We start from the raw sequence: 72,089 nt of genomic DNA, 5'->3' as shown, positions 1-72,089 counted from the left end.
AGGACACTTGCATAGTATATGTGAAGCCCTGGGTTTCAGCCATAGCACTACAAAAAAAATTTTTAAATGTGATATGTTTTAATTCAAAATTCTTTTTCTACTATACCACACTGGGGAGTACTTACAACCTGAAAACTAAAGAAGTGGATGAAAAGAAAATGGAGAAAGAAAGTATAGATTTTTTTTTAAGTAGGCAATACATTATATGGAAAAATAGGTTACTAGATAAAACAAAACATCCAATTTACTATCCAGTATGTACACCTACTACAAATACAAAATAGCCTTAGTAAATTTTTTATTCATATTCTGTTTAAACATTTCCAGGGAGTATGAAATCATGGTTAAGAAGGTAATTCCATTTTGGTCAATACTAATTATAAATTGAATAAAAACTCTTCATTAAAAAATAGCAAATTATCTGTCTCTGTAACTTCCATTCATTGGTCTTTTTTATCACTACAGGACAGAAGGAAAATAAGAGAATCTCTGAAGAGAGACAAGTATTTGACAGGCATTCTTTGTGGTGGGGAGGCTGAGGCAGGAGAATTGCAAGTTTGAGGCCAGGCTCAGCAACTTTTTGAGACGCTGTCTCAAAATAAAAAATAAAAAGTACTGAGTAGGTAGTATACTCAGTGGTATAGTGCTCCTTGGTTCAATCCTCAGTACCAAAAAAAAAAGAAAGAAAAAATAAAAGGTATTATTTCTCTTCTATATTTTGTTTTCCAAGTGAAATAATCTCAATTTATAAAAAAAATTGTTTCAGTTGTTCATAGATTTTTGTTGAACCCCTATTATATCTTAAATTTTATTGTACACATAGTGATAAAAATGTATTGAAGGGAAATCCTCATAAAATGTATTGAATAGTTTCAGAAGTAGGAAGATAAAGCATCTCATCAATGTGAGAATGAGAATAATATTAAAACTGAATGTTTATATCAATAGTGTCCAAAGTAACCAGTCCTAGTGGTGTACTCCTAAAATCCCAGCAGTGTGGGAGGCCGAGGCAGAAGGATCACTAGTTCAAAGCCAGCCTCAGCAACTTAGCCAGACCCTGTCTCTAAGTAAATAAGCACCCTTGGATCAATCCCCATTACCAAAAAAAAAAAAAAAAAAAAAAAAAAGAATATACAAAGTGGGGAGGGAAGAAAAAGTGCTTTTGAGTGATATTGGTAAAATTATAGTTATATTGTTTACATGTACAAACATGTAACAACAAATCCCATCATGTACAACTATAATGCACCAAAAAAAATGTGGGAAAAAATATACAAAGTAACCATTGTAGGGAGTTTCAGTCAGAATGAACAAAGGAGGAATAAAAGTAATATTGTAAAGCAGGAATGACCCAAATTAGTCTGTTTTTTGTTTTCCAGGGAATTGTTTCCATTATTGAGAAGTAAAATTACCCACAATATGAAATGTTAAACTGGTAAATGTTATTTTATTGGATGTGAACACTCTGATTTTTTGAGTTAAAAATATCATCTCAGATGTTCATAAACTTCCATTTTACCTTAAAAACACAAGTAGAAACATATGACTTACTGGGCCATTTGTGTAGGTGTTCAGGACAATTATTGTGTCTGTATATTAGAACATATCTACCCATTCACCAAATTTTGATAGCTAGGAAATTCCTTGAACCTCTTTATTATATTCTACTTCACTAAATTTTTTTTTAATTCAGAGTTTACTTTATTGATGTTACAAATAAGTTTGACATAGTCCTCATTTTCATATACAATTTCATTTGTAGGCAACTTTGATTTCTTAGTAGATAGAAAACATTGGAGATAATCACACAAGTGCACAGGCACATATGCATACCCACACAGTTTACATTAGAAATAAAGAATTAGTACTGAGTACCATGGAAACAAGGGAAAAAAAATACAAAGATCTACAATTGTTTGAATTATATTTTCCAATATTGATTCTGAACACTTAAATTGAAAAACTTAAATAAAATGTATTTTGTGAGTATTCAAAGACCTCACAGTTTTTAATTACAATCAAAGGTAGCACCACACATATCGGGTAGCTTACTCTGACTGCAATGAAAAAAAATGGTTTTCTGTGGAAAACGACTGCTTGCTTTTTTTTTTTTTAAACTAAGATGAAAGCTTAACTAGACATAGGGACTCCTGTACTACCTTTTAATTCATATTATATTTCCACAAATTCTCTTAATACCTTTTCTATATTGTGAGGGGACTTCAGCTAAATCCAGATAAATTTTTTTTAAATAATTCACTTAATCTAATCAAATACACATTAATTGTAATGCAACAAAATCTGAAGAAAGCAAATCAACAAATGTCAATGTTAGCATCAGCTGAACCATGAGTCTTTCATTGGGGTATGTAGGATACCATATGTGTCACGTGACCATCTGACATCCAAAACTGCATGAAGATGCCAATGTCAGAGCATTTCATCTTCTCAATATTCTTTATATTTAATTAATTCATGTAAAAGTAAGCTCTAGGAGTTTCCTTCCACCTCTCTACTAATGACTTTGTGCCTTACCTCTCTCATTTAGATGCTTTCCAAATGTCAGTAATTAGAAGTAAACTGACAAAAATCAAAGCTTACTCTTGGAAATGGTTCAGAATTTCTGAGAGCAGGAAATACTTTCAAGATATAATCTTAAACACAAATCAACAAGACCATGTTGAATATGGACTTCTCATGAAATTACAGCATCCTACTGAAGTCTTAATAGTTTATGTAGCAGGAGTACAACGTGGAACAGGAACCTGCTTGACTAGTACAGTGAAGATTCTGGGGTTCAGAGGAGCCAAACAAGGCACATTTCCTCTCAGAGAATACTCACGTAGTCTTATTTCATTCTGTATTTAAAATATTCAAACATTACTGGCTTTGCATTTCATATTATACCAAATAGGATAGTATTTAATCTCTGTAATAGCTCTGGGAGACACTTCTGAATATGCATTTATGGGATATTTTATAGATATAGTTTATTTATTTTCATAATTCATGAGTTCTAATCCTGATTAAATGATTCAGTAGAAAAAATGGGGGAGAGGAATTTTTACCCAATCCTTTGTTTTATATATTGTATGCAAATAAGCTGATGGACTCATGACAGGTTCTGGAAGTAGAAGTCAGTTTTCTATTATCAAACTGTATTTACATCTTACTTGCTCTCCCATCATTCTTTCAGCTCATGATTAATTTAACTTTCTCTTAGGTAGCAGTAGCTTAGATTCAAGAGTTCAATAATAATAATTGTAATTGTTAATTATTTGCTTGGTACAGGTCATTTTTGCTCAATGTCAAGCCTTTGTAGACAGAAATAAATGTTGTTTGCTCAGCAATTAACACACTGTGTGGCACATGGCAGGTGCTCACTGAATATTGCTTAATGACTATATGAATAAATGAAAGTTTGAGTCTGGTATCTAGAAATATGCTTAATTTAAAATTTTTTAAAATGACAAAATAATTTGATTATTTTATATAAATGCAAGTTTTAGAATGAGAACCACAGAAAAGTATAATTATTAAATACTTCAAAAATTAAAAACAGGGGGGCTGGGGATATAGCACAGTTGGTAGAGTATTTGCCTCGTGTGCACAAGGCCCTGGGTTCAATCCCCAGCACCATAAAAAATTAATAAAAAATAAAAATATACATCCATATACTTATATTCATACACATATGAATGTGCAACCATATAAGATATAATCTAAATGTGCATTTTTATTTTCTTATGAAAGATCTTAAAAATCTTAACCATATGTCCAAGAGACGATTTCTGTTGTACTCTTGATTGTCTCTTCCCCTCCTTGCCATCCATTTCCTTCTCTCCCTTTTTTCTGTTTCTTTTTCCTACTCTTCATTTTCTTGCTAGTCTCTCGGCCTTTTTATTTCACTCTTGCCCTTGTCTTTCTTCATCCTGATTCTCCTGCATTTGCTTCTTCTAATGTCTGGAATATTCATTTCTATTCACACCAGGTAGTGCAATTGCATGTACAGAATGAAAGAAAAAGAAAAGGAAAAAAAAAGAAAAGAAGAAAGAAAGCATAGTGCAAGGGGACATGTGTCATCAAGACTATCCTGAAAATTTGGAAACAACTTGTTTCCCCTGGAGAAACAGTATTCCCTATGCACTTTCCTCCTGAAGCTCTGAGAGGAGAAAAAATTATTAAGCAAATAAAATCAATTAGCACATCAGATTAGTGTTGGATTGAGTACTACACATTGGAAAAATAGGACATAATTAACCAACAGAATCTCAAAGATAATCCGTTTCAATAGTTCTCTCTCTCTTTAATTTGTTCTAATTAGTTATGCATGAGGGTAGAATGCCTTTTTGCATACTATACACAAATGGAGCACAATTTCTCAGTCCTCTGGCTATACATGCAGAGTCACACCAGTAGTGCAATCATAGACGTGTATAGGGTAATAATGTTAGTCTCATTCCACCATCCTTCCCATTCACCCCCTCCTCTCTCCTCCCCTTGCTCCCCTCTGCACAATCCAAAGTTCCTTCATTCTTTTCTATCCTCCCACCATTATGGATCAGCATCTGCTTATAAGAGAAAACATTCAACCTTTGTTTTTTGGGGTTTGAATTATTTCTCTTAGCATGATATTCTCTGGTATCATCCATTTATTGGAAAACGCCATAATTTCATTCTTCTTTAAGACTGAGTAATATTCCATTATGTATATGTACCACATTTTCTTTATCCATTCATCTGTTGAAGGCCATCGAGGTTGATTCCATAGTTTAGCTATGGTGAATTGAACTGCTCTAAACATTGATCTGGCTGTGTCACTATAGTATAATGATTTTAAGTCCTTTGGGTATAAACCAAGCAGTGGGATAGCTGGGTCAAATGGTAGTTCTATTCCAGGTTTTCTTAGAAATCTCCATTCCGCTTTTCATAGTGATTAAACCAATTTGCAATCCTACCAGCAATGTATGAGTGTACCTTTTCCCCCACATCCTCACCTACAATTATTATTGTATTCTTGATAATTGCTGTTCTGATTGTAGTGAGATGAAATCTTGGAGTAGTTTTGATTCAAATTTCTCTAGTTGCTATAGATGACGGACATTTTTTCATATTATTTCAATAGTTCTTAATGAGTTTTATGTCATACACTCTATGGAGAATCTGATAAGAATGATAAAACTTTTTTTAGAAAAAGACACATACATACATAGAAACAAAATTTTATAGTTTCAGTAAATGCAACTGAAACACAGCAGCATAGCCTGGACCTAGTGCAAGCCCTGAAATTATAATTCTTTCCCTCTCCTTTCCTCTGTCTCCTCTCCTCTTGTCTTCTCTCCTTATCTATCTATCTATCTATCTATCTATCTATCTATCTATCTATCTATCTATCTATCTATCATCTATCTATCTATCTATCTATCTATCTATCTATCTATCTATCTATCTATCTATCTATCTTCCTCCCTATCTACTTGTTTATTCACCTACAACCCTCTACCTACAAAATTTAGTCTAGAGAATTTATCCTCATTGTTTAGACATTCAATTCTGGGGTGGCATCCTAGCTTCCTCCTCATGGTTTTTCTATTCCTTATCCCAGAAAAAAAAATTAAGATTTTTTCCCCACATCTCTGACATTGTCATAGATGTACTTTTTGGGTAGTTACTGCCATCTATTAGTAAACTAATATATGTGCCAATAAAAGATTACTTCAGTTCACACATCTCGTGAAGAAATCTTGGGATGTGTTAGATCAGTGCCAAAGGGTTCCTGTAATTATTTCCTGTGGTTCTTGGCATACTTTGCTGACTCAAACAGAAGGAACATTATCAAATGCTGCATTTCCAAAGTGTAACTTCATAAATAAGAAAATACAAATTCATAAATAAGATGACCAAGTAGATAGTATTGCACTACTAGAGAAGGCAAAAAAAATATCTTGCTCCAGGAGAGACAGATTAAATTTGGCAAAAGCATTCTGGCAAGGCTCAGAATTGTCCTAGACTTGTGGTTCAGCAAGTTGTCAACTGTGGCGATAAATGGAGACCAAGTAGAAAATGACTTGAAAACATATCATGAACCTCAAGAAGAGTGAATACCAATAAAAAGAATGAAAGGCAAAGATGACTCTTCCAGGAAAAGCATCAGTTCTTGAGGAAGACTACATGCTTGGATATACCAACTTGGGAGAGGAAGCAAAAACCTAGATGTGGAGTTCCCACTTCATCACTTTGATGTATGGAAGAAATGCAATCTTGCCTGGGGGTCAGGCTATCCACTTCAGAGTTTTGCACAATTATGCAAACATATTATTCATAAAGCTCTTCACTATGGGGTTTGTTTTTTGCTCCCCATGAGTTTGGTCACTCTGTAGTCACTGGCTATTTCAATGATCCAGGGCATTAACTATCTGTTCTTCCTGATGATGGAGAAGAATGAATACCCTCTCTGTGAGCCCTAGGGGATTCTTTCCTGCTTAAGTCTCTGGCACAGTAATATTAGCTACCTGTGATTTTGACGTTTGGTTTGGATGCTTTCACTGTGCTTAGAAGAGAATTTTTGAAGACCAATTCTTTTGGTAGAAGGATCCTTTGCATTAGAAGTTTGTGTTAATTTGAATTTTCCTTTATTGTTTATCATCTTTTAGCATTCAAACTGCCTATAAAGTTGTATTTCATGCTCAAAATTTTTGTATAAGATGGCAAATGTTAGTCAATCAGTAAATATAGCCAATTACCATGCAACTCCAGAAACATACATTCTTAGACTACTTTACCACGTAAAAAATGTTGTTATTAAGCCTTTTATTTATGAGACCTATTGTTTTAGCAAACCAGATTGAAAGTGTTATGAAAGGAGAAAATATATAAATATAGATCTGAAGATATAAATAATTGCCCCAAAATTCTCTTGAAGCTGAGTTCTATTACAACAGAACCCACTAATGTTTTGCAAAGAGATAAACCATTTTCACACGAAATGTTTTTTTCATAAAATCACTCGATAATAAAAATAAATGGCTATTTGACTATTGTAAACATATTTTCAGTGTTACTAATATTAGTTTATTAACTTTAATATAACTGCCAATTCTTAACTTATCTTCCACATTCCTAAACTTTAGGTAAGAATTAGCTAGATCACAAAATATAAAAAGTGAATTCTGCATATGGGGTTACAGAAACATCTTATAATTATCATAAAATAACTCAAATAAATATAGAGAGTGCTCAATAATAAAGACTGAAACTGTAAAATTTTCAAATTTTGAAAACTTCTAGGACATAAAAATTGATATACCACTCATTATTAATGAACTTGATTATAATATTACATAAATAGAAAACAGAAACCCAAAAAACCATGAGGAGACCATCCAAAGAATGCTGTATAGGGTAGTTTTTAAAGTCTTGCTGGACTCTTCAAACTGATAGATAAGTTGTTTTAGCTACAAATACAGATATTTATAAGGACTTCATTTTAATACTTTGTTTGAATGTTAATAGAATTTGTCTACAATTTGAAGGTAGTTATAAACTATTTATGTGATAATTTCAATGTGATTACTTTCTCACTTGTAAAATGTACATTTTGCTTAACCATAAAGTTTTCTCAAACAAGCAATTACAATTCAAGAAAAAAATCTACTTAAGCATCAGTGTGAAAACTCCAAGTCCTACTTTCTTGGGTTTAAAAAAAAAAGAAAAAAGAAAAAGCACATATGTTTTGAGCTTTTCAATTCAAGAATTTAATTGAGCACATGGAAATGATCCATAGAGATAAGCTAACCTTACAGTAGTGTCCTGAAATCGAATTGTCTCTGATTATTTTCTAAACAAATAGTGTCAATTAATTGCTAAAATATATTAGATAAAGGCCACTCAGTTTAGTCTCTTTTTCTAAGTCTTATGAAACATGCATTCTAATCCATGAAGCTTGTTCAGGCTAGTCTCATTTTTCTATCCTAGCATCTTTTAGATCCAAGTGCTCACACTTGGGAAGTTGTGGTCTTGTACTAAGCTGTGATCTTATATTCCTTCTTTATTGAAAAAAATAGTATATTGATTGCTTTATAAGTAGAAGCAAAACTGAAATCAACCTTTAATTTGTAGGCTACTAGTAAGTATGAAGTTAAATTATGTATTTGCTCATTACTCATTTATTTACTAAGTTTAAAATTTAATGAATTTAAGATCTGCAATTACAGTTAAGTGTCCACAATGTTTTTATAGCTTGTGCTCTGAAAGTTATATTCTATATTCCTTTCTTTTCTTTTGGACACAAAAGAGATGTGATTCACTTTAGAGTATTTTAACTTCTCCTGATGTCTTATCATAATAGCATTGTTGACTTCTGCCCATTGGCATTTTATGACATACACTCATTTCCTTTTGAATGATAATAATATCAATCAACGATGTAACAATAGAAACCACTAAAGTACCTGCCCACATGCAGCAACATGTGTCTGAGTGTATCAAGAGCCACTTAAATAAAATTCACATGTAATAATTTCACTTTTATAATAGAAATTACTAATGCCTACCAACCCTCAGAATTAGTTATCTAGTCTTATGAAGAATATTAAAAATCTTCATATGCTACATTAATTAGCGCCTAATAAATCCATGTCTTTAATTATTTGAAACAAAACAAAGAACTCAAGGCAATATGAAAAGGAAGACATATGGCAGAAGAGCTTGAAAAATATCACTTTTGAAGTCTATTGAAAACAATTAACAAAATAGTGCTAATTCTAGGTGGGGGTGGGGGGTGGGGAATAGAGTTGAAAAAACAGTACCTAAGACTTTGAGGTCTTTATTATGGCCCAGACACTAATTTTAGTTCTTTATATTTATTATTAAACTAGTTATAAGTGTCATCTACATTTTACAGAGAGACAAACTAAGAGGTTGGAAGGTTGAGAATATTCCTAAGTATATTCCTACTGTCATCAATGACAGTGCCAGGAAATGAACCCAGGCCTGTCTCCCCCAGTAGCCTGGTGTACTGCCACCTGACCATGGCAAAGACTTTACCTCAGAATATAAAAACAAGTCATCTTTACATATTTATGGAAAGCAGAAGGAATGGGATGGGGGAGACTCAAGCTTTAAGACCAAATAAAAAAAAATTTGAAAGAATTACTGAACAGGAAGTTTTCCCGAGAGTTAACCTATTTTTGACCTTTTAAATATTAGACTGCTTCTGTTGCAATCTTGGAGTGCTTAAGGATGGTGAAAGTACATATTGCTGTATCACTTAAGCTCTTCTCTCGTAAGTGCTATGATTCAATATGAAAATGCTGATTTGGTTAACTAAGAGAAAAAATATGTATATACCACACCTCATTTCAGAATCCTCAAAGCTGATTCTTATACTTACGTGAACTTGCTTCTTGTATGGCATAATTTTCTCCACCTAGGCCACATACTTTATTTTCTACCTCATTGTTTTGTACTAATATAGAGGGCTGGTAGTATTTTAAAAATTTTAACAAGTAAGGATTATGAGAACAATAATAGAATATAGTCATTTACTAAAATTGACATGATTTTTCTAGCACTTTTTTGTTTGATTTTATAAATTTTACTTTTGAAATAAATCAATATTCCAAAGAGCAAAGTTATGTTTGCTAAAGTATAGTTTTCAATGTAGTTAAAGTTAATGGTAACTTTTTGTGAATTATTTCTTTAGAAATTTTCATTGTTACTAAAAATTATGTCTTTTTTTCATATTGTTGATGGTTATACAAACTGAGAATCTGCTTCATTTTTTCCATTTGCCAAAAATCTTGGGAAATGTATTTTTTATTAATACCTTAGCAGAATATTATTACAAAATTTTAAGATTAGATTCATTATGCCTGCAGTATTTTAGACAAAATTATTCTGCATGAACAACAAAAGTGTACATGTACAGAGTTGTTCTTTTTTTTTTTCACTATCTTCTCACTCTGAATCTTTAAAAGTACTTATTAAATTTCCAGTGTCTATGTTACAGTTTTACTGATCTTTATTGAAAGTTCATGTATTCATTCTAAATCTCCATAAATATATGCAAATATGTAAAGGGACTAATTATAAAGGCTGAGTAAATCACACCAGTAAGATGGACTAAACTATTCCTGATTATGGGAAGGTGAAACAAGGTTTTGATTTTTTTCTTTTTCTTTTTCTATTTTTTTTGTTTGTTTTTTTTGGGGGGGCTGAATAAATTTTTTTTAATAAAATCATTTATTTCAAAGTGAAACAGGAAATATTAGAAAAGACAAATATAGCCCTGATATATTATTAAATATAAGCCCTTTTACTTATTAGGAAATAAATCTCAACAAGCTAAGCAGCTTGCCCATGGTCACATTACTAAGGTGAAACAGGTGCTCTAGTCTAGAACCCAAGACTTCTCTCTACCACACCTTCATGATTCCCTCAAAGGGAAGAGAAGGAATATTTTAATGAGGAAGTAAGAAGTACTATCAGTGTATTCTAATGTTTTGTATATTTTAAAACAAATTGGGACCACACCTCACCTCAATGCTAATCATACCTCCCCAACCGGAAAAGTGTGGCCTTCTGAATCATCACCAGTTGCACCTTATGAGCCCTCTACTGCTTGAAGTTTCTCTGTGCAGGTATTTACATTTCATTGTGTGGGACAGCTGGCACAGAATTGATCATGTTCTTATCAGACTATATCAAGATGGTAAACCTCAGTCATTAAACTGGCCAGACTTGTTTCTTTTCTGGTGCTAGTGACTGTCATTATTTTACAGCCTCCCAACCCTGACCTGGCTGATACAGATCAGATGGTGACTGAATAGAACCTGCCCCAGTCCGGGTCCATGATGTACGGGTAAGTACTCAGCTTTTCTCAGTAAGAGTTACCAATGGGAACAGATGCTGGCCACTCCTTAGAAAGGCTGTGCAGATGCTGCCTGGTACAGATTACTTTAAAAATAAGATTATTTTTATGTGTGTTATTGTATTTTGTGTTATTTTTGTTGTTGTTGTTGTTGTTGTTCAATGTAAGACTTTTGAAACAAAAGGTGCCATTGTCTTTTCTTTCCAGATAAAGGAAATAGTAAGATGTAGTAATATGTGAACTGTATTGCATTTAACACAGAAAAATCTGTACTTCAAAACATAAAGAGCTTAATATAGTTCATTTAATTTCTTTAGTATTGTCAATAGCATGATGTAAGTTTTATTCCTTTTGTTTATTGAATAATCTCTTGAGATAGCAAAGCACAAATTGAAGAAGACAATCTATTAGAATTTTTGTTTGAATTTTACTTAAAAGAAAATGTAACAGAAATGGAATTATTGTATCATATGAATGAAATAATTAAAATTAATACATAATTATTAAACTAACAAAACTTAGGTTCCATATAACATTTGTCATAATTAAACTCCAAAATAATTGATCAATTAATGATCTTAAGGTAAAAACATTTATATGTATCTTTACATTTAGGTAATATCCAGGTATTGTTTTCAGACTCAGAAATGAATAAATGATATTTAAGAGTGATTTCATTCAAACTCCTGCTTAGCCTGAACTCGTTTCTCAAAAAGATGTTTATATCTCTACAGATACAAATTTCCTAGTATTAATCATGATTCTCTGATAATTGCAATTGCTTAGTGATTTGTTTTCAATTAAATAAAATACATTAAGCCTGTGGGCTCTTGCGCTTAAATGAAGAGTGTTCTTCCCCTCCCTATTTTACTTTTCAATAACAGCACTAACCTTAACGACTGTCGATTTCATAAAGTTTCCCCCACCGACCCTCTCATGACAGCACCTTATAGCAAATATCTGTACTTTTTCTTTAATTTCCCCTTTCCCTCCCTTCTTTTCTCCCCTGGTCCATTTCCTCTACTCTAATAATCTCCCTTTGATTTTTTTAAATGTTAAATACAAGAAAGTATACTTGTTATTTACCAAGAGAAGGGCAGAACAAGGTAAAATGTGCACTACAGAAAAACTTTTATGTTTAATAAATATTCATATAAATATGACATCTAACAATTTCAGTTTCAAACAGTTAACAAAGAACTTTAAGATCTTTCATGTTCCTTTATTTCAGGATTCTGCAGTATGGCTTTTCGACCAACTGGTTCTTCTCTTCCCAACTTATAGTATCATCTCTACTCACTCACTTTACCGCTCTAAAAGTATCCTTATAGATGTATGAAATGTCCATATTGAAACCACATCGGCTTTGATTCAGAGTGTATAGGTCCGATGATTTTATGTATCCTTTCTAATCGGATTCCAGACCACTACTGTTTTTAACACACGTATTTTTTTAAAGTGTACAGATTGTGCATAAAGACAAGATTCACTGAACACATTAGTAAAAGAATTTTGCCCAAGGGATATAGTCTCCTAGAATAAAGGAGTCATGTGTGCTGTAGCTTCTTAGCAAAGTAAAAAGAGAACCAGCATGATATTTAGATGTATTCTAGATCCAGTTTTGTAGTTACTTTTCTTACCTCTCTCAAGACTTCACTTTTACCTGTAAAATGTGGGGAGAGTCTACAGCTAAATAAATAGTATGAGGAATTTGCACATTAATGGGACTTGAAATCATTTTTTGTGGATAAACAGGAAAATAGGAAACTGATTTTGGTTTATTGATTTATTATTTGGTTTCTTTTGACATTATAAACTTTGTTACATTTAGTAGTAATGCAAAAACATTTGATATTAATTTTGCTATATTTTTAGTAGTAAGTCTAAGTGTTATGTAGTGGAAATATTTCAGATTTGCAAATCTTTGCATGTACCATGTTGTGATGTCAAACATTTCTTCTGTGGGTCATGGTCAAAAATATTTTTTAAAACACTTCATTAGATAATTTTAAAGTCCTTTCAAATACTTTAAATCTATAATTTCAAACAGCTTATTGCCAGTTCATATGGAGAACATTAACTTAAGGCATAAGTGAGCCATCTAAATTATTCCAGAGTATAGACTATTTAATTTTTTTTCAGTAATACCTACATTTGATGCCCTTCAAAAGTGAGTCAGAGATAAGAGGTATGAGTGCCAGAAAGTATATCTTGGTGTCAAGAGGCAATTGAATAAGCCACACCTAAGGGCACAATCTGATAAATCAAAAATAAGAAGCACAAACAGGGTGTTATGGGGGGTGTAACCTCATTAAAGCTTTTCTAGATATGTAATAATTGAGTTTAATCTTTTAAAAAGTAGAAAGTGGTTGGAGGAAAAGAAAAATGCATTCTTGACTAAGACAACAGAGTCCTTGTAAAAGCCATGAAACTTTAAATATGCTTGCAAATAAATGTTGAAAACTGTCTACTGAAACTAAAGTGATCACTTTTATGAAGAGCTTTGTGTACCAGATTAAAAACTTCTGAACTTTTAAACAAGAATTCAGTAAAAATTTAAGCAAAAAGAAGAAATAATGAAATTTGCAAACTAGAACTGTTAGGGGTACCAATGCACTTGGGTGGTTCCACTGTCATCTGCAGAATTGGAGGAAGAGAGTGGACAGCAGGGAAATTACGTGTTCATGTGCTGTTTCCTCAGCCTGCAATGAGTCTTCCTCCTCACATTTAATAAGATCCCATAGTCCATAATCTTCCTTCAAAATTCTAATCAAAGTTTCCGTGCCATTTTTCTTCTGCTCTGACATCTTACGTATTCCTGAAACACAGCCATTCTCCTCAAACTTACGTAACACATAGTGTGTACTTCTGTTGGCATTCTCCGTATGTTTAGTTACTTGTTTCAAATCATCTCCCCAGTTAACTAGAGAGCTCTCTGTATTACTAGTGCCAAACACTTTTCCTGTAGAGTCTTAACATTTGCATGTTGCTTTATTATTACAAATGACTAAAACCAAAGAACAGATACTAAAAAAAAAAAAAGAGGAAAGGCTAGGAGTAAATGAAATTTTAAGTTTACTTTTTATTACATGTCTATTAAAGAAGGCCTATGAAATATTTGAGATACAGTAATTCAGTAGGTGAATAAAACAGTATAGACAATTTATTACAAGTAAATTTATGTTTGGTGCTGGATGAGGATTTATTGTTGAAGAGATTAAAGCATCAAATAAATGCTCATAAACAAGATTTTAAATTTCATTCATTCATTCATTCAATAAATTCCTATTATACTAGTCTATAGTGTGCTAGAAGTAAATTTACATCTATATGTAAATACCTATAGATGTTGTATATACTTATGTGTTGTGTGTATATAGTGTATGTAAACAAATGTATATAAATGAATACACATGTATAAGATCACAACAAATATGGTCACTACTTTTACAGTGCTTACAATCTTAAAGCAAATAAACAATTAGACAAATCATGTGAATTAAAAATGATTTTGTACTTTTTCCAAAAAAAATTTGAGTCCTGTGTGGTGGCGCACACCAGTAATCTCAGCAGGTCTAGGGGCTGAGGAAGAAAGATTTCGAAGCCAGACTCAGTAAAAGCTGGCGCTAAACAACTCAGTGAGACCTGTCTCTAAATTAAATACAAAATGGGGCTGGGATGTGGTTCAGTGGTCCAGTGCCCAGAGTTCAATCCATAGTACCAAAAAAAATTTTTTTTTGGTTCATTTAATTTCTTTAACTGGTGCCTTTTTAAAAAGTAGATTTTCAGTTTTTCATTCTATGACACTTTCTTGTCTACTTGCAAATAAATGAAAGCTACATTTGTGAAATGTCTTTTTAAAATATTAGATACTGATATAGTTTCCCACTGTGCTTGAAGAAGCCTTGAGAAAATCTAAATAGAACTTCTCACCATCATTGAATGAGTTTAGCAAGACAACAATGGAAACCAGTATTTTGATGAGAAAGATACATCTCCATGGCTTGTAACAACTATCTGCAGTAGTTTTTTAAAAAAATATTTTATTTTTGGAGTACTGTGGGATTGGATATGTAGGGGAATATAGCAAGAACATTTTCATATTTTTGAATCATACAATCATTAAGGCGTTGTAAAGCCTTAGCATTTTATAGACATATTCAAAATACAAGTTCAATGTCCAATACAAAGATCATTCAGATATATTTCTATTTGTTGCTGCTTTGGATTCTATACATAATATTTTGTTCCAATAGTGTGTGTGCCCAAACTGTGACTCTTAAAAAAATTCTCCATAGTTTTACATTGTCATTAGTTGAGCAGCCCTCATCTTAGGTATCTCATATAAAGTAAAAATGCATTAATCTAAGATATAAGTTTAGAAAATGCATAGTATGATGAACAAGTAAGAATCATATGAAATAGTTTTGCAGAATAAAATTTATTATGTACTAGGTTCCATCTTTCACACTGAACTTATTATTTCAATAATATGTATAAATCTGAACAGGTTGTAGAGAACTGTTGAGCACTGAGTTTGATCTCTTGGTAGAGATATCACGTCGAAGCTATATCAAAGGCATCATCTTAGCTCTCCTCTCTACTACACTGGTGAGGCCCCATTATGACCCTACTGCACGTCTTTCTCTCCCTCTATTCATTCATCCTTCCTTGATCATCTTAGCCTTTGGTGGTTACTATTACTTGATCATAACTTCATTACCATTCTCAAACTTTAGTTGCTTTAAGGGGTATGGGTCACCATTTCTGCTAGGTAAAGGAAAGATCAATTTATTTTTTCATAGCTTTTATATCATATCACTTTTTTAAAAAGTATGAACTAACGAGATAATATAACTGAGTATTTGGAATATTGTCATATAAATTAGTTGAGGCCAGGTGCAGTGTTGCACATCTGTAATCCCACAGCTCAGGAGGCTGATGCAGAAGGATTGCAAGTTCAAAGCCAGCCTCAGCAACTTTAGCGAAGCCCTAAGCAACTCAGATCCTATCTCTAAATTTAAAAAATATATATTTAAAATATGGAGATGTGGCTGGGGATGTGGCTCAGTGGTTAAGTGCCCCTGGATTCAATTCCTGGTACCACCCCTATGAAAAATAAATAAACAAAATAGTTGAGATAACTGTCTTTTTCTCAGAATGAGCAGAATTATTTTCATAGTTAACTCAAGAAATGTGTCCTTTTTAGAGAACACAGCCTTAGATTTCTTGCAATTCATAATTTTTTTGGGGGGGCAATTAATTTTTTCTTAGGATTGCTCCTGTGTTTTACTCCCTTGCCCAATGAGAGAAGCAAGAGTTTAATCAATACTTTCTACTTCTTCAAAATTGACAAAACAATTATTTTTTTTCAGCTCATTTAGTTAGTGACAGCAGCTTTAAAAAAAAACACTGAACATTACTTGTAACTAAATTGTGGAAACCTGGAAAATATGGCTTATTGATCTCTTCTATATTCACAAACTTATAAACTTTAAGTCAACTTTGGAGTAGTTCTGTGTATATCTATTTGTAAAGTGGGGAATGCATATTTTCTAGAGATGTCCATTAGTTAAAAATTTGAATGTCTAAGGTAAAGTTGCAGTTTATTATCAAGGAAACTAGTATAATATTTTTATTACCCAACCTGAGCTAGGTATTAATTCTGATATGAATATTCCCAAGGTCAAAGTTAATCATCACTCTGCATTCACACACACACACACACACACACACACACACACACACACACACAATCAAAGCAAACCGAGAATTTGGACAGCACTAAAATGTCCATATCTCTCAACCAATAAGAATAAATTGCTCCATATTCATGACTGTCTTCCTGGAAGTTATTTAACAAATTTTACATAATGTATACAGGCATGTATCAAGAGTAGTTCTGGGTGACTAGAACTGGAATATCTGCGTGAATTAGGTGTTATCTATGCATTAGAATAATTAACATAAACATTATTTAGAATGGAATCTACTTATTAGAATTGCATTTTCTTTGATTCATATGCTGATGTTGAGGAAGCTAATCCTGCATTTATAATATTTAACTGCTTGAACTGCATAGGAGAAAATATATGAAAACTAGGTTCCAAATCCTACAGTATAGTTAATGAAATATGGCTATCACTATTCCTACAGCTGTGAAGTAAGTTTTTTTTTTTTTTTTACTGGAATTCCTTTGGGGATTTTATCTATATACAGATGTAGCAGTATACATTGATTAATGAATCTTCAAGCAAAATAAATTTCTGTTGATCTATTTATGTAAATAAAAGTTGTATCTATCAGAAAATGAGATGTAATAATGGAACCCTAGGTATTCTTATACAAACTCTCTTACATTGCTTAAACTACACAGCACAGAGTTTATAAGTTATCTTTAAAAGATCAGAAGTTTAAATTAAGTTATTATGTTGTTATTTCACAATTCTTGGTATGATTTTATGTTTTTATTTTAAGTTTAAATTTAATTTTTTTGCAGTGCTAGAAATTGAAGCCAGGGCCGTATACATGCTAGGCAAACACTCTACCACTAAACTACACATTTAGTCCTAGGTAACTTTAGGTATTAATGAACCACTTACTGTACACTCAGACCTTCAACAAATAAAAACTGATTGTTTGAAAAAATTATAAACCTGATGAAATAGCATTTGACTTGTGAGCTTGTTTAGTTAATTAGTCAAGTTAAGGCAACTCAGTATTAGTGGGGAAAATTACAAGAATGAGAGACTCTGAAACTTCTTTGAAGGGAGCATTCTAACCTGCTCATTATCTCTCACATGACCCTTTAGTAATGTGGTGGACAGATTCTGGGACATGCTAATGTTGTTTATTTAATATGCAGATTACATGAGTTGTAAATTAGACATTGTTGATCTCTTTTATCTAGGACATTTATATATTAATCATAGCTCCTCCCTCGGGAGGAGATTGCAAAATGCCACTAAAATACAAAACTTTATACCAGGCAATCAAACAGGAAGTTAAGTGAAGAACATTGACTGCTAACTAAAACAACTGTGTTTTAAAAACACATATTTACTTATTTTGTTATTTTGCCGGAAACTGCAGAGCAATCGCACATTCTATTTGGCATCTATACTTCATATATAAGCACAGATTATATGCATGGAGTGTAAATAAATGTAGATATAGATATAGAGAGACAGAGAAAGAGAGAGAACTGGGATTTATTATAAATTTAAATTTATTGCAACTCATAGCTCTTTATATAATTATTTAATTTTTAAATAAGAAACAAAATATTTAAGATTTTAAGGATAGCTTATCAAAAATGTTCAACATCAATAAGTAATACAAATACTTTTCAGAAGAAAGTGTGGTTAACAGTTTATGAAATATTTTTCAGTCACTATTTTAATTCTGTCTTTGTATTCTTACATATTCACATAGACTCAGTTAACACAATTAACAAATATTAAAATTTTATTTCTGGAAAAATGTTTTATTGGGTAGGAGATGAGAATGGTTAAACTTATTTTAATTGGAACAATGGGTTTGAGTTAAAAAGAGAATTTACTGAGAAGGAATGCATAATAATGCAAGATTATTGGCCAAAAAAATACTCAAAGAATTGGGTTAGTTTATAAAATTAAAAAGAAGTTGACATGAGAGGTATGGAGGTATGGATTCAGTCAGCTTGGTGTGTCATATAGAAGAAGAGGTAAGACTTGATATGTACTTCCCTATCACTTTACATTTTTCTTCTCAATTTTTGTTATGTCTATGAAAATAAAATCTCTGAGGTCATATTCGAGGGAAAAAAATAAATGCTCTGCTTTTTGCCTTATCTGAAGTTTAAACCCTAGGGAAAGTCTTGTTGTTTTCCATATTATATTAGATGGCCTGTCATTATTTGTTCGCAGTCTCAGAGAACAGAATAAAATACAATTCTTGATTTGATTGTGGGAAGTTATTATGGTTGTTCTTAATTGTGGTGTGCCAAACATTGATTTTATCTATGGGAAATTCTGGCAAGCTGTGAGCCTGATGTTCATTCGAGATTCAGATTCATATTCACAGTTGAAATTTTTCTAGGCAATAGGATTTTTTAAGTAACTGACATTATATATATAATATATAATATATATATTATATATATTATATATATATTACTGTATAAAAGAAGCAGAATACAAACCTGTCTTTCAGGAGCTTACATTTTTGTTGAAGAAATAAACTTTGCACACATAAGCAAAAAATAAATTAGCATGCAATCGAGAGTACAGTGTAATAGACTATAAAATACAAGAGGGAAGGACAGAATAATCTTTATAATATGCTAGGATGTTTATATTATAATCATCATGGGAATTATTGCTAGAAAGTTTCCCTTTGTACAGCATCCCAGTTATTACAAAGTTTTTCTAACATTTTCATCTTTACCAAAATTTAAAATACTCAGAGACGCATGATGCAACTCTATATATTTACAGTATTATTCTTTGATGAACTCTATATGCTGTGACATTGGTAGATTTATACTGCTTATTTTCACATTCAAATCCAATTTTTTTGGAATTTATTTTGCATAGCTCTTTGCTTTATTCCAGGTTGATCTTTTCCCACTCACCAGTTTTATCAACACTGGTTTATTTCAGGATATGAGCTTGTCACACACCTATTCATGTAACATAAGCTGCCTCCTCTGCATATTCTGCTCCTCCCTCTAAATTTCATATAATTAGATGCTCCTTCAGGTCATCTTAGTTTCAATGTCTTTAGAGACACCTTCCTTAATCCCCTGCTTGAGATAAATTTCCCTGTTATAGGCTTATAAGAGCACCTTGCATTTCCTGTTCATTTTTCATTGTGATAATTAGACACAAATTGCTGAAAGCATGTACACATTTGTTTATACTAATTGATGAATTTGAAGATTAGTATATATCCATGAGACTATCACCACAATCAGGGCTATAAGTTTGTCCACCATCTCCAAATGTTCTTTTCTTTTAAAGCCCTTTTATTTTATTTTTTTCTATTTAAGAAATTTTTAAGTGATTTTTCTTTTGTGGTCTGAGTAATGAACATAAGATCCACCCTCTTAAAACAAACTTAAAACTATAGAATACAGTATTACTAACAATATGCCCTATGGTATAGTAGATCTACAGAACTTACTCATCTTGCATAATTGGAACTTTGTACCCTTTGGCTGAAGCCTTCCATGTCCCTCCCCCAAATTCCTGATTTTCTTGCGATTAATTCTAGGTAGTGATTTGTAAAATTTCATATAAGGTTATAAAGACCTTTTATTTTAATTGATTTCTTTATTTTTTTCTGTTTACAACTTCATTTGTTTCCAATATTTATTATTTCCTTTTTTCTTGGTTTACTCTGATGTTTTTAATGTATTAAGTTGGAGACTAAATTATTGTTTTCTTCTTTTCTAATGTAAGAATTTATAGGTACAAAATTTTCCCTAAACATTGCCTTAGGTACATCCAATAAATTTTTTGAAATCTTTTTATTTAATTCAAAATATTTTTTAAGGTCCTTGAGTCTTTGTTTTAAAAATAAGTCATTTAGAAGAATAATATTTAATTTCCCAATATTTGGGGAATTTTCCAGTTGTCTTTATGTTAACAACTTGTAGTATAATTCTTCTATGATCAGAGAACATATTTTATAAGATTTTAAAAAATTTATTGTGGTGTGTTTATAGACCAGATTGTGTTCCTTATTGGTGAATGCTGCGTATGCAGTGGAAGAATGTATACTATACAGTTGTTGGGTGGAGTGTTCTATAAACAACTAGAGAAAAAGATGGCTAATAATGTTTCTGATGTATTACATGTCCTTACTATTCTGTTCTACTTTTATCAGTTAATGGGGAAGCCTGTTGACTTCTTAAGTTACAAATGTGTATTTATTTGTCCTTTTTATCATAACTGTATTTGTTTCAAGTACTTCGAAGTTTTGTTGTTATTTGTGTTCACATTTAAGAGGGTTATGTCATTGTTATTTTGGTGAAGTTACCCTCTTTATAATTATGTATCTTCTTTCTTTGGTTGTTGGTAAATCTATTGATTTACAGTTGATTTTGTGTGATTTTACCATAACCATTGTAGCTTTCTTTTGATTGGTGTTTATATAAACTATATTTTTTCTGTCCTTTCACTTTTTAAATTATCTTTATATTAAAATTGATTTGTTGTACATAGCATATAATTGGTCTTTCTTCTGTTATAGTTAAAGCTTCGTCCCAGGGTTTCATAAACTGACTTCCAGATCACTCACATATAATCGAATCAAGCCTTTATTGAAGCACACCGGTGGCGGCTGACCAGAACATAAAGCTATTCCCTTGATTAGCCCCAAACAATTGCAAGGGCACTCCTTGTAAGCCTGAAAACCGCAAAAGGGATGTTCAGGGGTCTAGTCAATGCAAGCAAGCCAGATTACAGAAGTGGGACAGTGCAGTCAAGCGGAGGGAAGCCTAACCAATCACAGTTAGCCCAGTCACCCCAGTTACAGAAACAGAGCCCCGTTACCCTAGTTACAGAAACAATACCCCATTAGGTAGTTCCGGGTTCTTAAAGGTTTCTATAGCAAAAGGAAAAGATCATCTTGCTCCAGTCATGACTCTTCTACTTGGCATGGTTGTTTTATAGGATGAAGTCATAAAACAAAATGGATTCACATTTGCTCCTACTATCACACTTCTATATTACTTGGACAATCTCTGCCTTCTAATTGGGATTTAAAGATCATTTACATTTAATATAATTGTATGCCTGGATTTGAATCCAAATGTTTTTCTAATTACTTATTTTTTTCTCATCTGTTCTTTATATACTTTTACTCTTTTCTAACTTATTTTGGACTAATCAATTATTTAGATTTTCCATCATCTCTATTTTGGCCTTTAAGTTATAACTCTTTCTTGAAATTGTTAAATGCCATTATATGATTTCCTATATTTTTTTCTTAAGAATTCTTTTTAATATTACCCACATCATCAAAATTCAGTTGTCAGTATTTGAAGCATTCTTAGGTTGTTGAACATTTTATTCCCCTTATAATATACCTTTTAAAATTTTTATAATTTTACTTTCAAATAATATTATATTACTTTTTATAATATAAAAGTGTATGCTACATTAATTTTCTTTCAGTCCTTGTGTTATTCTTTGCATGCATTTTTCTTTTTCTCATATTATAAGTCTCACCATACGTACACCCCAAAATTGTTGTTAATAATTTTACTCTGTTTATACTATTATCTTTTAAAAGTAATTAAAAATAATGAAGTTATCCATCATGTCTACCACTATTTATTAGGCTCATTAGGTACACTCTGTTTCAGAGTTGTTGCATAAGGTATTGCCCCTACCTGAGAACACATTTCTCCACCACCTGCATGTGTTATTCACGCACTTAATTATGGTCTTACTCAAGTGTCAGCTTCCTAGTGAGAGTTTCCTTGACCACCCTTTAATTCCAGCTATCTGGATCACTATTAGGCTTGCTCTTTCTTTCTTCGTCCGTAGGAATTGCCATTATCTATTATGCCATGTATATTTTCCTCATTTATTTGTTTACTGTTATTCTGATTTATTTTGGACTAATCAATTTGAAATCTTTTTACTTAATTCAAAATAATTTTTAAGGTCCTTGAGTTTTTGTTTTAAAAATAAGTCATTTAGAAAGAAGAATAATATTTAATTTTCCAATATTTGGGGAATTTTCCATTGTCTTGATGTTAACAACTTGTAGTATAATTCTTCTATGGTTAGAGAACATATTTTATAAGATTTTTAAAAATTTATTGTAGTGTGTTTATAGACCGGGTTGTGTTCCTTATTGGTGAATGTTGCATATGCAGTGGAAGAATGTATCCTTTGTAAACTATATTAGGGTGGGTTTTATCTGTTGTGTTCACTGGTATTATCCTTTTGTCTAGAGCGTACAGCAGGTAACTATTTGTTGATTGAAAAAATTGGGGGAAAAAGGTTGAATGAACACTATTGGAACATTAAATTAGCATTAAAAGAATGATTCCTGATTGTTGGTCTATGTAATGGTCTAAATGTTTGTTCCTCTGACCACCCCTACAAAATTTATATGTTGAAATCCTAATCTTCAAGGTATGGTATTAAATTAAGCCTGTAGGAGTTGGTTAGGTCTTCAGGGTAGAGTTCTCATGAATGGGATTAGTACCCTTATGAAAGAGACCAAGGGAGCTTTGTCACTTCTACCATGTGAGAACATAGAAAGAAGTTCTTGTCTATGAGCTAAAATTGGAATCCTCCCTAGATGTTGAATACCTTGATCTTGGACTTCCCAGCCCTTAGAACTGTAAAAAACAAATTTCTGCTTATAAGCCACCCAGTTTATGGTATTTTGTTTTAGCAGCCTGAATAGATCATGACAATCGATATTGAAAAGTGTTTATGCTTCGTTAAATACTTAATTTCCAAATACATAGGCTTCTTTTAAATATTAGAGGCCAGTACAACATCTGTCATTACATTGTCATAACTCTGCTTCTAATAACAAAAAGGAGGTGTATAAAAAAAAAGAATGAAAGAAAATGGCATTATTCCTACAATTATTATTATGAGTCTATAGAGCAGTTTTGAAATAATGAGTTTCAGGGTTGATGTTATTATGACTAACCTGTGTCCATCAGTGGTTCCATGAAGTGCAATTCAAACTACTAACTTATTATTGTAAGAAATTTTACTGAAGCCTGGTGTGGTGGTGCACGCCTATAATCCCAGCAGCTCAGGAGATTGAGGCAGGAGGATTGTGAGTTCAAAGCCAGCCTTAGCAACAAAGAGAGGTGCTGAGAAACTCAGTGAGACCCTGTCTTTAAATAAAATACAAAATAGATCTGGGGATATGGCTCAGTGGTTGAGTGCTCCTGAGTTTAATCATTGGCAGAAAAAAAAATTTACTAAAATGCTCACTCATGCAATAGTTTTATTACCAGTCCTATTTATCTTTTACCCAGATTTTTAAAATATTTTAAAATTACCAACATGATGCAGGTGCTTCATAAACTGCTTCCCCTTAGAGTTAAATGTTGGGTAAATTGAGAGGAGTTAAATCTTTTCCATGTGGCTTCATTGGGCAGAACAAAACAGATGATTGTTATGTAACTTCTTCTTTCAAGATACTTACACCAAGTGACCAAAGGTCTCCTACTTAGTTATATGTCATATTTGAAAAGTAATTACATGTAGTACTTGTCTTCCTGAGTCATTTTTATTTCAGTTAACATAATGATTTTTCAGTTCCATCCATTTTGCTGTGATTTTTTTCTTCTTTATGACTGGATAATACTCCATTGTACATATATGTCACAATTTCTTTATCTGCTCATCCATCACTGGGCATCTAAGCTGATTCCATAACTTGGCCATTGTGAATAGTGCTGTAATAAACATGGGTGTGCAGGTATCTCTTTTTTAATGCTATAATCATTTCCTTCAGATAAATACTCAGGAGAGGTACAGCTACATCATATGGAAGCTCTATTTTCAGTTTCCTGAGGAAACTCCCCACTGGTTTTCTCTCACACACACACAAAAAAAATCTAGGGAAAAAAAACCAGACAACATGAATTAGAAAGGGAAGTATTGGGGGACCAGATGGAAATGGGAGACTGATAAGAGAATAATAGAAAGGGTAGACATGATCAAAGTATGTAAAGTATGTGTAGACAATGTTACACAGAAACCCATTATCTTGTACGATATATGCTCGTGATTATAATGAAAATTTTATATAAAAAATTAATTCCAAAAAACTGAATATATCTTTGGCAGAAACTTGTAATTCTACCTAGTGAAGAAGTTTATATATTAAAATAGTGAAACAGCAATAGGTGATTTTTTTTATGAAAAACATTATTGGTACAAAGCTTAGTTCCCTCATCAAATAGTTACTTAACACTGACAACTGTCTGCTACTAAGCACATATATATTTTTTTATTGGTTGTTCAAAATATTACAATGCTCTTGACATATCATATTTCATACATTTGATTCAAGTGGGTTATGAATTCCCATTTTTACCACGTGTACAGATAAGCACATATATTTTAATGAAGGAGACAGAAAATAAGCAAATAATGTCAGAATTTATGTAGTAATAAAGAAAACTAAGAAGAATAAAGGCCGAAAAGCAACCTGTGCTACTTTAAGATAGTTGCTGACATCTACTCTGAGGGGATTTTTGAATGGTCACCTATAAGGGAATAGTGATACCGCCACTTATGTTTGAAATATAACATTAGAGAAGCACGCAGAGGCAAGCATATAAAGCTGGGTTTATTTAAAAATGGGTAACATAGACTTTTTCCAGGAGGAAGAAGGGGGCCATCACTGGTATCCTGGTATCCCAAGAAGTGAGTTGTTCTGCCTTTTTATGTGTCTCAGGCTTTCTTTGTTCTCCTGCTCTCCTCCCCTTATCTTTCTCCTTCCTGTGTAGGTGACTAGACCCAGAAGATGTTTGGTGGGATGGCCAATAGTGAGAAATAGATGGACAGGAGAAGAGCTGGATAGAGCAGCCCAGGACAACTTTAATTAATTAACAACTTTATAACTCCCTGTAGGGAGGGGCAATTCCTGGGACAGGTTACCTTAGCAACAGGTTGGAACAGAGGCTAGTTATCTTGATAGGGTGAAGGAAGGGCTCTGAGGAATTAACATGTCAATTCCTGCATTCTCTGGATCTGACCCTTGCCTATCTGCCTGTCTACTTCTGGCTTCAATAGGATGCACACATTTCTGGGGAAGGAATGTTTCAAGCAAAAGAAGAGAACTTTTAATGTTTTTAAACAAGAATTAGTGAGTTAATAGCATTTTAATAATAGCAGTGACTTTTATAACACTTTATTGTTTTGCCTCCTTTTATTTTCACAAGGAATTTATGAAGTAAGCACTGTTATACTCATTTTGCAAATGAAAAGTGTGAGGCATAGAGAAGTTAAATATCTTACCTAAAAATCACACAGCTAGTAAGTGTCAGGTTAGAATTTACAATATAACAGCCTGACTCAGGAATCTGTGCTTCTCATCACTATGCCATATTCTTTCTCATCTAATCTGTCAAAACAAACTCCATGCCAGAGAGCAGATCACAATCAAAGACAGTCCATCCTTGCTTAAATTCCACTCTGCCACATATCTGTGGGTTGAACCCTGAGGAGCAAGAGTCTGAGTGTATGGATATTACTAAGAGTCACAGATTCCCTGTGCATTCAAAACTGAAATAATATGAACATTGCATTTGTTTTCTGTTGGTAACTTTTTTCCATTACCATGCATGTATCACTGTGTGTTAAGGAAGATCATTAACCTCAGTTAACCCATGCTAAAGAGATGTTAATGAAGAGATGACACTAATCACAGGCTTTCCCAGAAATGAAAGCTTTTTGGCAAGAAATAGAGAGGACTGTGCCCAAGCAGAATATCTAATGCATATCTGTACTCCAGGTTGAATACAAATATGTTAAGACATGTGTAAGACATAGAAAGAATTCCTCCTCAGGGTTGCTGCTGTGGCAACATCTGATTAGCACACCGATATTTATGCTGCATATAGAAGGGTGTATAATTTAAGTTTTGTTATTTACATTTCATTAGTACCAGGGATAGTAACACACTTAAAACTTCATCTTGGTGGCATCAGTTATCTGACTGATTTATTTCACTCAGTTCAAATTAATTGTACAGTGTTTCCTTGTAACATTTTAATGACATCAGAAACAAACATGGGAATCAGCCCAATGAGAAAGTCCTTTAAGGGTGATCATAAAGATTTGAATAATATTGTCATACTTTATCAAAGGTTATTTTCAAAGTACCCACAAAAGAGCTTCCCATCTGAACTTAAATTCTTTCCCAACTTATGCTTCTTTCCATGTTATTGAGTCAAATTAATATACAAATTCATTCAACAAAAACTCTTGTGTCTCTCTTACCAAGAGGCATCACATTGTTGATTTTAAAACAAAGTCAAACCCTTGAATTCTAAATGAGCAAAAGCAGGTATCAAGTTTATAGGGAAATGTGCTTTTCTCATTTACATTTATCTGTTACATAATTCCTATCAATAGTTGTCAATTTTTGAAAGATACGTGGAAATTGCTTTCTTGGCATGTCCTTGACATTTTTCCCATGGGAGTAAAAATACTTAATCATGTAGTTTGGCTTACTAGTAAAAGGAACTGTGAATGTCCAACTGATTTTAATTTATTTGACAACAGAGACCTTAGGTTGTTTATTAGTGAAGAGCCAGTGTCCAGAATAGTGCTAAGCACACAGTAGGTGTTCAGTTAAAACAACTTGGAGCAATTACAGAGGTCTATTCAAAAGGATTAGATCCACATTGTATATTCTAATAAAATACAGCAAGTGTAATATATGTAAACTTTGGGAATGCATGTCTAAAAAGCAGCATCAGTCTAATTGAAAGTGAGAGAAGATTCCTCATGAAGTTAGGGAGAAAGAGTTTTAATAATCATCTAGACAACATTTTGGTGGTGTTATGATAAAGGGTATTTAAGCACTGATGATTAAAGTTGATAAATTATAACATGTTTTTATTATAAATTTTATGATTATGTAGGAGTCCTGGGTAAAATCAAGAAAGGAATCCTTCCAGTTCTTAGCCCCATACTTAAAGTTCATTTATATCTGCAACCAGGCTCAGAAGAAGTAGGTCTTTTTATCTTGTCTACATCTCATTCTTTCCTTTTACATTGCTATAGTTTGGATCTCTAATGTCTTCTAAAGACCCAGGTGATAAACGTTTAGACCCCAACTTGGCACTTTTAGAATGTGGTGGAGTCTGAGATGTAGGGCCTCCTGGGTGACATCAGGTCATTGTGGGCATATCTTCCAGGGGGATTGTGGGACCACAGTTTAATCCTCTGGTTCTGCTTTCCATTTGTGCTAAAGTTAAAAGCTTCTCTGCCAAGCCCTCCTCCCATCACGTGCTATCTTACCATAAGCCCCAAAGCAATGAAGCCAACCAACCACAGACAGAAACCTCCAAAACTGTAAACCAAAATAAACCTTTTCTTTTATTAAGTTGATTATCTCAGGTATTTTATCACAGGGATGGAAATCTAATTAACGCATACCTCTTCTGAGGCCTCAGGACAGAGAGGAAGTAAATAGCCATGGCTATAATTACTACCTGTCTCCTTATTTTCAAACAAAACCAAGACTACCCAGGAGTTTCCTATGTTGAAAAGACTTTATAGATATGGCACCTATAAAATTAAGATGTGTTCCTTGGGTGCATGGCAGGTAAAGGCTTGAAAATCAAGTGTAAGATACAACAATTACTAATAGGGCATTATGTAAAATTGTGGATGTGTAACCGACATGATTCTGCAATCTGCATTTGGGGTAAAATTGGGAGTTCATAACCCACTACAATCCAATGTATGAAATATGATATGTCAAGAGCTTTGTAATGTTGTGAACAACCAATAAAAAAAAGAAAGAAAAAAAAAAGAAAGAAAATCAAGTGTAAGAGAGAAGAGCAAAGGCTATGTGCTGGATTAGATTGATAAGGGCTCCATCATAGAGGACCTTCAAGTTTGCTAAGGAGTTTGTATGTCGATGTGAACTTCAGCAGGGGTCTCACCAGTGTGGAGATCATATACTGGTAAAGTTCAGTATACCCTCTCCATTTCAAGACAGCTGTGTTTTGAATCTGTATTATTCCATATACGATTAATTTGAGAAATGAGTCTCATCACTTTTGAAGTGTTTCAAAGCCACTAGCTTATCACATATTCCCCTGTTCAGCTAAACACCTTGGAATACTCCTTAACAATTCTCTATCACACTCTCTGCAACCAATACATCAGCACGTTCTGTCAACTATGACTTTGATCTATGTTCAGAATCAATTATATATTCTGACCTCCTCACTTAATATCCTAGTGCAAATATCCATAGTTTCTCACCTGAACCATTGCGTGGTTCCATAATCTGCTTTACTGCTTCCACCTTTCACCCAAGACCCCCATGTATTCTCCACAGGATTTTTTTTTTTTTAAATCATTTCAATCCACTCATAAAAACCCTTCTTACTGAGAATAAATTGAAGAAGTCCTTATCATGGCCTGCCAGATTACACTCTGGTCCATAATTATCCCATTGCCTTCCTTTTTCCACTTGCCCACTGCACAATAGCCACACAGACTTTCTGTTCTCCTAAAAACTCACCTACTTTTCTCCCACCCTGGAATCCATATACTTACCTGTTCTTTTTGCTGGTTGCATTTTCCCATTGGATATCTGCATGGTACCATTCTTCACTTTGCTCATGTCTCTCTTACCTTTTCAGTGTTCTTTCCTGACCACTGAAATCCCACCACCTCCCACACTGCACCCCATTTGTTCTCTAGCTTTCTACGTGGAACTTTCATTTATACATTGTTTATTTTACATTCTGTGTTTCCCACTGAAAGACATAGGGTATAGTCTATGTCCACAGTACTGTCCTTAGGACCTCAAATAGTGTCTGAAACATAATATTTAGTGAATTTTTGCTAAATGCACATGTGTTGAGTGAAGGAGATCATTGCATTCATATAGCACGCTCTTCTGTTCTTCACAATATGTTTGTCATGGTTACCATAATGTCTTCTTGAACTGAAAAATGTAAACATTCTAGTATAATTTATGTAGTGATCCAGAAAATTAAAGATTTTTAAAGACCCTGATAGATTTTTGAGAACATAGGAAAACTAAATAAATGTTTCTCATACTTACATAAAGTAAATCAAATAACTAAATATAGTTGCTCAATTAGTTAGCGTAAGAAGTGGAACTGACCTTTCAAATACTGTTGTATGGGTGGAGTTGCTTCTGAGTGCTTACAAGATGGTAAACATGATTCATAAGGTCAGCTCCAACAGATGATAGATCTTGTCTGAATCTAGAAATCCAAAAATTAGTAAAATAAATTTTTAAAGTAATTTTTGGAAAACTCATGAAATCATTGTAACTAATTTCTTAAAATGTCTTATATTATATTCTGTGAAAATAGAATTCAGTTGGATTAATATCTTCCCCCCACCATACTCAGCACTTTCCATATCCTAATAAATACACTAGATACCGTGTAATTTCTGTTCATACTTTGAAATTTTGTCCTTCCATTGTCTGTCATATTAGTCATTTCCAGAAGAGAGGAAGCTAATTTAATGACTAAACCATCCTTGAAATTCCTACAGTCTTCTCTCACATTACCTGTTCTAGATGCTTTTGAAGTCAGTAATCATCATGAGGAAGTGGAGTTTAAAATGAAACTCCATGCAGTTTAAAATGAAACTCCATGCACCGCGTCTGTTAATGGGTGAAGTCTGTAAGCTGCAGGTCTCCGAAGTCAAGAACGCCTTTTTTAGTGTTAGCAGCTAATCACAGAAGGGAGGACCTGCCCTCATAGGTTCCAAGGGTTGCACTGGCAAAGCCCATTCTTCTGCACTATTGTGTGGCATGTGGCAGCTCTAGGCATTATGGCTCTAAATGGTGGGCTATGCCCTCCAGTATTGTAATAGAGTGCAACAGTTCATCACCAATTTCTTTTCAGGTTCTTGTCTTGCAAATTCAAAGAATGAAATCCATGGGCCAATGGAAGGCAAGAGTGAAAGGAGTAGGATTTATTTAAGTGTGAAGAATAGAAACAGAACTCTTCCAGTGGGGAAAAGGGAACCTCTTAGCAAGTTACTGGCTGAGTGTGCTAGTCCAGGGGTTTATATATAGCACTTGGGTCAACCCTATTGGTCCAAACTGATGCTAATCAGGGTTTGAAAAGCACTAATACTACTGATTAACTCTTGAGTCTGAACTTCCATTTAGGTCTGCCCCATTTTCATGTTCTCACTTTTGTTCAGGAAGGGAGTGTAGTTTGAGGTCTATGAATGGTGGTTGGATGTCATAGTGTGACAGGTTGAGGTGACCTGCCTTGTTTCAGCCCTGGCTTGCCATGCCTCAGGTCCACGCTAGCATGGAAGGTGACAGGTTGAGGTGACCTGCCTTGTTTCAGCCCTGGCTTGCCATGCCCCAGGTCCACGCTAGCATGGCAGGTGACAGGTTGAGGTGACCTGCCTTGTTTCAGCCCTGGCTTGCCATGCCTCAGGTCCACACTAGCATGGCAGGTTCTGCAGAGCTGCTGCCTGTGCTTTAGCCCACCTGAGCCATGGCTCCACAGCTCCAGAACAGCTTCATGATACAGAATGTGCCTCCAGGTGCCTTTTGGCACAGTCTTCATAGTCCTCTGATTTATGCTCCTTGTCTTTGAAATTCACTTCAAGTCCATAGGAAATTTTGCCTCATCATGAAAATACCAATGCCATCACAACTTACATGGATGTTATTATTTTAAATGCTGCAATAACACAATTAGTTCCTCACCACTCCATACTTTTTTTTAATGTCTGACTGGATTATTTCAAAAGATTGTCTTTAGGTGCAGAAATTCTTTCCTGTGCTTGATCTAGTATGTTCTCAAAGGTCTCAATTGTGTGTGTGTGTGTGTGTGTGTGTGTGTGTGTGTGTGTATAACATTCATTGATTTCTTCAGATCCAAAATTTTTATTTGGTTCTTTGTTATAATATCTATCTCTTTATTGAATTTCTCATTCAGCCAGGAATTATTTTCTTGATTTTGTTGAATTATCGGTATGCTCCTGTTGCTGAGTTTTCCTAAGATCATTCTTTTGAATTTCTTTTCAAGCATCTCATATATTTTTTTTCCCTTTGGGGGTCCTTGTTCCTTTAGAGGTGTTATGTTTCCTTAATATATCATGTTTCTTGTGTCTCTATCTATGCATGTGATCAAATAGTCACTTATTCCAACTTTATGGAATACTTTTCAGCATGAAAGACTTCCTATAGCTATATTGTGGAATTTAGTTGGGTAGGGTGCTTTGGCTTTGGTTCTGTGAGTACAGTAGTGTCGCCTCCATGTGATTTTCACTTTAGCTGCAAGTTTCTCAGTGGGCTAGATGGCAGATGTTTATAAAGGTAGTCCTTTAATTTTGCTGGGGCTGCAGAGAGGGTTGATCCTCAAATCTTTGGGGGCATTTGCTGAGTGCAGTGGGGCTGATGGTGGAAGGGAGGTGGAGTCACTACAGGCGGGAGCTGCCTGGTGGGTAAGTCTTCAGGCCTTAGAGGGAACACACATAAGATCTCCTGGTCTTGAGAACAGCCTCATTGTTCTGCTGGATACTTGTTCCTTGGAGTTGAGGCCATTGTGCAGGCTAGGGTGCCGGGGTCATTGTTGTACTGCTGGGTCTGGTTGAGGTCATAAAGTTGTAGTTTTCTGTGTGATAGAATAAGAGTAGAGCCTCAGGGGCTGGGTGGTTGTAGTGACTACTCCTCTGGGGGAGGATGTATTGTAGCAGTGGTTCCATTCTCAAGATAGTGCCATACTGAGTAGAAGCTTGGATCCCAGGAAGCTGGGGGACACAACATAAGATCTTTCTCTGGAGCAAGGCAGCTTCCAAAACTGGGCTTGGGTCTGTGAGGACTACAAGACTCTCCTGTAGTTAGGACTGTAAGTATCTGCCATTGTGATGGAGGCTGGTGGGGATTTTGTGCTTACCTTTTCCCTGCAATGGGGAGTCCCCCTGGCTGTGAGCTGATCCAAGCTAGGAGCCAGGGTCATAGCTGCAGAGTGCCTCTTGCCCTTCTCTATGCTGTCATCCTGAGTTTCCATGCCACACGGGGGGGTCCCTATCAATCCCCTGCTCAATTTCGGTGGTCTCCTTCAGAGGCTTTCCTTGAAGGATAATAATTTTTTTGTTTGTTTCTTTATTCATTTGTTTGTTTTCATACTGTGGAAAGTAACTAAGCCTGGAGCATATCTTTTCAGCTGTTTTGATGACATCACTCTGCTCTCCTCTTTATTATTCCCAGTTGTGGAGGTTCCCAACTCTTGCTTTCCACAATTCCCAACAGCCTTACCACAAAAGGAGCTTCCAAAGGGAAGCCCACAGCCTGTACCTGAGCTAAAGACTGTTTAAACTACCAAAATAGCTTCTCAAATTGTCTTAGATTTTTATTTCTGATTGTCCATCTGATACATATGGCTTTGGTTTATTGTTGTTGTTGTTCGGTTTTGTTTTTTTGTTCAATTTTATCTCTAATCCTTTTTTATTTATTTTTTTATTGGTTGTTCACAACATTACAAAGCTCTTGACATATCATATTTCATACATTAGATTGAAGTGGGTTATGAACTCCCAATTTTTACCCCAAATGCAGATTGCAGAATCACGTCGGTTACACATCCACAATTTTACATAATGCCCTATTAGTAACTGTTGTATTCTGCTACCTTTCCTATCCCCTTATCTCTAATCCTTTTGAAGGGTACTGAAAAATACTTCTAATTTGTGGGATCTGCAAGCAATTTATTTGAACTCCAAATAAGCTCAGTGGTCATATTATTTAATCAGTTTTATTTGGCTAGAAAACTTCCTTTGTCCTTCAAAGGCCTGTTCAGCTGTCACATCTGAGCAGGAGTATTTGTATATTATTCACTATATTTCTAATATTTTCCCATAGTGATTAAAACACCTTAGATGGTTCTAAAATAATTGTTCAATTTTAAATAATAATAACTCTTTCATTACTTAGCCTATAGACATAAACACATTTTCTGAAGCTAGGATTTAGACTTATTTTCTTTCATTCAACATTTGTTCATTCATTCATTAAAATAGCAGAAATGTTTATGTCAGGAATTATGCTAGATACCATGGTTAGATACAAGAAAGTGCAGCACATTGTTCTTTTCTATGATTTCTGTTAATTCTGTTCATATAGTTTTTAAATTTTGTGAAGTACCTTGATAATTTATTCCTCACAATAACCTTGAAGAGGGGATATCATAATCCTAATTTCATAGATGAGGGATTCTTAGAGAATCCATACATGGGAAAAGAGAATTGATACATGAACAGACTTGAACCTAGAATTTCTGATGCTAAATTTACTGCTCTTTTGAACTGTTTTCATATGTACTACATTACTACAAACTTTAAAGGATTATTTCTCTGCAAAGTAACAAAAAGTTTTATTTTGTTCCTGTATTTCATTTATTGAGCAAAATTTTTAAATGACAGGGACTTCTAAAGATGGTAGTTGTTTTATATATTCATCTCAATACTAATATAATTTCACAACACTGCCATTTTGCTTTGTATTTACTTTAAAGTATTAAAGAAAAAAGTCAAACTATAAGCACTTCTGGGCTTATATACTCAGGAGGTTTTTAAAGCAGAAATGTATTTTTAAAAAATATCGTGGGTTTGTTACTTCAGCCTGAGGCTCAAGTCTTTTAGTTCTGTCAAGTATTTGATATATAGAACCAGCTAAACTAGTCAGAGAATTTTGGCAATTAAAACTAACAGATTTATATCTTTGATGCTTATCCTTCTAGAGATCAGTTTGTTATTCATTTGGCAACAAATCAAAAAACAATGGTTCATATAAATTATGAAGAAAACTAACATACATGAGTAATTTGACAGTAATTGTATTGAGTTTAGATTATTCTAGAGAAAATATAAAAATATTCTTTATGATAAGCTGTCAGGTTATCTCAAGAGTTATATTTAGAATCAAGACCACAAAACCAGAACAAACCATTGCAAAACACAGCTCTTACTTCAATGAAGGAATGAGCATGACTGTCCTCAGAGACTACTTGCATTATCTATTTGGAACCTTCATAAAGCCCTAAAGGCTTTAATTCTTCATTTTAAAATGAGAAGATTGAAGTCCATGATTTAACACCTTGTTGATAATAACAAAGTCAGAATTAAACTCAGTTGACCTGTGTTTATATTTCCATCATTAAAGCCATAGCCAATTTAGAAGATACACATTTTCCATTTAACTGTAAAGATTGCTTAAATAGAATAGTATGTTTGAGTTGTATTTTTCTTCTCCATTGATTTATACAATTCCAGGTTTTCATTATCATTTTACTTTGACATAAAGAAAGAAAATAAAACAAAGCAAGAGAAACAACATCCCCTCCCCCAAATAACTAAGAACAAACATGCTTGATTCCTTTATTAGAACAGATGTAATATGAAATAGCATAAAAGACTGTTAAAAAGTTCCACTCGGCATCCAATTCATATTTGGATTTAAATAAACAAATAATTGTCATTTACAAATCATGGAACCATTTAGGAATATTTAAAAGCATTAAGAATTCTAGTAAAACTGGTGGGAGTATTATATAACTTTTTTGCTTGAAGTTCCCTTATTTAAATAACATCAAAGTATTATTTCTAAATTACAGTTTTAAAAAGTTGAGTCTTTGCATTTCACTACCAAAATTTCAAATTGCCAGTATGCCAGACACAATGTGGTGGGGCAACACTGTCACTTGAATGTCAACATCAGTAGAACTTTAAAATTTGTACTGTATTGTGGTGTTGAGGGAGTATATGCAAATTAAAACCTACTGTTCTTATCCAGATTTAAGTATCCTATTGTTATTTTGCAAAGTAAAGTATTTTCAGAGATCACAGCAAGTGGACATAAAGCAGAAATGCAATGCATTTTGTAATTGTGATACTGTTTTCTCACAGACCAGTTGAAATTTCAGAAGCTGAATATCCACGAGTTGAATATCAAAGAAGACAACAGTTTTGGGACCCAATAAGGCTAGCTCTTTTCACGTTGGCGATTGTTGCAATCATAGGAATTTCAATTGGTATTGTTACTCATTTTGTTGTTGAGGGTAAGTATCCAGGTCATATTTCCGTTTCCTAAGTACTGTATGACTTAGAGTCTTGAAATTCTTTCGTGTATAAAAAATGACATCTGCGTGACATTAACATTTTGCTGTTTAATTGTATTTTGGTCCCACAATTAAATCTATGTTATATATTTCTACCCAGTTGAGGTTTAAATATTAAGTACATTGGTAAATGCCTCCATAAGAAACATATATTAAAAAAATAGTAAAAACAATCCTTAAAATCATCCTATGATAAGAAACATATAAACATATATAAAAAAAAAGAATAGTAAAAACAATTCTTAAACTCATCCTATGATGAGTTTAATATACTGTTATCAGAATCACTATATTATTGAGTTGCCTCAAGAAAAGCTTAGGTAATATATAAAAACTTACCTTAAAAAAGTCTTTAGTGGCTAGAAATCAAGCATTACTTTTGAAGGAAAACTAGATTTGTTTCATGTTGGAGGAAGTTCAGAATTAATTTCTAGTTAATGGAGAAATGGATAGCCAATAGGACTAAGATTCATTTACCTTGGCTTTTGATTTGTGTTTATAATTACAGAAGATTAAAGCTTTGCTTAAATTTTTAGGCACCCATGCCAGTCATAACAATAAAACCACATTTGAAAGTCCTCCAGAAAAAAATATTGTCCAACATTTTCAGCTTACCTGCTACCCATTTTTCTTGGGGCATTGATAATATCTACTTCCTAAACTGTAATAAAATAAAAACATGAATGGAGTTACGCCCTACAATTTTTTTTTTGTTGTTAATATTTCCTTTGGGTTAGAAAGTAGCCAAGTAGTTTTGTATTTAACATACCCCAGACCCAATTCTATAGGTGTTTGAAAGAGAAAAAGTGAAGGAATAATATAATAATAATAATAATAATAATAGAAAAAAGTGCTAAGAACTTCCCATAGAAGCTGTAATAGACTGAATAAATGCCTCATTCTCATCCCAAGTTTTCCATATACTATTACCTAACAGCAAAAGAAACATTCCAAATATCTCCAAACATTTTGAGATGGGGAGATTATTCTGGATTTTCCAGAAGGGCCCTACACATAAATACAAGGGTCTTTATAAGAGAAAGGAAAAAAGGTGAAAGGAGGAGAAAAACAGTGATATATCAGAAGGGGAGAATGGGACAATGTGATGCAGGGAATGAGCCAGGAATGAGGATAGTCTCTAGAAAAAAGCAAGACACTGATTTACCCCTTAGAGCCTCAGAAAGAACCAACTCCACCAACATACTCATTTTAGGCTGTAAAACTGACCTCAGACTCCTGACCTCTAGAAATGTACAAGGTAAGTGTGTATTAGCTCAAGTCATTAAACAGGAGCAGTAAGAAAATAATGCAGAGATTAACACTCAAGGATTTGAGAGATTCAGTACTAGGACATTACATGAGGGTAAGTGAACAGTTTTCTGAGATGGACATTTAGTAAAGGAAGAAGGTGAACTATAACAGAGGATAAGCAAATTGAGATAAGTCAGGGTCATCTAAGATGGTGTACACAATTGTATAAAGGAAATACACATTTTCATAGCACAAAGGAGCCAATAAAGGAATCACATTTCACTAACTAGGACAATAATAAAAGGAAAATTTATGTTTTTAAATATTGCTTTTAAAGGTTGTAAAGGAATAGATCTGAAGATAGAAGAATAAAAATACATGTATGTAATAATTGCAATGGAAATAAGAATTTTAGAGGAATTATTGATAAAAGTTGGGAATTATTGATAAAATATCTCCAACAGATATACTTCACCAGGGTTGAAGTATATCTGTTGGAGATATTTTGATTCTAAAGAGCTCAACAGTTATGAAATTGGCTTTCACTGTATTAAAATTTTGACCAATTATTCACTACCCATTAAAAATGGGCCATTTCAAAATAAACAATAGTAAAATAATCCAGTAACTTTTAGAATACATTTAGTTTATTAGTACATTCTAGCTGTGGATCATGAGGAACATATCTATGATTGGGTTTATTAGTAGTTGCAGAGAAGAGCATATCCTATAGGAAACCATAGGGCTACTATGTAAGAGATTATTTACAATGATGCACTATAAAATTTTTTTTGTGTTGGGTGATTTGGGGGAAAGTTGAAGGAACTATGCTTTTCCTCTGGATTGAATGATCTCAGGAAGCTAGAACAGTGCTATTATTGGGTATTATAATAAATCTCATCTATGAGGCAAAGAACAATGAAATGAAGCAAAAGCTGCAATTAAGGATTAAAGAAGCAGCAGACACCCATATTAGCCAGCATAGGCGGTGTTTCTTTCTTTCTTTCTTTCTTTTTTCCTTTACTTTGTGGCTCTGAATAACGTTCTTGTCTTTGAGTTCGGACATACTTCAGAATAGTCTTATTTTTGTTTTGATCTAATATGACCAAAGAAGGGCTTTGTCTGATACTGATGTTCAACAGAATTTCAAGACCCAACTGGTAGCACCAGATCAGTTTTTGAATGTTAGGGGATACTTTTTTCTCTCCTATATTCATGACTTTATAATTTTTATGCTAATTGGGTTTTACTTTAAAAATTAATTTATCTTGTTGTTGACTCTTAAGTACTTGTCTTAGTCCCTGTTATGCTGCTATAGCAAAATACCTGAAATTGGATACTTATTGGATATATATCTTGCAGTTTAAGAGAAAAAATTCCAAGGTGGGGAAGCCCTCTTGGTTTGGCACTTGGTGAAGAACCCCTTCACTGTGTCACAACATGGGTAATGATGTCATTGCAGGAGCCCATGAGGAAGAGATCACATGAGGAGAAAAGAAGCTAAAAATTAAGAAAAAACAGGCTTACTCTTTAAAACAACACATTTTTGAATTAATTTTTAAATTAATATTTAGAGTGAGCTAGTTCCTTAAAAAATTATTAGAGTGTTAATTGCTTTCTAGTGTAGTTCCCCCATAAGTTAAGCACCTTTCACAACCCCCCCCCCCCTCTCTCTCTTTTTCAGTGCTAGGGATCACAGGCTCCATTCACACCAGGCCCAGGCTCCAGCTCTTAAAGTTTCTACCACCTCTCATCTCACCACAGTGGAGACTAAGATTCTAACACATGAATACAGTTTTTGGGACAAACTATACCCAAATCATAGAAGTGCTTGGTGGAATTCATATCTCTAAATTTTACTATACATCATTATGAAAAGACTGATAAATTTCTTGGGTATTTTATCCTCAGGATTTTCAACTGGATCCTCATTTTATTTTGGCAAAAAAAAAAATGTGAAATCCCATTTGACCATTAACTATAACAGCATTTAATATATTACGTGAGGCTGGCTTCTACTAAAAGTTGTTACAGAAGTCATACACCTTGATGTAGGCAGCTTTGGTGCATTTATTTTCATTATTTTTTGCTAGTACATTGTCTTAAATATTCCATAATTGTCTTAAACATTTCATAATTAATTTATATATTCAATGTTTGTAGTCATTTGAATTGTTTCAGATTTTAGATATTAGAAAAACATTACTATGATCCTTCTTCTGCATATATTTTGGTACACACATGCAAGGGTTTTCCTATGTAGATATAGAATTAATTGCTGGGTCATTTTTATCTTTATGGTTAATACTAAACTTTCTTCCAGCACCTATGGCAATTTCTATAGCTCTATATTTCATTACCCACACTTACTACTGCATATCTTTTTATACTTTCTCATTTGGTGTAGGTTGTAGTGTTATCATTGTAACTTCAATTTATATTTATTTGCCTGATCAACAACAGTGTATCTATCAGTTGTTCATTTGGGTTTACTATTATTGTTAAGGGCTTAAGTTTTTCTCTCATTTTTTATTGAATCATCTGTCATTTCTTATTGATTTTGAGTATATATATATTTTATTCATGGCTTGTTACAAATATCTTCTGCCAGTGGAAAAGTTCATGGCATAAATGTGCATGTATGATTGTGATAGCTTCATACTGTATAACTATTTGAGAGTCGTTTTAAGATTAATGAAAAAGCCAGTCACTACTACCACAATTCACATGAAATATGGCATTAATTAGGGAAGTGCAAACTTTGAATTTGCAAGTTGTCTGCTTTTGGGGTTTATTTTGGTTGTTTTATTTTTGTTGCTGTTGTTTTATTTGTTAGTTATTAGAATTATGTAATAAACTATATTTTTCAACAAACATTTTTATAATTTGGATTACTTTTTAGGATTAATTGGGATTTTTATATTTCTTGTTATGGAGAAAAAGTAAACCTACTTTATAGAGTTGCATGAAATTTCTAAGAATATAGTAGTTAGAACTGGACTTTCACATTAATTTTATTTTATTTTATTTTTTTAAAGAGAGAGAGAGAGAGAGAGAGAGAGAGAGAGAGAGAGAGAGAGAGAGAATTTTAATATTTATTTTTTAGTTCTCGGCAGACACAACATCTTTGTTTGTATGTGGTGCTGAGGATCGAACCCAGGTCGCACGCATACCAGGCGAGCATGCTACCGCTTGAGACACATCCCCAGCCCTAATTTTAATCTTTTTGTAATAGAACTTCAGCTATGAAGTTTTATCAAGATATGCATAGATAAGTAGCCTGGATCCATTAAATTTAATAAGGCAATACAATGGAGAGCTTAGTGTCTGTTAGGCCCTGGTAAATATTATTTAATTATTCATTCATCCATCAATAAGAATTAAGCCATAATCTTAAAAATAAAAAGAAGCAGAAAAACAACAAATTGTCACATAAGTATATATTTGTTTAAAATATATATATATATATATATAAACATATCATCCTTGGTGCATTTTTCTCAACTAATTTTGAATGAACAAAATACACTTTTTTAAGAAGTAAGAAAATGCTTATGTAGAAGAAAGATTCAAAACTGTGGTGAAAATCCATCTCAGCCAACTAACCAATATTTTTAATAAGAGAAAAATAAATCAAAATAATAATATCAATTACTTCTAGGTATCAGGATTATATAATATGTTTATTCTCTTATAAATTCTTCTCATGGATTACAATGTAGCATTTATAATTTTAAAAATTAAAAATGAAAGTCTAACTAAATTAGAATATTCAGTGCAGAGTCTGATACATTATACACTTAATAAATGTTTGATATTGAAATACTTAATTATTTATTATTTCATTACTTTAAAAAGTTTAAGATACTATTCTTTTTGTTAACATTACTTGAAGTGTTGCCTCCCTTTTGAATGAAAAATTGCACAATATCTCCTACCAGAGACTGATGTTCTATTATACTACAATCTATAGATCTTTATGATGCTGTGCCAAGTGCAAGGCAAAGCTCTTCAAAAGAGAGCTCCAAAAGCTATACTTAGCCACATAGGTGAAGTCCCCATTTCAGTCTAGATGTTCCAGGAACTTTCTTGGTAGGTGTTGACATCAGCGATAGGATTGGAGAAGTCCAGAGAAAGGACATTTCAGGTCAAAGTAAAAACAAAAGCAAAATCCTAAGGAAAGAAAACAGCAAAGTAAATGCAGACAAATACAGTTTGCTGAGGTTTCAACATAAATTCTAGGGAGAACATGACAGTTTATACTGAAGCGGTAGGCAGGCTCTAGGCCTAGAAAAACTCCATAAGTCATTTCCATTGACAATGGGTAATGATTTCATTGGAAAAGTGATAGTGTCAAAATTGCAGCCTAGCAGATCGCTCTGGAAAACGGATTTGAGGAAAGCAAGACTAGATGCAGGCCACTAGTCAAAAAGCTATTATATTTTGCAAAGAATGATGGGGGCTTGAACTGGATCATGCAGTGGTGGTAGCAGAATGTGTGAGGAGGATGGATTTAAAAAAAAACAAACAAACCTTAGTTGGCAATATTGTCAGAACCTGATGATTAACTAGGAAAGAATCAAAGATTAAGGTATCTAGTCTGAGCAATTAAGTAGATTGTTATGAAGTAGATTATAATTTAAGATAGAGAACATAAATGAGAAATTTCTTTTTAATACAAATGTCATTTTGTTTTGAATAACATTTTGGGTGGTTAATGAGAACCTGAATAAGAGATTGGAATGATTAAATGGGCTGCACCCATTGGATTTAAAGACTGAAAGATAAGTTTGATATTGGAATAAGGATAAAGACATGCCATGAATGACCATGTGTACTGTTCACAAAGAGAAATGCAGGAGCTGAGCAGTTTAAGTAAAGGAAGCAGTAAATGATTATTTCACTCTAGGAATATTATAGTATTTGAGGTACCTATTGAATGCACAGTGAATATTCTGAAGTGAATTGATATGGAATTGAAACTCATGACAGAAGTTTGGTCCGGAAATTAAATTTAGGAGACACCAACAAATAGTAGTTAAAGCCATCCTAGTTAAGATCACTGAAAAGTGCTTAGTATGAAAACCTGTACCAAGGATGGGACCTTAGGAAGGTAAGAATGAGGACAGAAATAAAGAGCCTTCTATTGTAAATGAGAAGTGGCCAAGAAGGAAGAAAGAAAACTTCATGGCTTTGTAGAGCCAAAGATGAGGTTTTAAAGAACACAATTGAGGTTGCCAAAAAATCAAGGAGTAAACCAATGAAAAAACCCAAAACAGTAAACAGTAAATATTATAACTGCTGTCTTGACAATGGCTATTTGAGTAATATATTGGGAGTAGACTGCAGAGAATTAACAGTGAATGGGAAACAAGAACATGAAAACAATAAATATAGAGTTATATTTTATAAGTAAGCTTAGCAGTGGTAGAGAAAAAAATATACTTTATTTAATATATCTTCATATTACAGTTTATGTGTGATATATGTAAATTAGCAATTCTTTGAGGAAATAAATTATTTTTACATGACTTTTCAGCCATTGTGTTCAATATTCACTTTCCATTGTATGCTGCATGCCCAATTGTATGAAAATTGTGATATACATAAACATCTATAAATGGAATATTTGGTAAGTGATTTGGGGACCTGAATTTTCTATTTTCGCTGACAGCAATGATGAAATTAGAAAATATTTGAATTGTATCTACACTGATTTTTGTCCTAAGGGGAAACAGATTGCATCACAGTAGTCTTTTTAGCAGGGTGGGAACAATGGGCTGGTTACTTTTAACCATAGATCTTTATTTTATCTTTCAGATGATAAGTCATTCTATTACCTTGCCTCTTTTAAAGTCACAAATATCAAATATAAAGAAAATTATGCAATGAGATCCTCAAGAGAATTTACAGAAAGGAGTCATCAGATTGAGAGAATGGTGAGCTCAACAGAAAATTTAAATGTTTATGTATTAATTTTTCTGTCACTTTGAGTGTAGGAACTTGGTCTCTCTGTGTCAATTTTCTTTGACTGTAAAATGGAGATAATACAGAATTTAGGCCAGACAGCTGTAAGGATTATACAAATATATAATATTATTAAAAAATTTAGAATAGTGCTCTGTACCAGCAAATGTATGTTGCAGATTATAGAGTGGACAACTAATTATCTTCTGGAAATATAGAGTAGACAATTAATTAGCTTAGGAAAGTGTTGGCTGAAACATATTTTCCCTGTTTTGAACTTTTTGATTTGATCTTCTTCGTTCATTTTCTTTAGCCTTCTTTAACAATATAGAACTGGCATGCTCACCTTATAATTTTGCTTACTTTTGTCTTTGGAAAGTACTAATAGGATTATATAAAAGGATGTGATGTGTCTACAATTCTTGGTATCAATCTCAAATTTAGTTATGCACCTAAATATTTTTTTTTCTTGATAGTTTCTACATTTACTGAGGCATTTCTAATTTTTAAACTATATTTGGTGAGCTAATCCCTACTCCTCATGGCCAAATGTCAAATAGAATAAAATGGAAAGAATGATTATGGAGAACATTGTTAGTAAAACCCAACATATTAGCTTAGAGTGTACTCCTTTAAGTGTACACTCTAATTCTGGAAAAAAAGAAGCAATGGCTGAATATAAAAGACACTGTATTAGTATGATTCTTTATACTAATATAGACATTCTCTTTTTAAATTAAAAGTTGAAGACTTTAGCTGTCCTACCCTTCTCTGATTATACTCTTCTCAGTATGAACAGTGTGTAGGGGGGATATTTGCATTTTATTCTGTTATTTACCTTTACACAGGCCAATTCTAAATTTCAAAACAGCATTTTCCTTTCCATAGTTAACTTAAATAGTATTTGACATGTTTAGTACAACAGTGCTTTTGTTTTTTACAATTATGCCACAATTCTTTGCCATTCAAAGAATATCCCCAGAGTTAAATTTGAACATTTCTCTTCTCCATCTGCCTTCCCCACCCCTGCCCCACCATCTTTTTTTTCCCCTTCTTTATTTCTTTAAATATATTTTCTCAAAACCTCATGTTTCCTGCTCAACTTCAACTGGTTGCTCCTCAGGGCTACTTCATACAGGTAAATCTGGGCTAACACAGTCCTGCCCTTGAGTGTGGGAACCATTGCTTCTTGATTCCCATGTTTTACTTCTTGTGTTGTGTTGTGTCCTTAAGCCTTTTCCCTATGGGGGAAAATCATGGGAGGTAAAATTTATGAATTATCTCTTGTTGGGAAAATCCTTTATTCTATGTTAGAATGAATTGATAGTTTGGATGTACAATTTTAAATTGAAACTTATTTTTCCTCAGACCATTTAAGGACTTCAGTTTTTATTACTTTATCAAATGTGACAGATGAGGAATTGTGTTGTTTTTTAGATGACCTGTTTTTTCTCTAGAAGCTTTTATACTTTTTTTTTCAGTTTTCTGAAGTTCAGCAATAATATTTATTAATGTTTGCTTTTGTTTTCTGTCATCACTTTTGTTTGGATGTAATCATGCTTTAAAAACTCTGTAAAACATTTTAAAGAACTATAAATTGAATACCCAATTAAGAAGTAGAACTTTGTCTACTCTCTATATGTTCTTTCTTTTCTTTTCCTCAGAAGTAAAAATTCTTGTTTGGAATTACTCTTTGCAGTTTTATTACTTATGTATATTTCTCTAAATAGTGTACTACTCAATATTGCTTCTTTTGAATTTTATGTAAATGGGATCATTTTCATCTGTGACTTCACTCACATTATATTTTCAAGATTTTTCTATTTTGATACATAAAACTAGAGCTTGCTTATGTGACTTCTCCGTAGAATGCCCTAATAGGAATAGAATATTTGCTAATACTTTTCATTGTTAACAAACATTTCTTTCTACTCTTTATGACTAACAAACATCCCTACATGCCTCCCAGCACTAGCATGTGTGCGAGAGTCTTTCCAGGAAATAAGCCCAGTAGGGGCTTATTGTGTCATAAACTATGCTCAGTCAGACTCTAGTGGATTTTGACCATTCTCCAAAGTATTTGTTAACATTTGCACTGCTACTGGCAAAGCATGAGAGTTCATGTTGTTCTACCTCCTCCTCAAAACTTATCAATTTGATTTTCCAGTTTGCCATGCTGGTAACATGTGTAATAATATCTCATTATGGATTTCATTTGCATTTTCTGATTATTAATGAGATTCATCAATGATCATCAACTATTTGTAATTCACCTTCTTCTATAAATGCTTACTTGTGATTTTTTTGTAATTTCTTATTGCATCTGACTTTTTAAAATTTATTAGAAACACGTTTTCCTGAAAATGAATCATCAGTCCATTATATGTATTAAATGCATATTTTTTCATTTGTGACTTATCTATTATATTTAGAAATAGATGAATAGAGGCTCTGAATTTTGAAATATTGAAAGGTATCATTCTTTTCTTATCAATACGTTCTGTGATTGTATAAGAAATCTTTCCTGATTCTGATGTTTTCTATCCTCAAAAAAAATCTTGGTTTTGCATTTTGCATTTAAGACTTACTCAGTATGAAATCGATATTTGCATGTCAGTTTAATTTAGGGATTGACTTCATTTTCCTTTATACATATTAAGCAGTTCTCTTAACACTACTGATTGAATAGCCAATCCTTCTCTGACTTGCCAAGCCATCTCTCCCACAAAACAAGTTTCCCTAAGTGAATTGAGTGTTACTGGGCTCTCCAACCTGTTCCATTGGCTGCCTTGTTTCTCACTGTGTCATTACCACCCACAATACTTTGACCTCTATTGTCTGACAACAAGCATTGGTCCCTGTTTTATTGGTTTTGGGGGCTCCTATAGCAAATTATCACAAAGCTAGGTGGTGAAAACAACAGAAATTTATTCTCTAACAGTTCTGGAGGCCAAAAATTTGAAATTAAAATGTCAGCAATCCCTAGGGAGACTCTAGGGAGGATCCTTCCTGGCCTACTCAAATTCCTCATAACTCCAGGCATCTCTTGACTTGTTGGTACATAAAATGGAACCTCTAATTTATGTCTCAATCTTCACATGACCTTCTTCTCTGTCTCAGTGCGTTTCCATGCTGATAAGGGCCCTCGTCCTTGGATTCAATGCTTCCTTGGATAATCCATGATGTTTTCACCTGAAGATCCTTAACTTAATTATATCTACAAAGATTCTTTTACAAATATGGTCACATTCACAGATTCCTGGATTTAGATTTATCCTTCAGGGACCCACCATTCAACCCAGTAAACCTGGGAACATCATATTCTTCTTCAGGTGTATCTTAAGTGTTAGTGCAAACAGACTAGGCCAGACGCAAACAGATCAGCTCAGCCCAGCTTTTATTCAGGAATGGAGCAACACTTCTGATGGACCCATTTTTTCTGGTGGAAAATGAGCCACCAGCCAAAGGGGGTGAGGGTTAGGCTTATACTGATTACACTTGGAGGTGACTCAATTAATAAGCATATCTGTTTGGGCTCTCTTTACTGGGCCAGATGGAGGGTGTGGAGTCTGTGGGTGTGGAGTCAGTGGTCAGTACCAGGAATTTATCTTTACTGGGCCAGATGGAGGGTGTGGGGTCAATTTTAGGGTGAGATCAATGCTTTGGCCTCTTCCCAAAAATTGTCATTTCAGACTAAATGGATATCTTCTCCCCAGGGTCTGTCTTATCACAGGGAAAGATAGTAACTCTCTCATTCGTTCTCCCTGGGCCACATTATTTGGGGGTTTGTCTTTTTCTATATCCAACATTAGGTATTTTGGGTTCTTTGTTTTTCTATATCAAGTAACATACACACACATACAATTCTTCATATTGGGATTTTGATTTAACTTGCTTCAATGTAAAGATAATGATATTTTCATTTATTTGGTGTTTTCAACAAAATGTTTGTTTCCTTAAAAGTCTTATTCATTCTTAGTTAGATTTAATCCTAGGTACTTATTTTTTTGTATTTACTAGTTCTATTGACTGAACCTCTTGGATTTTTTTTCTATTTTGGGAGGTACTAGGGATTGAACTCAGGGCACTTGGCCACTGAGCTTATCCCAGCCCTATTTTAAATATTATTTAGAGACAGGGTCTCACTGAGTTGCTTAGCACCTCACTTTTGTTGAAGCTGGCTTTGAACTTGCAATCCTCCTGCCTCAGTCTCCCAAACCACAGAAATTAAAGGTGTGTGCCACTGTGCCTGGCCTCTTTTAGATTTTTTTTTAGAGCAGATGAATTCTTCTTTTGGTGAGTTCTCTTGACTCATAGTGCTATGTAGTAGTTTTCAATAAGGAGTAATTTTGTCCCCAAGAAGACTTGGCAAGGTCTGGAGACACTTTTTGTGTCACACTGTGGGGAGGGATTGTTAAGGGCATGTAGTATGTAGAGGCCAGGGAGCTCCTAAAGACCCTAAAATTCAACAGGACAAGTTCCCTCCCCACAACAAAGAATCACCTGGCCCCCAATGTTAATGGCCAAGGGTAAGAAACACTGGTCTAGTCTGTGTCTTCTCCCACTTTATCAGACCCTTTCCCCGCCATTGGCATGAGTTGAATCTCAGTATACTAAAGAAATCTCTCTTATTTTTGTCAGCATCATGGGTTTATCCCTATTTTGATATATAACATAATTTAATGGGGTTTTCAAAAAAGAGAAATTACACGTCATTTTGTCAAAATGTCATTTTGAACCAAAATCTCTTCATTTACATGTATCAAAAATTAGCATTTTAAAATTTCCTAGTCCTTAGAATTATTTCTTTTATAATAATACCTTCATACTCTAGAATGTTTTATTTCTCCTTCTCTTTGTCATTTCTCTTGCTATGTCAATGCTCTTCTTCAAGGACAGTAAATAAAATAAGGTGTTTTATGCAGTATGGCTGTGTGCATAGCAAGCAAGCATGAGTTTTCTAGCTAACTCCAATATTTTTTGTGATGACAGTAATATGTTGGTCTTTCATCTTTTGTCACCAGAAACTACTACACTAATAGCTTCTCAAAATGTAAAAATTATCACATGTTGTTCCAGTCTTAGTTACTATTCCTTTTCCTGCTTTTTAATAGATTCTTTCCATTCCAAACAAATATAGGTTTGACTTTCATGATTATTGAAGACAATGATATAAAAGCAAAGCCTAACTCATTCATCCATATATCCATTTACCTATTAAGCCATCAATCCATCAATTAATTTGCCAAAGTATTTGTTTAATGAATATTTAGCAGACGCTAAACTCTAGAGTTCTTTCAAATACAGGATATTACAAAAACCATGCTATGTTTTATTAGTGGCCAAGAAAGGAGGTGGTAAATAAAACATATCCATCTCTAACAATTTCTTAACATTTTAAATTATTATTATTAGTTTAAATCATATTTCTTCAGGAAAAAAATGTTAAAGATAATTATTGTCTTTAACATCTTTCTGTTCTCCAGAGTCCACCTGAAATCCCAGAGCTAGATGTGTGCTAGGGTTTATCATGAAACTGTTTTGCTTAAAAACTGGATGTATATTTCAACAATACCTCATTGTTTTGGCTGACTTAAATGTGACAAATATAGTAATTAAAGATAGTAAATGTTTACATACCAAGAATTTCTCATTAGATTAAGTTTAAGGACTATAGTATGTCTCTAATTTGATGCAATACACAAAGCATTTACTGAGTGCTCATCCCAAAACTAGCACTGTACTAGATGTCATTCTAAAACAGCCCATTTCCATTTTCTTCTTGGGAGCCTCAGGTAATTAGTGAATTTCTGCCAGGAGTCTATATTTCAAAGCTGTAAAAACTTGTTTGTTTAGATAAAAAAAAATATAAATAGCAGTTCTGATATTTTTCCATGATCTCTATAATATATTGGCTTTGCTTTAGAAATACATTCTCAGAATAATCCCAGAACTTAATACTTAATACTATAAATGAATGAATTGACAATCAAAATGCTATGCTGCATTTTTAATGTCAATAAAGACATTATTTAGAGCCTACAGATGCTGGCTTTATACTTGTCTAACCTCATCTTTCAATAACAGCTTCCATAAAATCTTTTTTTTTGTGGGGTTATTATGTTAAAAAATTACAACATAGTTTAAGGGACCATCTTTAAGTTTATTCTTTCTTTTTCTTATTTCAAGGAAATAGCACTTGCAATACAAAAACTCCCTTGTAAACACCAAATATTAAAGTTAATATTAAAGTTTATTCATCATTTTCCTAGTTATAAGCTACATCTCATCTAAAAATCAGAAACGTAAGATCTCAGATCTTCCAAAAAAAAAAAAAAAAAGAAAGAAATAGAGACATTGAAATAGATTGCTAGCACAGCATTCTCTAGCTCCAACTGAGTAATTCTTGTACAGGTTTGATCCCAAGAATCAGGATCTGTGATTGAATGTTCTTGGTTAAGTGGTTCATTAACTAAGAGTTTTCAAGAAAACATTGTAAGGAAGTTGAGACATCAGAAAAGAGCAAAGGAAGAAGCTAGACAAAGATGTGGTTTCAAAAGTGCTGTCTCAGTTAATTTCTCTTGGAGGGTAGGGCTTAGTGTACATCACAGAGGTGGTTCTTTGCAAAACTATGAGGGCTGGGCTGTCTGTTTTACACTGAAAAGGTTTTCCCAGGGAAGGTGGAGCATTACCTCCCAGATATCACTGGGCGTGGTGCAGGTTCAGGCAAGGGCAAGCCTCTGGGGAACTGCAGGTATGAGTTGATATCAGTCAATACTTACAGAAGCTGGGGATGTGTACACACATCCACTAACTGCATTTGGGTAGAAAGCAAATACATGCTACAACTCTATTTTCGTCACAATTCATCAACATGTAAGTGAATCCAACTTCTTAAGAAATTTCTAAAGAAAAAAAGATTTTCATTTGTTTGCTAAGCAATATAAACACTAAATCTTCATTGGCCCAGGCCTGTAGATCACCCAAGGTGTGATCCTGGTTTGCTTCTCTTTCTTCTAGTCATCTGTAAATGATTTCCTCCATTTCCATAATAGGACACTTTTGGTGGCAAATAACAGAAACCAAATTAATAAGTTAAAATAAGATATTTAGATAAATAAAATAAAGACTACTGGAAAACCCTAAAGACTCATCTGGCTTTAGGTATGACTGAGTTAACGAGATCAAACCAAGCCTTTGGGCTTTTATTCCTCCTTTTGGTTATTTTCTACATGACAGCTGTGATAGCTAACGGCTGCTTTATATTTGCATTTTCCTAGGTTAGAATTGAAGCAAGAAAAAAATTTTTTCCAAAATTGGCCTTGAATGCATTTTTGAAGAAGCAGTCTTATCAACTGGTTGGTCTAATTTGGAACACCTGCCCATCCTTACATTAAAACACTGTTACCAAGAGGACAAAACTGTGCCACCCTTATTGGATGTGGGAAAGGGAGGCAAATTTATCCCCTTTTGAACCATGTGGATAAAGCTGTGTCATACCTGTGCATTTGATAGTCTACTCGATATTTCCACTTGGATGTCTCAGAGGCATGGCAAAATTACAATGTCTGAATTTTATTGTTTCCTCTTCCATCATCTCACTCTATAATTTGGTTCCTGCTCAGCAAATGTCATCTCTATCCACCTAATTTCTAGAATGCCTATGTTTCTCTTGTCCTCATGTCTAATTCATTTACAAGTCATGTTTCTATTTCCAATTAATTCTTTCCATTCTGTACCTACCTAGTATCTTCCTTCATATGGGCAACTCATAGTTATCACTAACATCTACATAGAAGTCAGAATGATCTTTGAAAACATATTTTGTTATTTTTTTTGCTTAAAATTTCACAAATGGCTTCCAAATGTACTTAGAATAAAATTCAAGCTCCTCACTAACCGTGGCTATCATTTCTTCATTTTCTATACTTTGCTGCTTCCTAACTGTGCTCTACACATATTGGTCTTCTTAAGAATTCTTCATATACTCTTTTTCCACTTGGAAGATTGCCCCACCACCCTGCTTTCTGTTGGTCACTGCTCATCTTTCAGATACCACTTAAATATCACCTATTTTCAGAACCCTTCCTCTATTACAGTTTGATAATTTATGTGTCTTGATTCTGTCTATCTCTCTATTCTAGGAATTTGGGGCCTACACATTTTTATTTAATACTCTAGCACAGTGTTTCTACATTGTCTATCACAGTGACTCGACATTGGAATGACAAAAATGAAAAAAAGATACACACATATAATGAAAGGATCACCAAGGGGTCCAAAAGCCAGTAATTTTTTTTCCTCACAATGTTGCTTTAATTTAACCACAGCTGGAAATTCAATCATTAATGAAAATATTACTCTACACCTACCTTGTACAAAGCTGTGAAGAATGCCAAGGTCAATAAAGTTTGGTCCCTTCCCTAAAAGAGTTTATAATATTGTTTCTATATGGAAGTTTATGTGTGGGAAAGAATACAAAAAGAAAATTTAGATAATACATAATATCAGAACTGCCACCATGCAGCATATAATTGCCAAAATGTGTGACTTGAATGATCAGTATTTTCTGAAATCAGAGGAAGGGAAATCCCCTTTGAGTTAGCAGGAAACTTTCCTGGAGAAGGAAGAGAAAAGGAATCAGTTTTGTTGGTTTATTTTTCCTTTGCTGGTATATATTCCACTGAAAGTAACAGGAATCCTAAAGAATTTGATTTACTTATTTTCATGGATAGACCTCAAAGGGATTCCCTAGCTGGCATCTAGAAACTGCCAGCATCTAACGACTACTGATCTTTCTTAAAGACTTGATGTGCATGCAGTTCTCAGCCAGAGGAAAGCTGCAAGCCCAGGCTTGCCAAAAACAGTAACTGGGTAGGTACCAGGCCTCTTAGTCAGAGCCACCCACATTGTTCCCAAATTTTTAATGCTGGAGTTCAAATCAAGGACCACAATTAGGTTCTAGTTTTAAGGTGAATAAATGATTTTTATCAGCACCATAGCCACTATCTTTTTTAAAGGGAAATAATAACTAGTAAAATCATCCTCCCCCTCAAAAGTAGATAACTGTATTCAAGTATGTAACTAAGGGTTTTCTGTGACAATCAATGTAGTTAACACAAGATCTAAAGCCAGATTCCCTGGGTTCACATATCAGAACTACCACTTCCTGTACCACATTAAACAAGTTTAAGCCTACTGAGCCTCAATTTCTTCATCTAAAAATAGGGCTGATGAGAATAGTACTTTCCTCCCAAGATAATGTGACGTTTAAAGAAAGGAATCAGTTTAATCCCTGCCATGGAGCATTGACTTAATACATACGAATTAGTGGTCACACAACACTGTAATTTACTAGGTTCTACACATTTTTAAGTATAAGTCAACGCCTTAGGAGACCAGTGTTTGATCATATCAGGGTTTGAGCAGATTCTTGGAATTTTTTTATACTCTGATATGATAGATTCCTCATCCTTTCCCAAAGTGTCATATTTAAACAGTTCAAAATTTCAGAGGACACTTATCTAAATGAAGTTCTCGAGACTAAAATTGAGGTTTCTTCCTATTCTTTGAAATATGGAAATAATTGAGCTCAGAGAAGTTCAATGAAAGCCTAACTAGCATGATTCAGAACTACTGCAACCCTTGGGATGACCATCCTTGTGGACTTATCCCTGGGGACTCCTAGCTCCCACACTGTTTTAGGGAGTTACAGTTGGCAACTTTACCGTGTTGTTGATTCTTAATTAAACTCATTTATTCATTCATTCATTTACTTATCAGCCATGCCAGAAGTGTTTACACTAGGCCTGACAATGTGTGGAGCACTGCAAATACAAAGACGAGTCAGATACACTCCGACTTCACACAGCTCATAATCTATACCAGGAGAAACACTATATATACCAGTGCAAAAATTGCTATGATAGAATCACGTGCAAGATTGCCGGGGTGGCCTAAATAAAGGAGACTAAGTAGAAGCTAACTTAGTTGTCATTGGAGTTCTCAAGGAGACCAGAGTTTAATTGAAGAAATTCACTTGGGGGCAAAAAGTGTGTTATTGGAAGAGGGAATTGAATGTGCAAAATCATTCAGGTGCCAACCAACATAGTGTATTAGAAGAGAGCAATTGATTCAGTAGCCGTGCCTTCCCCACCTCATGCACATCCTGGGATTCTGTGACAGCCAAAATAGGACCAACTCCCTGGCTGAGGCAGGGAAAGGGTGAGGGAGGGATGGGGGCCTGGGTGGTGAGTGCCACTCATTCGCTCTCCCCCCCAGGGCAGTGTGTGCACTGGGAACTTCTGCCAGCCAGGTTGTCTGCCCACCTCTGCCTCTCGCTCTCACTCTTTTCAGATGGGCATCCAGCCATTGAGGCCTCTCTGCACATTCGCTTGTGGACCCCTGGAGCCACCCCAGACAGAATCTGACTGGCCTATAGGTCAGTCCCCCGCCAAGGCAGTTGTCTGTAGTATCCTCCAGGGAGCTCTTCCCAGGACTTGTGGCAGGAGGCTGCTGAGCTAGCTGCATTTCACAGGCTCTGTGTTCTTAGCATAGTCCATGATGTTTGTTATTAGCACTGTCAGTGGACATCTGGGCAAAATTGAGGGGAATGTTGTTATGCTTGCTGTTTTGGTTGTGAATGCTGTTGGGATTTCCATTGAAACCAAATTAGCTTTGGCTTGTGACACACTAACGTGTCAATTCTTTGGAGACGTGAAATGCATGAGGATCATTCTTCAAAGAAGAACCCTCATTTTGATGTCGTGTGTTCTACCTTACTGGGCTATCCTCTTCAATATGGAGGATATTCTCTAGCTCTTAAAACCCTGAAGTCTTTAGGATAGTCCAAATTGATATAATTTTATTCCTGCTCTTCCAGCAGCATTTCTGTTCTAGCTGCAGACAAGATATATATGAAGTGAGGTCATCATTGTGCCTCATGACATTACCAGGATCACAGTGAATGTCCAAAATGTGAGCATAAATGTGCTCTTGTATGCCCTGGATCTTTGGTTCTGCCAAAACCACTTTGTAGTTCTTCCTGTCTGCTATGTTTTTTTTTTTTTCCCTCATTGTTTGGTGGAAAAAATTCCACCAAAAAAAAATGGGGAGGTTGGACTAGGAACTTTTTCCAAGAGTGGACATCCAGTATCAAGCTAGCTAATTCCCAGGATGTTCCTGGTGTACATGGAATGGTGGACCTTTGCGATTAGACCCTTCTTTTCATCACTGGATGATGTGGAACAGCTAGGAGTCCAGGCTATCATTTATGAACTAGCTAGGCTTGAATTTTAGAGCTATCATTGGTTATTAGTGTTATGAAGGAACAAATGAGGGGAGAGAGGATAGGGTAGAACCATATAAACTTGAGTTTCTGAGGACCTAGTTTTAAAAACTGCAATGGAATAGAAGCAAGGGAGGTAGATTTAATATTTAGGAAGTCAAATCTACTTGACATTGTAACTAATTCAGACGAATGGGGTGGGGGAGGGAGGAATCTTGTGGGAAGGGAGATAATATTCCCTATTCTCAAAGGATATAGTAATAGAGAGAAAGACTTGTTTCCAATATGGACCTTATATAAACTTGCATGAGTCTGTAAGTTCTTCTGTCAGTCCAGGGCTCTTCCACTCTAAGGCTTCAATAGTCAACTGGATTCCTATAGGGAATCAGGTCTGTTTAGGAAATTAGTTCACTGCACATACAAAATATTTCAAAGTTTCATGCAGGAAAATTGAGGAATGAAATACTCTTGGTATGAAGTGTGGTGAAACTTATAATCAACTCCTGTACCAGTTGTGAAATCTGAGAGCATAGAGATATGACTAACAATGCAAGGAGTGTCAGTCTCATAACAGATGCTACAAGTTATGACAAATGATCTAGTAATGGCATGATAATTTAAGAAATCAACAAACAGAGTAGTGGACTAGATGGCATACTCAGTATTGAGTGCAGAAACAGGATGGGCTTTTTTAGAGATAAAGATGCTTCTTTTAAAAATAGCACATACTTTAATTCATTTGAAAGTGATTAAAAATAATATTATCAGTCATTTCCTAGAAAGCAGACCAGGTTGAAATATGTGACATAATTTTATTAAATTCTCAAATCAACTCTTTGAGGCAGATGCTGTTATCTCAGTTTACAGAGACTTAGAAAAGTTGAAAAATTTTGTTAAGATTGTTCAGTTCCATAAGAATTAAAACTCAGGTTAGACTTACCATTGTTTAAAACCAATTTATGTGATGAGTGATTAACTGAAAACTTTTTTTCCCAAGTCTCTAGATGACATAATGAGTAACATTTTTCTTAAGACTAATACATTTTTTTTAATCAGATGTCTAGGATATTCCGACGTTCTTCTGGAGGGGGTCGATTTATCAAATCTCATGTTATCAAAATAAGGTATGTAAATTTGGTTTGTAACTTCAAACCAGTACTGCTAAGATGAAATATTTAATCAACATGGTTTCTGAGCTGCTCTTAGCAATTCTGTGTAGCTACACAAAGATTTCAAGAAACTCAGGTTATGTGACCTAACCATTTCCCAACCACAATAGAAAGACGTAAAATGTGCAATGACGAGAGTCTCTTACAAAAAAAAAAAAAATAGAGAAAAAGATACAGAAAGGGGAGGGACAAGATTATGAACACCATTATGCCTTGTAAGCAAGGAGCTAAGTAGAATTTAAGGTTTTTTTATTTTCCTTATTTACAGTTACACAACCATCAGACTATGACTTTCTATGCAATAGGTTTTTCTTTAACGCCAGTGCATATTTGATATTATTTTAAATGTCTTTTTATTTTGATGTTTTTGTGAAAGGTAATATATTTAAATTAAACATGAATTATTATCAGAGACTAAATTTAATTACTAGAATCCCATTTTTTTATGTTTGCATATTTGATATTATTTTAAATGTCTTTTTATTTTGATGTTTTTGTGAAAGGTAATATATTTAAATTAAACATGAATTATTATCAGAGACTAAATTTAATTACTAGAATCCCATTTTTTTATGTTTGAAAGATTCTATACTGGGTTTCTATACCTAGATTCTATACTGTTTTGTTTTTGTTTTTGATGTGTGTATGTATATATTTGTAAAATTTGTTTACTTGGTGGTGATAAAGTAAATACACATATGATTAAATGACTAAGGCCCTTATCCCTTTTTTCACTCTTGCCCTTCCTTCTTTTGTTTCTTTACTTTTCTTACCTTTCTCCTTTTCCTATCCCTTTTTTCACTCTTGCCCTTCCTTCTTTTGTTTCTTTACTTTTCTTACCTTTCTCCTTTTCCTATCTCCCTTCCTTTCTTTGTTTCTTTTATCTTATAAGTTAAATTCATTCTGAAAAGGTTATTGGAGGCTTTCTAGTCCTACAATCACAATATGTATTATGTTTTTGAATCATTGATCAAATTATCTCCCTTTACAAACTTCTTTCTCTAATTATTCATCTATTAACTGGTCATGACATGAAATGCCTAAATATCAGTGCTTTAATACAATAAAATTTTATTTCACTTCCTGGTGAAGTCTAAAGGGGCAGAAGCGGGGACAATGTGTGCCATGCTCTGCTGGTGGTCATTGTGGGGTGGAACTGCCCAAAGGACCTTCCACTTCCAATTGGCAGATCAAGGAAGAACAAGAGCATGGAAAATAGTATGGGAGTTTTATAAAGAGTCAGGCTGGAAATGGGGGAATATTGTTTCTGCCTACATCCCATTGGCCAAAATTCATTAGACCATTTCAGTCAATTTCAAGAAGGGTTGGAAATGAAATCTAGCTCTGTGCTGAGGAAGCAGAGGACATTGGGTTTGTCTCTGCCACACCACTCTGAAGAATAATGACCTCAGTTACAAATTTTGCTCAAAATTCCTTAAAAAGCAAGTCATGTAAGTGCATGTAAATCATGATTTCATGAATATGTCTTCCCAATAATCTCTCTAAACTCTTTAGCTTTGGAAGGACAGAGGAAAAAAGTTTTCAGAAATATCACTTACCTAGTATTTCTAGCATGTTACCTTTCCTTCCAACACTTCCTGATCATTATACATCCATTCTTATTCCCTTTATCTAGAAGTAATTTAAAAGCATTATCATATATCATCCATTATGTTTCTTTAAATTTAGTGATTCTGAATAGGTAATGTTACCATTTGTCTGCTGTTTTGCTCTTAGTCCAGATGAACAAGGTGTGAACATTCTTATGGTGCTCATGTTTCGATACCCATCTACTGACAGTACTGAAATAATCAGGAAAAAAATTGAAAGGAGTTTCTACCAAAGTCTGAAGATCAAACAATTGCCCCTGACCATAAATAAACCATCATTTACACTCACACGTAAGTCTTTTTCTTTAATTTATTTTTTTTGGAGGAGTACATTTTTGTAGTTCCCTTCAATCTCAATTTCCTTTATTTTTCAAAAGAATTTGGTCAATGTATTCTCTCATTTAAAGAATTCACTACTGATAAATATATAAATGTGAAATTAAAGTAAAATAAATATTCACTATGAAGGGAAATTTAGTGTTACTTTCTTAACATTTTACTAGGGTTTTTTGATAAAGTTTCTAATTTTTTTCCCATATAATATGATACTTGGATCCTTACAAAAGCACCAAAGGGTAGCTACTGTTTTTACTACTTTTAGGTAAGGAAACTGAGAAGTTCTGAGACATAGGATAAGCAAACCTTGGGACTAGAATTAGACATAGGTATTGTGAATCTGGGGGTTCATTTTTATAGTGTCAAAGACACAGACATATTTATCAAGGTGTGCCTGCCTAATAATAAGTGACATGAATTGTAAAGAGGTCCTGTATCTTGTTCCTGATTAAAACTATTTTTCACTTATTTTCTTATAGTTTTCACATACGTGCACACACATACAAATATTAGGAAAGTTCTTTTTGTTTTTCCCCCAAAGTAGAAGAAAATTAAGTTTAGAAAGTTTAGGAAACTAAAATGAAAATCACCTTACATCTAGTTGAATTCCAAGCCAAGAGGCATTTTTATTTTCCTCTACAACATACAATTAGAAAATAAAATGGTGTATTTCAATTAAGATTTTAAGTGTCAAGGACAGGAACTGTATTTTTATCTTCTTACTTCTGACTCCAATTGTAGCATACATCTCACATGAAATAGATATTTCAGCTCTGTTCCTTATTTTATGTTATGTATTTCCAACGTTAGTTATTTCAAATTTCATAAAAAATGTTTCATAAAAACATTTCATAAATGTTGAGGTAGAATCTCTCCAAATATTAGGGATAACTTTTCTTGAAGTCATTAGAAATAATGAAGAGTAATCAGCTATATTCCAAAATGTTAATCAGCTATATTCCAAAATAAAATATACTTTTTTCTAACATTCTGTAAAAGGAGATCTCAAATTTAACCTCAACTCCTGATAACTGTTCTTAAGGCATAATCATATATTTTAAAGAAAAATATCAATTTTAATAGTTTATTTAGTTTTTTAAATTGTAGAATTTTTTATTTTACAATTATAAAAAGTAATTTTGGGCCTTGCTGGTCATGTACAGAGACTTTTTATTATACAGGTTGTTTTAATGCCAAAATAACTATATTCTATGATCATGCTCAATCATTAATGTTTTCTTCTGCCATATACATATCATTCATTAAAAACATAGACATCCAGGAAATCCCTACAAGGGATTTGGGCTCACATCCCTCTGTGAGATGTTGTGGCTCAGAACAGACTGCCTCAAAGTATGGTGCCTTGTCATACTGATTATTTTGAACCAAAGGAAATCAAAAGGGCCTGAAAAACAGAGTATGGTGGCATAGCCTCCTCCAAAGACTATTCAGCCTGAGGCAGGAGGATCACAAGTTGGAGACCAATCTTAGCAACTTAATAAGACCTAATTTAACTTAGTGAGACCCTATCTCAAAATGAAAACTTAAAAAGGACTGGGATATAGCTTGGTAGTAAGGTGCTGCTGGGTTCCACCCCTGGTGCCATTGAGAGAGAGAGAGAGAGAGAGAGAGAGAGAGAGAGAGAGAGAGAGAGAGAGAGAGAGAGAGGAGAGAGATTTTTTTAAAAAAAGACCTTAGAAGCGAGATCTTTCTGAAGATCTTTCTGTCCTTCTCCATCCCTTCTTTCTTCTGCTGGCCTTTCTCCTCCATGGTAAGTCATAGAAGCTAGAACTCTTCTTTCCCCAAACTAATGGTAAAACCTAAAAATATTATTCTAACCTTCCCTTGCACTTCTTTGTAGGAGCTGGCCATAAATAAATACTCTGACCTATGATTTCTAACTATAGATCACAAAACCTTTTTTCCTGAGGGACCTGCCCTACACCCAGGAAGAAGGAACTCCACCTAGAGAGGTTAAGAAGACTGAACTGTCAGGCCCTGCTGGGTCGGTCCCCTGCCCACCTTAATGCATTAGCTTTAGATCACACCCTTCAGTTCGGTACATTTCTACATTTCTGACTGTTCATTCTTCATTAGACACAAGAATAAATATAGATGGTTTTCCCTGGGTTTTTCAATCTAAAGACTCCAAGATACAAGCACTTTTTTTCCATAAATGCATATACTTTCTCCTGTTAATCTGCCCTTGTCAATTCTATTTCAGGAACCCTATAAACCTCTAACCTATGAAGGTTAAAGAAACTTTTCACTTCTTACAAGGGAAAGTCATTTTCCTTGAGAAAAGCACAGTATAATTCTCCATTTTCTCTGACAAATAAAACAAAATAAATGGCCACCATACCAACACAAATCCAATGTAGCTGAGTTAAAAAGAACAGGAAAAAAGTAACTCTGAAAGGAAAAAATGTCTTGAAAGGAAAAGATGTCTTGAAAGAGAAGCATAAAGTATAGTGAGATTTTGTGCATGGGTGGGTTCTTTGGACTGTTGTATGTGAAAGAGCTCATGCCTTGCTCACAGTACCTAGCACTCATCAGGAGGAACAATCCTCAATGAGAGAAGGTTATCAATTTACCTAGACTAAATCCCTACCTTTTGTTAGACCAGGGCCTTGAAATTGGGCCCCAAGGGATCTTTGGTACCTTTTGCTCCTTAGAGCTGCCCCCTGCTCTCTGGTCATTGGAAAGTTGCTTTAAACCATATAGTTTGGTAAACATTAACTACAATGGGACTCAGGTTGCTTCTCTGACTTGTACTGGGGCCTTCAAAGAAAGCAACTAGGCATATTCATTCCTATTCTTTCTTTCCTGATTTTCTGATTTCTTTTTCTGTTTCTGAAGCAAAACTAGAAAATAAAATGCTCTCTGATTTTACTTTTAAGTGAAATTTAACACTTTGAACCAAAGTAGAGTACAGGGTTATTTGTATATTCTTTGGTTATAAAAACATCTTATACCTCTTGAAATACAGATGTCTCAGATAATTAACTTTTCAATTAATAATAATTTAACAATATAACATGAAAATGCAAATATGTTATTCTTCCAACTAACTTGTGTTTTTGCTTCTTCCAGCTATTGACAGCAAAAAGATGAGGAATCTTCTCAATAGTCGTAAGTTTCAAAAATCCACAATTAACTATTTATTTCACTGTAAAGATTATAAGAACCACAGAAAAATCAGAAGTATAATTTACTAAGATTTTTTGCTCATTTATATTTTTATAAACCATGTATTCCTTTAATTATACTTTGTTATTTTTAAGAATTAAGGTTAAATTCATAACTTTATACTAAATGTAACTTGAACTTTTATGATCCATGGGATGAGTTAAAAATTACACAGTATTCCAGATATTATATTAATAAGTTCTTTAAATATTTCTCTTTTAATATTCTCTCACAACTCAAGAGAGTGTTTTAAAATGGTAATAAGTTGAGACTTTGTTAATTTTTTTTCAGTTTTCTTGAATTTTAATGGAATATCTGATATGCACATTTTCTGCCCCCTTCTCAGCCCTGCCCCCCACGCCCATGAAAACTTTGGGTCTTTGTGGACAAATTTTTGATACTCAGTAAATTATCTATTTATTGATAAAATACAAGTCAAAATGTCTGGGTAACGGTCAAAAGAACAGAAATCTTTTTCTGCACTTTAAAGCTGTCCTACTCACCTATCTTGGTTAGAAAAGCCCAAGCCCATGACGGAGTACTTGTCCAGTCTGGCTGTGTTTTCCAGTTTCTAATCTATTCTGCACTATATTAAAACTGTCCTTTCTTGTAATTTAATCTCATTTATGATTTAGTTTACATTATCCATCTATATATGTTTTATAGAGAGATGGAAATCAATTCTTAGACTGAATGCCTCCAAATGTTGGTAATATTTCTTCTGAGCCTCAATATAATTAGTAAGAGCTATACAAAATATAAAATAACCTCAGAGGTTGAGTGCCAGGAATGGTTTATAGGGCTGGGACAATGAATTTTCTAAGTATCTCCACACAATACAAATGTGTGTGTGTGTGTGTGTTTCTTTTTATCCTCTTTTCTTTTTCAACTAACATATATTTCTGTGTGACAGGCTGTGGAATAAGGATGACATCTTCAAACATGCCATTACCAGCATCGTCTTCTACAGAAAGGATTGTCCAAGGAAGAGAGACTGCTATGGAAGGAGAGTGGCCATGGCAGGCCAGCCTGCAGCTCATAGGGGCAGGCCATCAGTGTGGAGCCAGCCTCATCAGTAACACATGGCTGCTAACAGCAGCTCACTGTTTCCGGAGGTAAGTTCACCAGGCTGTTATGAACATTATTTCCCCAGTCTTCTCTGGCCATTGATTAAATGCATGGGAAGGGCCCAATCTCACTATTTTGTTCTCTGCTCTACTCAATATGTACCTGGCACTGTCCCCTAAATGCATTGTGCTTGCTCTATGTCCCATCCATGATGCTTGGTTTGAATTACTGGTAGTTCTTACCATGGGTTCCCCTGTGTCATCATGATCCCGGTACTATCTTTCCTATGATATCAGATGATTTTAGTGCAAAGACTAAATATTATACATGTAACAAGTTTAATCTCTTCCAAATACTCAAAGTCATCCATTTCTGTTCTGTCCTTTCCTCCCAATTAATCCCTCTAACTTCCCTCTGTTAATATTCAGTGTGACTTTAGAAATAATAAAAAATAATAATAAATATCCCTCTTGACACTCTCCATTCTCACTGCATTATCCAAGAAACCCTAGTAGGCTTGTATAATTTGGAGAGGTGGAAGTTGGGCAAGACCTGCTATTTTGTCACACTGCCCTCACAATAGCAAAGACTGGTCATTTGTAATCCAGCGGGAGCTATCTCCTTGGGCTTTCACAGTTGTAGCTCTCAAAATTCAGCTGTGTCAATTCTATACACAGACATACACAGGCACCCTTTTACCCCGGGAGATTAGGGAAATAACCATCTTTTCATCCAGAAGTTTTATCCTCAGGGTACAGAAATTTTTTCTCAAGATAGAAAGGTTCTGAATAAAGCCCTTTGCCTGGCCTGAGCCACTATTTGTATACCCTTCTAGAGAATCCTATCCTTCGTTATCCTAAGATTGTTTTCATTCTTCTAAGGGTAATAACCCAAAAGATTCCAGGATATTTACATCATTTTTTTATTCGAATGATCTAATGAATTTATGGTGATTGTCTGTCACTCCCTCACTGAGAAGAGACTCACTTATGTATATTTATGAGTCCCAAAAATAACTAGCCTCATGCCTTAGAGGTGAACTTGAATCTCCCTCACTTGTTAAGGCTTTCTGATTTACTCATGTTCTCATAGCCTACTAATCTTTGTGCTTCTCTTTTTGTGAAAGTGTCATCCTCTTTAGTTTATAGTGGATTTCTTTTAAAGTAAACTAAAAAACAAACCAAAACAAACAAACAAAAATCAGAATTCTGGCTTTATAGAATGAATCTTTAAATAATGAAGAATATAAGCTATAATGATTGAAATACTTGCTTCAGTAGGTCTCTGTATGCTGACAGACATACATGGCAATTGGCTATTGAGCTTGATAAAGTAAAGATTACTGGTGACTTTGAAGAGAGATATTTGGTAGTGTAATTGGAATGGGAAAGGATTCAAGAAAAAATGGATGGAAGATAGGGTGCAGTATGTTTAAAGACCACTTTTAAGAATTTTTTAAATGAGAAATACGAAGTTGATGGTAGTTGTGATGAAAATGATGATATTTTTAAATGTGGAAGACAAAATTATAGTATAGTTTATACAGATAATAATAAGCCAAAAAAATTAAAAGATAAGATTTGTTGTGCTTAACTTTATTTTTTAAATTTTTTGTAGGAATAAGGACCCAAGTCAATGGATTGTGACTTTTGGTACAACTATAACACCACCTGCTGTAAAACGAAGTGTGGGGAAAATTATCCTCCATGAAAATTACCATAGAGAAACGAATGAAAATGACATTGCTTTGGCTCAGCTCACAACTCGAGTTGAATTTTCAAATATAGTCCAGAGAGTATGCCTCCCAGATTCATCTATGAAGTTGCCACCTAAAACCAGTGTTTTTGTCACAGGATTTGGTTCCATTGTAGATGATGGTGAGTGGTTTCAATCTAATTTTATGCAGCTATGTCCTAGTATCAATGAATTTCCTTGGTCTGAGTTTCCTTATACCAAAAATATACCAGTTGGACAAGACTGATGTGATCAATTGCTGTGAGAATCTCTTGAAAACTGTAGAACCTCCCCCTCATTAAAATATACATGTGTAAAATTTGCATATATTTTAATATTTTCTATAATATACAAATATGTAAAATATATAATATTTTGTACACAGTTTTAAGGGTGCCCTGAAAGATCCATCAATATGATACAAAATTGGGTTGTGATTATTATTTTTCTTTACGTGCACTTACTATATAGAACATAAACTTAAGGAATAACTGAAGTTAAAAAAATAACCTTGTGATTTTGCTCCTAGAAATATATAACATTGCTGTCTCTCATGTCTTGTATATGATTATATTAGAAATACACATTGTTGGTTTGTTTGTTTGTTTGTGTAACAGGACCTACACAAAATAAACTTCGTCAAGCCAGGGTGGAAACCATAGGTACTGATGTGTGTAACAGAAAGGATGTGTATGATGGCCTGGTAACTCCAGGGATGTTGTGTGCTGGATTCATGGAAGGGAAAGTGGATGCATGTAAGGTAAGGCTAAAGTCAAAGCCAAAACTTTAAAGGAAAAGTTTTCATTATATATTTTTAACTCTGGCATATATTTTACCTGGAAGGAAAAAAAATGGCATCTACTTCACTAAGAGTTAAGTTTATCTAATATACAAATATTATTGTATTATGTTTAGTGTGTGCTAAGGCAAAAACAAAGAACTTGCTGGGGGCTGGGGATGTGGCTCAAGCGGTAGCGAGCTCGCCTGGCATGTGCGGGGCGCTGGGTTCGATCCTCAACACCACATACAAACAAAGATGTTGTGTCCGCTGAAAACTAAAAAAAATATATATTAAAAAAGAACTTGCTGCATGTTATTTCATTTAATATAATGAGACATAAGCAGTACTATAATGATTCCTATCTAACAAATTAGGAAATTAAAGGCTTGCTCCATATTTCTGTTCACACAATTACTTTTATGATCTATTGTTGCTTTCTGAAAGTCATAAACAAAAGTCATAAACCTCTTCTCTGAAGGGCACATCACTCATGTCTTCATAACCTGTCAGATATGTTATCATCCCCCACCATCTAAGACACTCCCTTTTGTCTCTCTCACACACTGTAAACTTTGTCATTTAAAACAGGTTTCCTCTCAATGTCAAACTCTGCAGTATCAATACTGACCCATTTAAATGGTGTACTCTTAGTTCCTACATTTCCTTTCTAGTGATTGAGGATTTCTTCAGTCACCTTAGACCCTATTTTTTTTTAGGGATTTAAATCTTCTTATTTGTTTTAATTAGTTACATATGACAGTAGAATGCATTTATGCACTTCAATATATCATACATAGAAGGGATATAATTTCTCATTTTTCTGAGTGTATATGTTGCAGAATCATATTGGTCATGTAGTCACATATATACATAAAGTAATAATGTCTGTTTCATTCCTGTCCCCACATCACCTTCCCTTCCCTCCATCACTACCTAATCTAAGGTAACACTATTCTTTCCTAGTGCCCCCTGCCTTATTGTGAATTAGCATCCATATATTAGAGAAAACATTTAGCCTTTGGTTTTATGGGACTGGCTTATTTCAAAGTTAGCATGATATTCTCCAACTCCAACCATACTAGCAAATGCCATAATTTCTTTCTTCATTAAAGCTGAGTAATATTCCATTGAGTATATATACCACATTTTCTTTATCCATTCATCTATTGAGGAACACCTAGGCTTGTTTCATAGTCTAGCTATTGTGAAGTGAGCTGCTATAAATATTGATGTGGCTATGTCAATATGCTGATTTTAAGTCCTTTGGGTATAAACCAAGTAATGGGATAGCTGGGTCAAATGGTGGTTCCATTCTCAATTTTCTGAGGAATCTCCATATTGCTTTCCATAGTGGTTGCACCAATTTACAGTTCCACCAGCAATGTATGGGTGTACCTTTTCCCCCACATCCTTGCCAACATTTATTGTTGTCTGTATTCTTGATGATTGCTATTCAGACAGGGATGAGATGCAATCTTAGAATAGTTTTGATTTGCATTTCTCTATTGCTAGAGATGTTGAACACTTTTTCATATATCTGTTGACCAATTGTATTTCTTCTTCTGTGAAGTGTCTTTTCAGTTCCTTAACCCATTTATTGATTGGGTTATTTGTTGTTGTTTTATATTTATTTATTTTTTTGGTGTTAAGTTTTTTGAGTTCTTTATATATCCTAGAGATTAATGCTTTATTGGAGGTGCATGTGGTAAAGATTTTCTCCCAATATGTAGGTTCTCTTCTCACGTTATTGTTTCCTTTGCTAAGAAAAAGCTTTTTAATTTGAATTCATCCCATTTATTGATTCTTGATTTTACTTCTTGTGCTTTAGGAGTCTTGTTAAGGAAGTCAGATCCTAGGTCAATGTGGTAAAGATATGGGCCTATTTTTTGTTCTATTAGGCACAGGGTCTCTGTTCTAGTGCCTAAGTCTTTGATCTACTTTGAGTTGATTTTTGTGCAGGGTAAGAGATAGGGTTTAATTTCATTTTGCTACATATGGATTTCCAGTTTTGCCAGCACCATTTGTTGAATAGGCTATCTTTTCTCCATGAATGCTTTGGGCACCCTTATCTAATATGAGATAACCATATTTATGTGGGTTTGTTTCTGTATCTTCTATTCTGTACCATTGGTCAACAAGTCTATTTTGGTGCCAATACCATGCTGTTTTTGTTACAATAGCTCTGTAGTATAGTTTAAGTTCTGATATCCTGATGCTCCCTGCTTCACTTTTCTTGCTAAGTATTGCTTTATCTATTCTGGGTCTCTTATTTTTCCAAAGAGATTTCATGAGTGCTTTTTCTAGTTCTATGAAGAATGTCATTGGGGTTTTAATATGAATTGCATTAAATCTATATAATGCTTTTGGTAGTATGGCCATTTTGACAATATTAATTTTGCCTATCCAGGAGCATGGAAGCTCTTTTCATCTTCTGAAGTTTTCTTCAATTTCTTTCTTTAGTATTCTATAGTTTTCATTATAGAGGTCTTTCATCTCTTTTGTTAGCTTGATTCCCAGGTGTTTTTTTTTTTTTTTGAGGATATTGTGAATTACATATCAGGCCTTGTTATCATAAACATTTTCATCTTCAAAGGCATAAATTCCCATCTTCTATTTGATTAGAAACCCTGTATTTCCCCTCTGTCCACTATCTTTCAGTTGCTCCTGATTCCTTATGTACAATCTAGAGGAAAGAGCTACCTCTTCCATCCTTTTTTGGTGTTCTTTGACAATGGCAGTTCACTATTTATTCTCACCTGGACTTCTTTTTGGGTCAGCTGTTAGTGACTCCAGTCAAGTAGTATTGTGTTCTCTAGTTGTAATGGAATGTTACCTATGCTCTGTGGTCAAGTAGAACTGCTAGCTGTGCTCTGTTGTCTAGTGAGACCATTGGCTGGACTCTGTATTAAAGCTGAACTATTATTTGGGCTCTGTAATTGCTCTATTTGGGCAGTGTTATAGGTTGACTTTCCTGGCTAACCTGCTCTGCAGTTGGATATCTATAGTTGGGCAGGGCCATGTTCTTGGCTCAGAGGCTGGGAAAGAGCTCTGAGATCATTATTAAATCTTGTGAGCATAACTGAAGAAAAGCCAGAGGCTATGTTACACAGATATATATGAACATGGGGTTATCTCCTGTCCTACTGTAGACTTAAGCAGAGTACCAAGGCTTGGTGGCATAGCATTTTAGATGATAGGCTTGGGCAAAGTCAGATGCTTTCCTCAGCAGACATTCACGGACCTGGTCTTGACTTCTGCCTTGGCAAGGACTTTTGGAGACATTCAGGGTTTGGATGTGTTGATGCTTAGCAGTTGGATATGGGTGGGGTCAAATGTTCACTCAGTAGATATTCACCAACATATTTCTGCCTGAAAGTTTGTGGAAGAGTTAAGGAGAGCACCAGAACACTGGCTGGGGAATATGGCCAGGGTATCAAGTCTGGGAGACCCATTTATCATGTTTCCTGCAGCATGATGCTATTAGCTATGCTCTGGTAGTGGTGGTGTGTCCCCCACCCCACCCTATGGCCATAATACTGAGTCACCAAGATTAGCCCTCTGGTCACTGTGAGCCCCACCCAAGTCCTTTTGTTTCTAACTTACCTCAGTTAGTCTAGCTTTGCTGATACCTCCAAAGTTCCAATAGGGTGGGACATGAGAGGGTCTCTTATGTTGGGACCCAGAATAGCAGGGAAGCAAATATCTGTATCCACCTCCTTCCTCCCACTACAAAAACAGGGTCCCTTAGAATCCCCTGTGTGTGGTGCTATGCTGGCTTTCAGAAGAGCCAACAGGGCCAAAATGGAACTGCTCTTGTTATACTTCTTGTATGGCTGTCCTGGTGGAATTTCTGAGGAATGGGGAGTTGAGCAGGAAAAATCTTATTCCATCTTGCTGACATCACTCCTACCTCTTATTTTTGTCTATCTGTCTGTCTTCTCTCTGTGTCTCTTGACCTGCACCCAAGCAGTTAATTGCTCTTGGAAAAAAAAATAACCTCACAGAGAACCTAGTTTCATTAGAGATTCCAGATAACAAAGCTGATGGTCCTGCTCTGTTTCATTTTTGTTGTTGTCTGCTTTCTTGTTTTGTCCCCACCCCACCACCCAATCTACCATTCTCTGAAATTTCATTAATTTCCACTTTTTCCTACCCCTTACTTGCAGCAAATGTCTGTTTTCCAATTTTTGAAGAAACCATAAGAGGGGAATTTCCCTCATTCCCAGAACCAAGCATGCAGCCCTTTCTTGGCTTGGACGAACTGCTTCCACTTTCAGCTTAGATCTCAATAGAGTAGCTATCTCTTCTCTAAAGTTCTCTGCTTATGTTCTCACTGGCCATTTGGGGAAGATTACCCTAGCAATTACTTCTTTTTTATGTTTATATTCAACACTTATCTTACACTAGATCCTTCTTTCCTCAGATGCTTTAAAGTAGGGAGGAAAATCTCTTTCTTGACTGAGATGCTTCCAGATAGCATCCTATCTTGTTGCTTTATTTGGGGAGAAATATTTGGGGAGAAATTTGACACTAATTTTCTTCACACCAAATAATTTTTTTTTAAACTATTTCAATATGAGTTTTTCCTTTTTACATCAGCAAAGTAGCTCTTTCTAAACTTGCCAATGACATACCAATGGCATTCATATTTTTAAAATATTTGTGATCCTATTCTTTTTGGGTTTAGTAGCAATATTTTATGATGTTCATCACTCCCTTTTCTTTAAACAGTGTCTTCTCTTGTTTGTAATTATTTTCAGCCCAGCTTTCCTATTCCATATCCAGTTGATGATCTAATCCCTGTGCATTTTACCTTCTTCAATATATCTCCTTCACTATCTTTCCATTGCCTTCCTCCCCTCTTTTGCCTTCCTTCTTTTATCTTCAATAGACACTATCAGCCATCCTGTTAATTATCCCATATTCATTCTTAAGCTCCTCAAGTGCATTAATCAAATGAAAGCCAGCTTTATTTCTAACAAGATGCAAATCTGATCATGTCAAACCCCTCCTTAAAATACTTCAGTGGCTTTCTTTTTTATCTTAAAATACAAAACAAAACAAAGAAACACTCCTACACAAGACCTACTGGGCTCTGCATGGACTCATCATCCCCTATCTCATCACATATAACTGGCCTGCCTTGTTCTCCTCTTTCCACACCCCACCCCAGCTACATGTAGGCCCTTGAACATTCCAGGCTTCTCTATGCACAGAATATTTGCAATACTGTTCTCTCTGCCTGGAACGCATTTCATCTCCATTTTCTTTTTCATGGTCAACCTCACTTCCTTCAGAAATCAGCTCAGTTACACTTTATGGGGGAAAACATTCCTTTCTCACCCATCAGTCACATTCCCCTATTGTAATATTTCCATAGCACCTATCACAGTTGTAATTTTGCATTTTGGTTATCACTGTATTCCAAATATCCCTAAAAATTGCTGGGACACGTAATAGGAACTCAATAAATAGTTGGGAAAAGAATAAATGAAAGAATGAGTGGCAAAGACTCAGAAAGGTAAAGTATTTTACCCAAGATTACATAGTAATTAATGGAACTGGACCTAAGACTCAGGCAGTTCAACTACTAAGTTCATACTTTTAACCTCTATGTGTATATCTGCTTATTTATTTAATTTTCCCTGTTCCAAACAGATTTAAAGGAACATCTATAAAATTCAACAAGAAAACATGCATTAGAAAGAGTTCATTAAAAGAAAAGGAGATCAAGAATAGGTCTATAAAGTAGTCAAGTTAATAATATTCAAGAGAAATCATTGAAATTTTCAACCACAAATAATAATTTTACATTTAGCATTTTTATGAACAAAATATTACTAAATCAAACTAATAAAAAAAATCCAGGGGTTGGGGTTGTGACTCAGCAGTAGAGTGATTGCTTAGCATGTACAGGGCACTGGGTTCAATCCTCAGCACCACATAAAAAAAATAAAATAAAGGTATTGTGTCCAACTACAACTAAAACAAAATATTTTTTTAAAAAATCCAAAGATTATGGACCAGACATAATGCAACCATTCCATGTAAATTAGTTACATTCCATGTAAAATTTTAGCACAAAATTGAAAGAAACATTATATAGTCTAAGAATAGTCTGGCTGTGTGTTTTATGTACCAAATTTGTTTTATTTCCCCTATGGAAAAGGGATGATTACAATAATCATCCTACTGAATTAAATTGGAATTAACAATTCCAAATATGTATTTGTTTTTATTCCAGGGAGATTCTGGTGGACCTCTGGTTTATGATAATCGTGACATCTGGTATATTGTTGGTATAGTAAGTTGGGGACAATCATGTGCTCTTCCCAAAAAACCTGGTGTCTACACAAGAGTAACTAAATATCGAGACTGGATTGCCTCAAAGACTGGTATCTAGCATGGATGGTCCATGAGTTACACTGACGGCAAGTAGAACTGAAACATCTACATCTTGTATATTATCATTTAGACTCATGTGGTTTGAATCAGTGCTTTTGCTACATGGCAAGAAACTCTTGAGATCTGAACCAATCTAATATTCTGAGGTGGATCTTGTGAATTTTTGAACAAACTCTACCTCGAGGGAAGAATACAACACACATGTCAGTTAGCACTGATTCCTCACTCACCTGGGAAATTGTGATAGTTCTTAATGTGATAAATACTTACAAGTGGTGTAATTCCTTGATGGAAGATGGGGATCATCATTTTTCACAGGATATGAAGTGCTGCCAGGCTGTCACAATCTTACCTTACTAACACCTGAAGCATCAGGGATTCTTCTAGCAAAAAGTCAAACAGCAGTCTTTCCTGAAAATTCAGAGCTTCAAGATTCTACACTGGACATTTCATGGCTGGAATGGAGGAGCATGGGATCTGCAATATAACTTGAACGTTAACATGAATTAAATATATAGCAGTACAGAGCATTATCATGTATCTGAACTTGCCATTAACACTGCATTAGGCACTCGAGGACTAGCTTCCAGAAGTTGTTGTGTTGTTAAGAAGCATTTCTTATTTATTCTTCAATGATATCTTGCCATCTATACAGAGTCAGAGTCAGCCCAAAATGAAGAAGACTCTTGGGAACAATTTTCCACAAGTACAAGGAAGATATAAAGAAGGGGACAAAGATTAGCAGAATTGGTTTTGAATGATTATTTGTGGAAAAAACACTCTAAATATTTGATGGAATGAGCCATACACTTATTTGTTTAGTGATATCTACATCAGCATATGATATCTGGTGCTTTTTTAAGTCAGCAGCTCAGCTTTCCAACAGATCAGATGTGTATCAGAACGTAGAATGTAGAATTGATTTGTATGAAGTACTTAGGACAGTGCCTGGCATACACTGAGCACTAAATAAAGGGAAACAAATGCCTCAGCGAGCTTTAGATAAATGAATTCAAATTTGTCAAATAACTGAATGACCTTAGGGTTAAATATAGCTCAAAGCCTAGTGATGGATATAATCATACAGAGCACAGACTCTTTGAAACAGGGCTGCCGAGTTTGAACCTTGTCTCTGTCACATTTGAACTATTTCCTTCAGCAAATTACTTAACATCTCTATTCATTAGCTCTTTCATCTCTAATTGGGACTGAAAAAAAGGAATACCTCATATGGCTGTTTATGAGGACTAAATGCATTAACTTAAGTAGAACACTTGCATCTGCACATAGTAAGCTCTCAAAATGGATGTTAATCATTATTAATATGCTTTGGCCCTAATAAAACTTACTATACTTTTTAAAAATTGCCCTTTGCTTCTTTAAAGTGATGCAATCAATTTCAAATTACTTTAAATTACATTATAAAAACATTAGGTGAAGTACTATGCTAGATTACCAAAATCACTTTTATATTCCTTAATTTACTTCAAACTATGTCTACTTATAGACAAACACTCAGGATGACCATCTGGGGCCATAGTTGTGGCTACAGAAGTGCATCTGTATTCACTCCCA

At 34.2% G+C, this 72,089-nt stretch overlaps 1 protein-coding gene and 1 long non-coding RNA gene across 2 annotated transcripts; one reads left to right on the top strand and one right to left on the bottom strand.

Annotated features, from left to right (window-relative positions):
* Positions 1–21,155: 21,155 nt before the first annotated feature.
* Positions 21,156–34,501, bottom strand: LOC144366696 (uncharacterized). The gene is made up of 2 exons (XR_013425798.1): positions 29,726–34,501; positions 21,156–24,458 (listed from the first exon to the last, which is right to left on the bottom strand). It is a non-coding gene; the product is annotated as an uncharacterized LOC144366696 (long non-coding RNA).
* Positions 34,502–35,470: 969 nt separating this feature from the next.
* LOC101964306 (transmembrane protease serine 11F) lies at positions 35,471–71,842 on the top strand. The gene is made up of 9 exons (XM_005331709.4): positions 35,471–35,657; positions 42,789–42,907; positions 55,279–55,346; positions 57,129–57,292; positions 60,431–60,469; positions 61,440–61,641; positions 63,212–63,471; positions 63,946–64,088; positions 70,354–71,842. The coding sequence occupies exons 1-9, from the start codon at positions 35,471–35,473 to the stop codon at positions 70,510–70,512; spliced, it is 1,341 nt and encodes a 446-aa protein (XP_005331766.2). The 3' UTR covers positions 70,513–71,842.
* The last annotated feature ends 247 nt before the right edge of the window (positions 71,843–72,089 follow it).

The sequence above is a fragment of the Ictidomys tridecemlineatus genome, chromosome 9 (assembly GCF_052094955.1).
Source record: "Ictidomys tridecemlineatus isolate mIctTri1 chromosome 9, mIctTri1.hap1, whole genome shotgun sequence".
Lineage (NCBI taxonomy): Eukaryota > Metazoa > Chordata > Mammalia > Rodentia > Sciuridae > Ictidomys > Ictidomys tridecemlineatus.
This window is presented reverse-complemented; position numbering and strand designations above follow the sequence as displayed.

Bases quoted from the DNA above. Each gene is read 5' to 3' on its own strand.
- LOC101964306 (XM_005331709.4), top strand. From the start codon at position 35,471: ATGCATTTTGTAATTGTGATACTGTTTTCTCACAGACCAGTTGAAATT. The intron at 42,908-55,278 runs GTGAGCTCAACA...TTTTTTAATCAG, and splicing joins GTCATCAGATTGAGAGAATG to ATGTCTAGGATATTCCGACG. The intron at 64,089-70,353 runs GTAAGGCTAAAG...TTTTTATTCCAG, and splicing joins GGAAAGTGGATGCATGTAAG to GGAGATTCTGGTGGACCTCT.